Source organism: Nicotiana sylvestris, chromosome 1 (genome assembly GCF_000393655.2).
Source record: "Nicotiana sylvestris chromosome 1, ASM39365v2, whole genome shotgun sequence".
NCBI lineage: Eukaryota > Viridiplantae > Streptophyta > Magnoliopsida > Solanales > Solanaceae > Nicotiana > Nicotiana sylvestris.
This window is the reverse complement of record NC_091057.1, coordinates 185,049,143-185,121,231: the sequence shown is the minus strand read 5'-3', so window position 1 is coordinate 185,121,231 and position 72,089 is coordinate 185,049,143. Positions and strand designations below refer to the sequence as shown.

The window sequence follows — 72,089 nt, the reverse complement described above, 5'->3', positions numbered from 1 at the left end:
TTCGAGCCGAGCTTAGATCTAAACCAAACAACCCCTAGTTAACACCATAGTACCCCCTAGCATGCCTCGTTATGGATCTGGTTTTGGTTTGGTTCGAATCCCTTCAGAACTCTTCGAATCTTCTTTTGAAGGTTCGGACCAAACAAGAACTTACCCAGATTTGTTCTAAACTAACACCAAATCACCCTTAGGTTTCCCTCACCCTTGTGTCATTGTTGGTTCCCCTCGAATCTGACCAGAAATGGTTAAGTCCCAAATCGAATCTTCAGGAACCCTAGAAATACCAGACTTTTGGATTCTGCCCGAATTAAATAAAGATTGAGGTTTAATCGACCTTAGTCGAAGTATTTTCAGTGGAAAATACTTCGACTAAGGTCTGTTTGATTTCAAACAAAGTCCAAATCCAAGTTGAGTTCGAGTCCGGTTGAAGTTAAAGATTTAGAGGTACTTTCCTTATTTCTTTTTTGTTTCTTACATGAATAATTGTTTGTTTAATAACCTGTTAATTTTTCATGTTTTTATTTGATTAATTCTGTCATCTTTGTCTCATGCCCGTATGATTAGTCAAATAAATGAATTGTTTCTGTTGGTTGTGATTAATTACAATGTGTGTGATCGACTCGATTAAGTTCGTCGATCAGTTGTGTTATAAATCTTGTTTCTGAAAATGCTGATTGAAACAGTCTGTTTCTTTTGTTTTAGACTGATTATGGGCAAATGTTGTAAATAATCAACTGATTAATACTCGTCAATTAAATCATGTTTGTTTGCAAATCAGTAAATTCAAATGAATGTTGTGTATATATTGTTTTCTGAACAAGGCATTGTCAGTATATTGACAATGCTCATGTGTGTGTTTGATCTTGGTTCAATGTTGAAGTCCAGTCTGAATTGTTATAATAATTTCAGTGATATGTTGTTATGATGTTAGTTTTGAATTCAGTGTGATTTTACAAATGTTGATTAGATGTAATTGTGATAGAAGGTTACATTCTTAGTTAGGATTCAGTCCAAAACTTTAGGATTGGTTGTAGCTGTCTTAAATCAGATTAATAATCAGGTTTGAACAGATTTTAAAAATCTGTATTGTTAGATTTTAAGTTTGACAGCAGTAATAATAGTAATCACAGTAGGATTTCTGAGGGTATTTCTGGGACAGAATAGTGAGGGCAATATGATAGCACAATGGGCTGAAAGTGGAAAGTTATTGGCTATTATTTAAAGTGATAATGGGAAACAAGAGATAATGGGGCTGCTTAAAATCAGGATAGGATCACTTAAAGTATTAAAAAGCAGTTTTAATGGAACTTTCTGATTTTTAAAGAAGAAAGGGGGTCCAGGCAGCACTTAAAAAGATAGGACCAGACCTGTATAAGTACAAGAGACCATCAGATTTGAAGGAGAAAGAAAAAAGAAGAAGAAAAAAGGAGGACTTTCAGACGGAAAGAAAAGAGAGATCAGAAGAGGGAAAAGTAAGATTTTGAGCAGATTTTTAAGAAGGAATTTGAGAGAGAGAAATAAGTTTTCAGATAGAGATTTTAGAGTTCATTTTTTTTAGAGAATTTTAAGAGAGGCTGATTTCTAAAGCATAGAAAATGCACACAGAAACACATATACATTTGAGAGAAACAGAAATCTGAGAAGAAGAAAGAAAAAATAGCAAAAGAAACAGAAAATAGAACACTCACACACGTACACAATCTGTCACAGATACAAATGCAGAAACAGAAAATCAGGAAGCTGAATTTGAAATAGGAAAGAAACTGAAATCTGAAAAATGTTGTTCTAGAATCTGTCCGTTGTTTGTTTGTGGATATTGTTCAGTTTGAATCTGAAATTTTTCCTCAAGTTTCTGTCACTGTTCATCTGGGTTAACGGGTCTTGGTCAGACTTGCTGTATACTGCTATTCTGCTGATTTGATTACTGTTGCTACTGCTGAAATTTAACTCCTTCTTCCTTCATTGCCAGGTACATATCTTTTAAACTTATGTTGTGATGGGTTTCAACATGACAATAAATAAAGTTTGAGTTGTAATATTATCTTCTATTCATTTGAGCTCTTTAGTTAAAAGTTCAGTTTTGTTTTTTGATCAAATAAGCAGTATATGTTGACAGGATGACTGTAAGTTAAATGTCCTTTATTGAAGTCTGAATAAGTGTTGTAACAAGGTTAATTTCTAAATTTTCATTAAAGTATAGTTATGATTGAATTGTTAAGATAGGACACATGGCATGAAGTTGGCTATTAGTTAAGTCCTATGACATTGTTAGTCAGGTATAGAGCATTCTGAAATATCAAGAAAGTGCATGGTTAGTGTATTTCGATTGTTTGGTTGTGGAGTAAGGTTAGATGATGTTAGTTGCATTTTGTCCATATATGGCGTAGTAGTGATTATGATTATAATCAATAGTCGAAAGTTGCATTAGTACCTTCTGCTATGTTTGCAAATGCCAAAATATGACGAATAATGTTGTATGCAATATCATCTTATTAAGTCAATTATGTAGATTTGCTCTCTCTCTCTTAATAACAAATGGCCTAGGAATTTTACAATGTGAATGTTTAGTATTTAGCAACGGTTCACATAAATTGAGAATCAAATCGGTTAGATTATATATATCTTACGTTCAACCATAAGCAGAATTAACAAAATAATTAGGCCTATTAGATTAAAAGCAAGCATAAGAGAATAAGATGAGATGTACAAGTACAAATTGCAACACTTTATATCAATGGCAATTAGAAATAGAATTTGCACTAAAATAAATAATGAAAAATTGTTCAAAAAAAAATACTTCTTTCCTTCATAAATCATTTTGTTAGTTTCATATACAATTCCTTCTTTGGCATATATATATATATATATATGTTATATTTGCTAAAAATCATATTTTATTCTTTTTCTTCGAATTTGAATAGTGTGGATGAATATAATTTGTACTCGGAAATTATAGTCGAAGGGCAATATTTAATATATTGTGAATTCTTTTAAAAGAATTTAAAGACATCCCCTAAAATGTGAATTTTTCAGGAATTTCATATAAAAATGTGTAGATATAATAAACAATTTTGTGAAAAATCCATAATATTATTACAAAAATTTTGTGCAATTAGGGATGCGTTCGCGTACCCTGACTATATTTTTAAAAGCAAATTCAGATTATGCGTACGCGCAATTTCGAGCGAATATTTAAGAAAAGGATTTTTCCAAGGATGTTAAAATAATTTCATATAACCGGAGATGTGCAGTTCATTGTCTAAATACAAGGGTGATGATGTTCCTGATTTTATTTTAAATTTCGAACATATTTTTTTTTAATAAAAACTATAACATGGACAATTTTATTGTATACACGTATGCGTGGCACGATCCTCTGTAATTCTAAAAGATATATAATACGAATATACGTACGCGTAATTCGTCATAAACAATAAGTAAAAGCGGTAGTAAAATCATGCAATAAAAACGTATTTAGTAAAATCAAGATAATTAAGCCAATAATAAAAACAGTTGAGCGACCGTGCTAAAACCACGGAATTCGGAAATGCCTAACACCTTCTTCCGGATTAACAGAATTCCTTACTCAGGATTTCTGGTTCGCAGAATAAATAACAGAGTCATATTCTCCTCGATTCAGGGATTAAAACCGGTGACTTGGGACGCCTTAAAATTCCCAGGTGGCGACTCTGAAGTAATTAAATAAATCCTGTTTCGACTGTCCTTCAATTGGAGAAAACTCCCCACGCGCCCCGCGGGCGCGGTAAAAAGGAGGTGCGACACTACCCAAAAACACCCAATTCCCTCATGAAAAACCCTAGATTCTAGGATGAAATCTTGTAAAAAGAAAAAATAGATTGAAATAAATGAGCTAAGAATCATTTACCTATGATTTGGGAAAGAAATGGTCTTTGGAAAATCGCCTCTTGAAGTTTAGGGTTTGAAATTTTGAGAAATGAATCAAAAATCCCGTCTAAGTTATGTTTTGAACAGCTACAGATGTCGCATTTGCGACCTCAGCTTCGCAATTGCGAAGCTCGCAAATGCGAGACTGGCATCGCAAGTGCGAACCTGTCGCATTTCTGCTACTGTCGCAAATGCGAGCATTTGGTCGCAATTACGATGCCCCCCCCCTTCCCTGACTACTTCGCATTTGCGAAGGTCCGTTCGCATTTGCGAAGGTCCGTTCGCATTTGCGAACTCTGTTGGCCTAGCCTTCTAATCGCATTTGCGATGAAAGGCTCGTAAAAACGGACCCTTCCGAGCTCGCAATTGCGATGCCTGATCTCGCAATTTGCGAGATCAGGGGCCTGCAATAGCTGAAGCATACCCAGCAACATTTTCCTAGGTCCAAAATCATTCAGTAGCTTATCCAAAACTCACCCGAGCCCCCGGGGCTCCAAATCAAACATGCACACAAGTATTAAAACATCATATAAACTTGCTCGCGCGATAAAATAGCCAAAATAACATCTAGAACTATGAATTCAACACCAAAACACATGAAATTTTCAAGATAGTTTCAAATTTTCTATTTTCCCAACCAAAGGTCCGAAATACATCAAATCACTTCCGTTTTTCACCAAATCTCACAGATAAGGCCTAAATATCATAACGGACCTGTACGGGCTTAAGAACCAAAATACAGGTCCAATACCAACAAGATCAATTCTGTTAAATTATTACATTTTTAGTCTTATCAATTTCTTTCAAAATTCATTTCTCGGGCTAGGGACCAGAGAATTCAATTCCGGGCATACGCACAGGTACCATATTTTTTTACGAAACCTTCGAGATTGTTGGAACACGATTTCAGGCCCGTTTACCCAAAACGTTGATCGAAGTAAATAAAAATTATCTTTTTAAGCCAAAAATCACCATTTCTTAAATTTTTCACTAAAGGGCTTTCCGGATACACGTCCGGAATGCACACGAAAATTGAGATCTTGGAGAACACCCTCGCTCCCTGAAGCTGGTCGAATAAGTCATCAATGTGAGGCAAAGGATACTTGTTCTTAATTGCTACCTTGTCCAACTGCCTATAATCAATGCACATCCTCATTGTGCCATCCTTCTTCTCACAAATAGAACCGGCGCACCCCAAGGTGCTCCTTTAACTCCTTCAAATCCGCGGGTGCCATACGATACTACGGAATTGAAATGGGATGAGTGCCCGGCACCAGGTCAATACCAAAATCAAATATCCCTGTCCGGTGGCATGTCCGACAGGTCTGCAGGAAACACATAGGGAAAATCCCTCACAACTATAACAGAATCAATACTGGGAGTTTCAGCTCCGACATCCCTCACAGACACTAGATATGAAAGACAACCCTTCCCAACCATATATTGGGCCTTCAAAAAAGAGATCACTCTACTAGGAACATAATTAGTCAAACCTCGCCACTCAATCAGTGGCACAGTTGGTATAGCCAATGTGACTGTCTTAGCATGACAGTCCAGAATAGCACGACACGGAGATAGCCAATCCATGCCCAAAATAACATCAAAATCCACCATACACAATAATAAAAGATCCATTCGGGTCTCCAGACCCCCAATAGTCACCACACACGACCGGTACACACGGTCTACAACAACAGTATCACCCACCGGGGTAGATACATGAACAGGTAAAGCAAGAAACTCTTGGGGTGTACCCAAATAACGAGCAAAGTATGATGACACATAAGAAAAGGTGGAACTGGGATCAAATAATATAGAGGCATCTCTGTGACAGACTGAAACAATATGTGTAATGACAGCAATAGCATCGGGTCTGCCTGGGAGTGCATAGAAATGGGCCTGATCGGCCCTGATCGACCTCCCCTTTCTGGGGCGACCCCTGGCTGACTGACCCCCACCCCTAGTTGGCTGAGTGGGTGGTGGTGAAGAAACTAGTGCTAAAGCCGATGACTGACCCCTCTGCTGAGATGAACTAGAAAAATGACGAGGACATTGTCTTCACATATGACCCACCTCGCCACACTCATAATAACTCACAGGTGCTGGAGAAGGGGACTGAAGGGAACCCATTGCACCGGAGTGACTAGCAGCTACACTCGGCATAGAAAAGCCCTAAACCGACGGAGCACGGGATGAACTCTGAGCTGGAAGGGCACTAAGTGATGACTGGTCCTGCTGAGAACTGTGATGACCATGACCCGAAGATGCCCCACAATAACCTGGATGAACGACCTCTGTCGTACTAAAACTGACCCCTCGAAGGAGCACCACTAAAACTTCCAGATCCTCGAGGCCTCTTGGCCTCCCTCTCCTCTTGCTCCTGACGGCAAACTGACTTAATCTCACGGGCGATATCCACAACCTCCTCAAAGGTAGCACCAGTTACCCTCTTCCTGGTCATGAGAATACGGAGCTGATAAGTAAGACCATCAACAAACAGCTCCTCTCTGCGACACTGCGGCACATACTTCTCCAAGAAGAGAACGGAAAACTACGGTCAGGTAAGGAGTGCTGCACCAACAGGCCTATGCCTCTCAAAATCCTCCTACCAAGTGAAAGCAGCTCCTGAAAACTGATAGGTGGTAAAAGCGAGCTGGTCTCCAAAACACCTGTTGTACGAAGCATCTTCTAACACTTATCCAAGAAACCCTAGGCATCCTTGCCCTCTCCACCACTGAATGACGAAGGCTACAATCTACCAAACCTCTCCAACCTACGCTACTCATCCTTCGGCATGACAGGAACTACATAGTCCTGAGCAGCTGCAACCGGCTGGGCTGGATGTGCCCCCGGTGTCTGAAGTCCATGCACGACCTGCTCAGGTGTGCGAGCGGCGGGAGTCTGATTGCCTCTCCTGGCCTGAGAAGTAGCTGCAGATGTAGTGGCTGAAACCACCTGAGCCAATCTAGTGCAAACTGATAAGATTTGAGCCAAGGCCTCCTGAAGACCCGAAATCACAATGGGCATAGCTGGTGCTGCTAGAGCATCCATAGCTGGAACCTGATCCTGAGCTGGGGTAGCTGGTGGATCTGCGGGTGCTGCCCTAGCTGCTCTGCCTCTAACACGACCATGACCGTGTCCTCGGCCTCTGGTGGCCACAACTGGTGGCACTGGTGGTCGTCCACCCTGTTCGGTAGCGCACGTCCTCACCATCTGTGAGAGAATAGAATAACAGAAGTTTAGTACTCGGATCAACAAATTCGCACGACAAGAATTTCAAGAATGTGAAGTTTTTCCTAAAGGTTCTGCAGCCTCTCGAGGATATATACAGAGGTCTCTGTACCGATCCGCGAGACTCTACTAAACCTGCTCATGACTCGTGAGACCTATGTAACCTAGGCTCTAATACCAACTTATCATGACCCTAAACCCAGACCCGGTCGTGATGGCGCCTCTCATGAAGACAAGGTCAGCCGACACTTCCCATTTTTTAGCTTTTAACAGTTAAGCATTAGGAATAGTCTAAACATAATAAAATAAATCCAAAATAACAGATGATAATATAAATACGCGGAAGAACACCCATACACAGCCCTAACCGGGGTGTCACTAGTCATGAGCATCTATACGTCATAATACAAATCCACTAAGTCTATAAACTAGTACAACTGTCTGAAATGAGATAGAACTGATAAAGGAGTAGAGACACGGGGCTGCGGACTCCAACAGCTACCTCGTGAACTCCGAATGTCTGCCCGAAGCTGAAGGAATCAACACTCGGGAGCGGAACCAGCTACGCCTAAATCTGCACGCAGGGTGCAAGGAGTAAAGTGAGTACTCCAACTCAGTGAGTAATAAATGTAAATAACGACTGAAAGTAAGAAAACACGTAAGGCACAAAGTATTCTATAATGAAGCAGTAAAACCATTTAAAAACAGTAATTCAGTGAAAGATAGGTAGGATTCTTTAACTCAAATGTAGTTTCATGAAAAAACCTTCTTTTTTTCAATAATTAAGCAATTAATTGATAGTCAATTATGAAAAGTAAACACATAAAGGCTCGCCCCTCGGGTATAGTATCAACAAATTCGCCCTTCATGCAACATCTCAGAATAGTACCAGCCCTTCGGGCAATCACATCGAACAATACCAGCCCCTCGGGCTCAATCTCATATCACAATGGGTACCCGCACTCACTGGGGTGTGCAGACTCCTGGAGGGGCCCCTTACGGCCCAAGCGCAATAACAAGTCATCTCGTGGCATTAAATCTAGGCACTTGGCCTCATATAAATCAAGCCAATCGTGGCGTACATATCTCAGGCCCTCGGCCTCCAATCAGTATCGGTGTTTCCTCACAACGTAGGCCCTCGACCTTACTCGGTCAAAAATCATCACAAGCCTCTCGGGCAATAGTAAAACAGTGTTTCTCAGCCCAGACTTCATTTAAATATCATTTAAGTCTTAAAACAGAGTAAACATGGCTGAGTATGAAAACAGTGGAAAATAGCATGACTGAATTTAAGTAACAAGTCAAAACAGTGAGAAAATAATAATAAAAATTCCCGAAAGGTTCAAATAGTTGGCACGAAGCCCAAATATGGTATTCAACCCAAATCATAATGATAGCAAATAAGTTTCAGTCAGATACGTGGTAAAATCATCAACCGGGACGGACCAAGTCACAATCCCCAATAGTGCACGACCCCACGCTCATCATCAAGCGTGTGCCCCACCTCAATATAGCACTACGATGTGCAATCCGGGGTTTCAAAAAACATCATTTACAATCATTACTTACCTCGAACCGGCTAAATCTCTAGCTCGCGACGCCTTTGCCCCTCGAATAGGCCTCCACGCACGTCGAATCTATCCAAAATCAAAACGAGGACGTCAAAATACGCTACGAGAACGAAGCCCAAGCGAAAACAATCAATAAATGGCACAAATCCCGAAATTACCAAAACCGACCCCCGGGAACACGTCTCGAAATTCAGAAATTTTTTACACCTATAGATTCCTTATCTTCCCAAGAGTTCATACATATCAAAAGTTCTCAAATCCGACCCCAAATAGTCCTCCAAATCCTCAATTAAAAGTCCAAATTTCCAAGTTCCAGTTTCCCCAATTCAACCTTTGATTTCCATAATTTCTAACTCTAATCCATGAAATAATAACATAGGAACGAGTTTTAGGTCCGACTTCCTTACCTCAATGAAATTCTCTTGAAATCCCTCTCTTAAATCGCCTGAAAAGATCCAAGGCCTAAGTAAAATGGTGAAATAACTCAAATTCGCGAAATAAAATAACTTATATGTTCTGCCCAGGCCTTTCCGCATCTGCGGTCCTTCAACCGTATTTGTGGTACCGCATTTGCGGTTAAATCCTCCGCTTCTGCGGAATTCACTTAAGAGCCCAAAATCGCATATGCGATAAGCCATCCGCACCTGCGACTCCGCAGGTGCGGTCCTACACCGCATCTGCGGTGTCTAGAAAGTCCTCAACAATCCGCTTCTGCGACTCCTCTTCCCGCACCTGCGGCCCCCAAACCGCAGGTGCGAAAATGCCATAAGCAGCAATTCAGCAGCTGTAACAAATTCCAAACTTCTCAGTTAACCATCCGAAATCACCCCGAGGCCCCTAGGACCTCAACCAAAAGCACAAACATATCCTAATACTTTATTCAAACTTGTTCCAATCATCAAAATATCTCAAACAACATCAAATCACCCAAAACACATCGGATTCAAGCCAAACTTTCTAAAATCTGCCAATTTTCGCTTTTGATCAAAACCCAACCAAACTACGTCCGAATGACATGAAATTTTGCACACACATCTCAAATCACACCACAGAACTACTGCAACTCTTGTAATTCCATTCCGACCCCCTATATCAAAATCTCGCCTACCAACCGGAAATCGTCAAAATATCAACTTCGCCAATTCAAGCCTAAATCTACTCCGAACCTCCAAAACTCATTCCGATCGCACTCATAAGTCATAAATCACCTCCCGAAGTTAACTGAACCATCGAAACTCACATTCGAGCCCTCTAACACATAAGTCAACATTCGGTTGACTAAATGCCTCAAACCTTACCAAAATCATTCTGGATTCGATCCGACCAACCCGACACCACAAAACATAGATAACGAAGCATAAAGAAGCAGAAATGGGAGAAACAGAGCGGTAACTCATGAGACGACTGGTCGGGTCGTCACAACAATTTTTTTCGACAAACCCCAAAAAAATAAAAATTCAACTCTTTGCACATTTTTTTATTCTTCTATTCATATAATATATATATATATATATATATATATATATATATATATATATATATATATATATGGTATATTTTGAATTATTATATTAATACTCCAAATATACATTGTGTATATTTATTTTTTTTTAAAGAATTATGTACTATCTTTATCAAAATAATATAATATTATACCAATAAAAATATTTTAATATACACTTCATAATATATTTAATAAATAATTAATTTATAATGTTACAAACATCAGTTATTTACCTAAATATGCATCGTCAGACAAGCATTCACATATACCAAAAAATAATTATTTATTCCACCAAATAATTATTTAGAGAGAGATAAAGTGCCAATAAAATCATACTAGTTAATACAAAATCATTCATAAAAGAGAAAGGAAAGATAAAAATCATATATTGAGCATTAAATTAGCAACTAAAGCGGTTTCCAAAAAGGAAACGTGATTTTCGCTTGAAGGGGGAGAGGCGTTGGGGCAATGGGAATACCAGATGGATTATGTTACGATTGCAAATAATTAGTTGCCACAAATGTTAATCAAGTAATGCTGCTACAACTTTGTAGAATATTTTAAAATATTAGACAGTTATGTTTTTTCCTCTTACAAGAACAGCCTTGAAAGTCGGTGATCTTGATTTTTTGACTCTATTTGTTCCGTAGGCAAAATATCAAGTTTAACCGTGTTAATTTAATATAATATTTCAAAATTTTAAAAATCACCTGAAAATGTTAATTTTAATGAAATTTTTTTCAATTCTAGGCAAAAGTTAATGAGGTTTTATTTTCTCATCTGAAAATTTTAAGGCTTTCGAAAGAAATTTAATTTACTCATTTATACATACAAAATTATTGGATGCTTTAGGTAACCTTTTTTTGGTGTGAGAAGAAACGCATAATAGTCCATAATAATTGAAGGTTAGTTTTTATACTTTTAAATAAAACTGTTACACTTTGAATATGTAAAAATAACATTAAAATAGAAACTGCTTTACACAAAATTGAAAAATTGAAGTAGATTTTAAATATTTGCAATAATACGAGCAGTAAAATGGATCAAGACAGTTTGAAGATCTTACAATAGTATATTTCATGAAGCAAAATGATGATTTGAAAACAAGAGAGGTAGTATTATAAAGGAGAGAAAAAGTGAGGCGTGAAATTTTAATCCCTATACAATATCATTGCTTAAAGTCTTTAATTATTGAAAAAGTATAAGCAATAATGAATGTCATCAATTGAGGGTTATTTTTGACATTTTAAAAATACATGCAGTGACTCGGCTAATTTTCATCTATTTTTAGCCACTGTTATTTATTTTTTAGTAAGTAAAAAGACTTCATTTATCAAGTACTTTGTTTGTTTTAATTTATGTGAACCTATTTCTTTTGCAGTCTGTGCTAAAAAGAATGACTCATTTTCTTATTTGGAATCAATTTATCTTTATGCAGTGATTTATAACTGCACAAAATATATATGCATTATTTTACATCATAAGTTTAAAAATCTTTTTTTTTCTTAAACTTCGTATCAAGTCAAATAATTTTACATAAATTGAAACGAAGGGATAATGAGTTATGTACAAGAACCAGCTCACAGAAATAGCTATGTTTGGACATTACCCCAATCAGTCTTATCAATTTTGTATTACCTCACCATCATCATTTATGTCAATGATGGCCACTTTTGCTTTACAATAATCTTCTTTTGGCCCTATACATGTGAACGGAATTATGAAGATTTTAGTTTATATACACTAAACTTTAACGTATTAATATGTCTTTTTAGTTGTAGCCATTGATTTGTTTTACTTTTCACCTTATTAAATTTACTTTTTATGATCGATATATTACATTATAGTAGTGTCGAGATGAAGTATTAAACTACATAAACAAGAAATTCTTAAAAGGCTATTGTTCAGTAAAGATATTAGAGAAAACATTTATAGCATTTTTTTTCCCTTTTGGAGAAAGTTGCTGAGTTGACGAACTTAAGAAAACGTTAGAATTATCTTACGTTTACTAGAGTTGGGAAAGAAAATATAGGAAATGTTTTTCGTTAATCCAGATTAATGAATACATAGCTCGTTCGAAACAGAGTGGAATTTCAGTACAAAAGGCAGTCCGGTGCACTAAGCTCCCTTATGCGCAGGGTTTGGGGAAGGGCCGGACCACAAGGTCTATCGTACAGTCTTACCTGCATTTCTGCAGGACTTACCTGCATTTCTGCAGGAGGCTGTTTCCACGGCTCGAACCAGTGACCTCATGGTCACATGAGGTCAACTTTACCAGTTACAAGTTACGTCAAGACTTCTCTTCAATTTACACGCAATTTAACCAACACACAAAATCTCAAATCAAACAATTTTTACAAGGTATAACAAGTGGTAATTAAACACACACGACCTGATTCGCGCACAAAACAAGAAACAACTGATAGTTTTCATAGTATTGAAACATTATGTAACAGAAAAAAGAAGACTTTCACTTCAGAGCTTGCCTTCAATCCTTGCATTTGTAAGCCCAACACACGCATCCACAAAATCTTCATCAATAAAATCAGTAGAATATATCTGTAACCGATTACCATAACCTCTAGAAATACTTTCAGTTATAAACAATCTTGCATAAGGATGAATCCGGTTCGTCACCGGTTTAACACACACAACCGGATTATCCGCCTGAGGCGTCACCGTATTCTCCACCCTATAAAAATATTTCCGGGATGTTACTGGCGGCTGTTCACTCAAATGCTTCATATTACTCTCAAATTTTGTTTCAGGCAAATCAGTATCAATCCAATTATCTTTTAAATACCCAGCGCTCCATAATGGACTGCCATGTTTTGGCTGAGGAGATTTTCTTGGTTTCCAAACACAAATTACTCTTTTTGGCAATAATTCTGCTACTGTTTTGTTAAAAACAGAGTCATCTTGGTGGATTAAATACTCCCCAAGCTGATCTTCTAAGTATTTATCGAATTCTGGTGGATCTTCGTGTCCGAACTCTGTTCGGATCTCGAGGATTATGATCTCTGATTCTGTCTCCGACAGAAATTTTTTGACATCGTTAATCACAACATCAACGTTGTAAGAAAGAAGGATGCCATGACATACACGGCGATCTTCTTGAACTCGAATGTCAAGAACTCGAGTGCCCATTACCTGTTGAACGTATAATTAAGTAAATAAAAATATAATTTTTTTTAACAATTTAAGTTTTTAGATGAGATGATCCCACAACTTAACATGGTATCAGAATAGAGACAGAGACAGGAATATTACCAGCTGTTTGTAAATGGATAGAGATTGGGTTCGGGCGAAAGGTCGAGAAATAAATGGAATTCCAATTTTGTTTGTTGCAGAATCATGGGTACCAGGCCAAATTATCTTGTTCACATGGAGTTTTTCCGGGGCAAGTGCTGACATCCAATTTTTTCTATCTTCCGCGCGATAATCTGCACCAGGGAAATCTGTGCTATTTTTTTCCTTGAGATCATATAAAAGTTTCTTCTGAGTACGAATTGCTTTTCTTCGTTCCACCTGTTTAGAGAAAAAAGTACCCATTTTCACAATACCTCAAAAAGAAGAAGAAGAAGAAGCAGCAATAAAGTCACTTCTCCTTTTCTTCTCTCTTGGTTTTGTAGTTGAACAGGATTAAGTTTTTGCGTTTAATATATATATGCATTATAACGCCTTTTTTGTCAATACAGAGTAGAAAGTTTCTTCAATTATGACAAATAAAGAAACTTCCGTAATATTTTAATACCCATGTATTGTCTTGACATATTTTCCATGTGGATTGGTCCAGTTGTCTTAGCTTGAGGGGCCGGCTTCGTTGGAATTATTGGTAGAGACCAAGGAAAGTCACAATCTTTTTTATATATATTCAGCATCCCATTAGAGCCCGACTATATCCGAATTCGCGCTATGTATTTAAGGAAAAATGCTGACTACTATACTTATGGCTCGAATTAGTGACCTTTGGTTAAAAAAAAAAAAGCAGCCTCATCCGGTACACCAACATCCTTTGGTGGTTATCTTAAATTATACTAGTTAGCGTGCAACAGTTGTTTCTCTATTTTTATATAAATGGCTCTGATATTAGTTTATTTCATTTTTAATTGGTAAAATACATAAGTAGTCACCCGAACTATACACCAAATCCATGTTACACACTTTTGAAAGATGATGTACTAGATACAATTTTGAAAAGTTGCATATGTAAGGTGATATTGGTCCTGAGAAAGTGTGTAACGGAAATTTAGTGTATAGTTCGGGTGGCTACTTATGTATTTTGTCTTTTTAATTCTTCTTTCTTGTACATGTTCATAGGTTCGGCTGGCCATGAGGCACGGAGCTAGAAACTGGTAAGAGGGTTTAATTAAGTCTTTTATATTGGAAAATCATGTCGCGCTAATAACAGCATAAACTTTTTTTATATATATAAATTATTGAATTTCCTGACATAAAAAAATGTTTTAATTTAATGATAAAGGAATTTAAAAATTACCTTAGATCAAAAGTTCAAAGCAAAGGTGTGAAATGGATGAAATCGTTGAACCTGATAATTATCCAAGAGGTTGCAACTAATTCAACAACCACGATAACAACACTTATGATGTATTATTCTAAGCCTCGAGTGCAATTCCTGTATAATTAAATTAATGTATTAAAACGGGCAGCAGGTGGAAAAGGTCTGTTACTTAAAAAGATAGAAGTGTATATATATAAAAAAAAAATGAACGTTGACCCATAGCAGCTTCTTAATTATCTGTTGAGGTATACCAGTTCAGCGAGATTCATGAAATCAATGGGATATGTGAGTCACATCATTTTATGTAACTAAGGGCTCGTTTGAAACTAGAAATAAGGAATAATTAATTACGCGTTTTGTACTATTTTCCTTAACACTTTTCATTTGAAATGTAAGTCTAAGCCATCAATATTAGAGTGACTATTAGTCTTGTACTTGGCACATCAGCTTTACAATAATAAATTTTTATTATAAAATATTTAAATTTTTTTAAAAAAATTAACATATAACCTATTCCTTTTAAAATTGGACCCTCAAAATTAGGAGCCTAAGGTATATGTCTTACTTGCCTGGCCTATGTCTAAATAACTTGATCATGGGACCATCTTGAACTTGCACCTTCCCTAACGTATGCATGTTTCGGTATGTGATTACACAATATTACTTAACTTTATCCCTTGTATCACTAATATCATAAAATTATTTTTTTGTATCATTAAGATCACTTAAATTTGCCCTTTGAATAAGTAAAGTCACTAAATTATTTTTTGTATTATTAAAATCACTAAATGAAAATATTTGGATTCGAAAAAACATTGAGGAATTTCTAGATAGAAACCCTAGAACACATACACACGGATATTAAAGAGGGAAAGAAGAGAGTAAATATCCGATAGATTTTATTAATACTGAACTTAATCTATTAGTTATCTGCACAAAATAAAAAGACGGGGTATTATCACTTTTAGCCCGCGTCAGAAACTATTTATATCTGGTAGCCGAAAAAGTATATAAAATTTATATAAATTTTGTATATATATATATAAAGCTATTATTTTTACAGCGATTATACAGTGTCATTTTTTCCTAAAATGATCCACTATCTCTAAGGTCAAGGCAGATGATATCTAACACGCTGGGTTTTATTGGGTTGGGCTGCTTCTGATGACCACACTGTAACTCCAACACGTGTTAATTCAGAAGAATTAATCCAAATAGTCGCCCACCAAATCACATAAACTAAAAATAGTCGGTGGATATATAATATATGTATAATTCATATATTAAATATGTATAATCATATATATGGTTAAAAAGAATAAATAATAAATGTGGCCGGCTATTTATATAAATATCGATCCCGTTAATTTATGAGAAAATACAACCGGAAGATGACTTTCGTACGTGCTCATAAACGAGACACTCCAAAATAAAAACAACAAGATATTGATAACAAAGTAGAAAGCCGTGAACCCGAAGCTTTCATCGTCCATAACCTCTTCTTAAATGACACACAACACAGAAATGTATTGAAAGCTAGACTACAGACTGTTTTTGAGGATCTCTATTCCATCGTACTTTCAAGATGATTTGACGTACTTTCTTCGTCTTAAGCAATCCACTTTTTAGTATTAATTAATAATTAAATTAACCATATTAACCTTAATTTGTTCATTGAAAATACAACAACTACTCCTAGGCTCTTCACTTCAAGGACAACTTTAGAAGAAAAAAAAGAAGTTAATTCTTTATTGATATCCAATAAATCAAATATTGTGGACCAAAAAAAGCCAAACAATTTATTAAAGTGGACCGAAGAGAGTAACATATTATATTGTTAGTTGTATAACTATGCACATTGAAGTATTAACTGGTTATTAGATAATTATCACGTTCATTAATGTTGTTGAACTATCTCTATAAGGTAGGATAATGTTTGTGTATATACTATCCTCCTTTAATTTTATTTATGAGATTACACTGAGTTGTTGTTGTTGTTGTTGGTAATGTTGTTGAAATAAGGTAGAGTACTAAAGGTTATTAAATGCTTAATATCGAGTAATTAGCTTATATACACAGGTAGTATAAATTATTTTTTATATTATTAGTGTTATAAAAATTATGTTTTCCTGAGCCGAGGGTCTATTGGAAACAAACTCTCTATCCTCACATGTCACGATCCGAATTTTCCACTTTCGGGGCCGTGATGGCGCCTAACATTAAACTCGCTAGGCAAGCTAACGTCATAGATTATTACACCTTTTTCCTTTATCTTTCAAATATTTAAGACTTAACAAAATGAACCAATTGAAATAATTGCACAAGAAACAGTTTAAAAGCTTAACTTTGAACAATACCGAAATCAGAAATAAGATATACCAAGAACTGGAGTCACAACTCACGAACTGTCTATAATTACTATAAGTAATGGTCTAAAAGAAAACTATACATCTAATTTGGAAGGAAAATAAAAACAGAATACAGTAAAGATAGAAGGGGACGCCAGGGCCTGCGGACGCCTGCAGGACTAGCTTGGGTCTCCTGAACTGAAGGCAGCACCCTCGAACTCTGATCAGACACTAGCTCCAAAATCTGCACAGGAAGTGCAGAGTGCAGTATCAGTACAACCGACTCCTACGTGTCCTCTCTTATTTCTCCTCAACACATATCACCCTTATCTCTCCTGTTGCGGCGCGCAATCCGATCCTACCTGTCTACCCTTATTGCTCATTGTTGCGGCGTGCAACCCGATCCCAATATATATATCAACACCAATTACAAATGATTAAAAACAAGAGTTTCACAGGTAAATTCAGTTTCCCCAATATACTTATATCGAAATCCACACAATGGAAGGTTACTATGATTAAGAAATTTCACCGGTGTAAACTACTCAGCGAGACCAAACAAGGTATGCCATAAGACACCAACAAGCCAACATAAGCCAACACATAATAAAACGAAACCATGAAACAATTAAATACTCCAATAAAGAGAACAATGGTTAATATGAAGCGATTAGACATGGAACATATACGAGCAAGTAGCAATTAGGACATGGAAGCAAAAATAGCAATTTAAGGCAAGAATAGTATAATAGGAAACGGGGAAGGGAAATAAGCTAAAATGGAAATTTGGTGAAGCATAGGTACTCGTCACCACACCTATAGGCCACACACATGGAATTTCATATAGCAAACAAGCCAGGGATTCCTATTCCCTCAAGTCAAAGTTAGGCCAAATACTTACCTCAAGCCAACGGGCAATTCAACACTCAATCACCGTTTTACCTCTCGGTTCCACTTCTAATCCGCTTGTATCTAGTCATAATTTACTTAATAACATCAATAATTGCTAAATGAACCAGTTCCAATGCATGAATATAGATTTTCCAATGTTTTCCCCAAAAAGTCAAAAATCGACCCTGAGCTCGCTTGGTCCAAGCCCAAAATTCGGACCAAAACCCGATTACCCATTCACCCCTGAGCACGAATATATAATTGATTTTTGAATCCGACGTCAATTTGAGGTCTAAATCCCCAAATTTCAATGTTCCTAAGTCCTACCCAAAATTTCCAATTCAACCATGAAAACCCTAGATTCTAGGATGAAATCTTGTAAAAAGAAGTTAAGGAGTGAAAGAAATGAGTTTAAAATTACTTACATATGATTTAGGGAAGAAAGAATACTTGAAAAATCGCCTCTTATGCTTTAGGGTTTTAAAAAAATAAAAATAGATGAAAAGTCTCGCTTATATAACCCCACATATCCTCAGAACGCTGATTGCAGAAAAAGGACCGCGGCCGTGAAGCTCACCGCTGACCGCAAAATATCGGGCGCGGCTGCAGAAACTCTGGCCTTGCCTACCGCTGACCGCACAATTCCACCGCGACAGCGGAATCCCCAGCGCAGTCGCGAAGATTAACTGAGGACCGCGAGACCGCGGTTCAGAGACCTGCAATTTTCTGGAACTATGCAGCACAGATCTTTTCCTAAGTCTATACACCCCGAAGCCTATCTGCAACTCACTCGAGCCCTCGGCGCTCCAAACCAAACATGCACGCAAGTCCAAAAACATCATACGGACTTGATCGTGCAATCCAATCATCCAAATAACATCAACAACTATGAATTTAACATCAAAATCAATGAAATTCTCAAGAACACCTAAAGTTATTATTTTCACAACCGAGGGTTCGATTTATATCAAATCAACTCCAATTCTTACCAAAGTTCACATATTCGACTTAAACATTATTTTAAACCTATACCGGGCTCCGGAACTAACATACATGCCTGATACCATCATATTCAAAAATTATTCAATTTCCAAACTTCTTATATTTTTTTGTGAAACAATTTTCTTTAAAAATTTATTTCTCGGGCTAGGGACCTCGGACCTCAATTCCGAGCATACGCCCAAGTCTCATATTTTTTTACGGACCCTCCGGGACTGTCAAATCACAGGTCCAAGTCCGTTTACCCAAAATGTTGATCAAAGTCAATTTAAATTCAAATTTAAAGGCAAAATTAACATTTTTTCCTCAAGTTTTCACATAAGGGCTTTCCGGAAGCCCGCCCAGACTGCGCACGCAAATGGAGGAGAAAGAAATGAGGTCTTGAAAGCCTCGAAACTCCAAATTGGGTTCTAAAACACAAGATGACAGTTTGGGTCATCAGATTCTCCACTTCTAAAATAACTATTCGTCCTTGAACGAACATAGAAAAGTACCTGAGTCAGAAAAAAGATGGGGATATCGGTTCTGCATATCGGACTCGGATTCCTAGGTCACTGCCTCAACAGGCTGACCTCTCCACTGCACACGAACTGAAGGGAAATTCTTCGATCTCAACTGACGGACCTGCCGGTCTAGTATAGCTACCGACTCCTCCTCATAGGTCAAGTCGACAGTGCTGAAGTCTAACACATGGGAGGGATCACCGTGATACTTCAAAAGCATGGACACATGAAACACTAGATGCACAGCTGATAAACTCGGCGGTAATGCAAGTTTGTAAGCCACCCATCCCACTCGATCAAGAATCTCAAAAAAAACCAATGAACCTAGGGCTTAGCTTGCCCTTCTTCCCAAATCTCATCACGTCCTTCATTGGCAACTCCCGAAGCAATACTTGCTCTCCGACCATGAAAGCCACATCGCGAACCTTACGGTCGGCATAACTCTTTTGCATGGACTGAGCTGTACGAAGCCTATCCTGAATGATTTTAACCTTGTCCAAGGCATCCTGTACCAAATCCGTACCCAACAATCGAGCCTCTCCCGGCTCAAACCACCCAACTGGCGATCGACACCATTTTCCATATAATGCCTCATAGGGGGGCATCTGGATGCTCGACTGATAGTGTTTGTTGTATGTAAACTCCGCTAACAGCAAGAACTGATCCCACAAACCTCCAAAGTCAAAAACACATGTTCGGAGCATATAGTCTAAAATCTAAATAGTACGCTCGGACTGTCTGTCCGTATGAGGATGAAAAGTTGTGCTAAACTCGACCTGCGTACCCAACTCACGTTGTACTACCCTCCAGAAATGTGAGGTAAACTGCGTACCTCGGTCAGAAATGATAGTCACGGGCACACCATGAAGACGAACAATCTCACGGATTTAAATCTCTGCCAACCGCTCAGAAGAATAAGAAACTGCCATAGGAATGAAATGCGCTGACTTGGTTAGCCTATCCACAATAAACCATACTGCATCAAAGTTTCTCTGAGTCTGTGGGAGTCCAAAAACAAAATCCATAGTGATACGCTCCCATTTCCACTCAGGACTCTCAATCTTTTGAAACAAACCACCAGGTCTCTGATGCTCGTACATTACCTGCTGACAATTCAAACACCGAGCTACATATGCCACAATATCCTTCTTCATCCTCCTCCGCTAATAATGCTGTTACAAGTCCTGATACATCTTAGCGGCACCCGGATGAATAGAATACCGGGAACTATGGGCCTCATCTAGAATCAACTCAAAAGAAGTCCATCCACATTAGGCACACAAATACGACCATGCATCCTCAAAACTCCATCATCTCCCATTGTAACCTGCTTGGCACCTTCGTGTCGCACCGTCTCTCTAAGGTCAAGCAAATAAGGATCATCATACTGTTGATCTCTGATACGCTCAAATAATGAAGAATGAGCGACTGTGCAAGCTAGCACACGGATGGGCTCAGAAACATCTAACCTCACAAACTGATTGGCTAAAACCTGAACATCTAAAGCAAGCGATCTCTCACCGACTGGAATATACGCAAGGCTGCCCATACTGGCTGACTTCCTACTCAAAGCATCAGCCACTACATTGGCCTTCTCTGGGTGATATAAGATGGTGATGTTATAGTCTTTCAATAGCTCCAACCATCTCCTCTGCCTCAAATTTAGCTCCTTCTGCTTGAACAAGTATTGCAAACTCTTGTGATCCGCGAACACCTCACACGACACGCCATATAAATAATTCCTCCAAATCTTCAGAGCGTGAATAATGACTGCTAGCTCCAAATCATGAACTGGATAATTCTTCTCATGGATCTTCAACTGTCACGAAGCATATGCAATAACCTTGCCATTCTGCATCAACACCGCAACAAGCCCAATACAAGATGCATCACAATGCACTGAATATGGCCCTGAACTTGTGGGCAATACCAACACTAGCGCTGTAGTCAAAACTGTCTTGAGCTTCTGAAAGTTTTCCTCACACTCGTACGACCTCCTAAACTGGGCACCCTTCTAGGTCAATCTGGTTATCAGGGCTGCTATAGATGAAAACCCCCTACAAACCAATGGTAATAACCCGCCAAATCTAAGAAATTTCGGATCTCTATAGCTGATGTGGGTCTAGGCCAATCCTTGACTATCGCAATCTTCTTAGGATCCACCTGAATACCCTATGTTGATACGACATAACCCAAGAATGCAACTGAACTCAACCAAAACTCACCTTTCGAAAACTTTACGTATAACTGGTTGTCCTTTAGAGTTTGGAGAAACGACTCGAAGATGTTGCTCATGCTCCTCTCGACTGCGGGATTAGATCAAGATATCATCAATGAAAATAATCACGAAGGAATCCAGATAGGTCTTGAACACTTGGTTCATCAAATCCATAAAAGCTGTTGGGTCATTTGTCAACCCAAATAACATCACCGGGAACTTATAATGCTCATATCGAGTGCGAAAAGCTGTCTTAGGGACATCAGATGCCCTAATCCTCAACTGATGGTAGCAGATCTCAAATCAATCTTCGAAACACTTTGTCACCCTGAAGCTGATCAAATAAATCATAAATTTTCAGCAATGGATACTTGTTCTTGATGGTGACATTATTTAACTGCTGATAATCTATACACATCCTCATCAATCCATCCTTATTTTTAGCAAACAACACCGGTGCACCCCAATGCGAGACACTAGGCCTAATAAAGCCCTTATCAAGCAGATCTTGCAACTGCTCCTTCAATTCTTTCAACTCTAGCGGGGCCATGCGATACGGCAGGATAGAAATGGGCTGAGTGCCCGGGGCCAAATCAATACAAAAGTCAATATCCCTGTCAGGTGGCATCCCCGACAAGTCTGTAGGAAACACCTTTGGGAACTCTCGAACAACTGGCATAGAATCCATAGAAGGAAGCTCAGCACTAGAATCACGAGCATAAGCCAAATAAGTCTAACACCCTGTTGGACCAAGTACATGTGAAGTTTTGAAGACTAACAAAAGAACTCAGACATGGACCAGGTCCATCTTGTGAAGCACATTCATGATCAACCCAAACATGTGAGATGCACGTGAATGAGATAAATATAACTTATCAGAAGTAATATCTCCTGATCTGATCGAAAAGGTTGCATATTAGATAAGGAGAGAAAGACTCCTTACACGAAGAGAACACAGTTTAGGAAGAAGATAATGTTAGAGTATGAGATCAACTAGAACTCTTCTACGATAGAAGAGTAGCATCTGAATCCCAGTCAATGTCTAATTACTAACCCATTAAATATCAGTGTTGCTCTCTTTTACAGGTAATGCACATAAGCAGAAGTTAAACTTAAATTGAGAGCAAAAGAGCAAGGCAATTTTGCAAGCAATTTATGTTTGATTCAAGCGTGCAATCCTGAAGCTTCAAGTCATCCCTAAGGGGGGTAGTTTCAAGTACCTGGGGTCGTTTATTCAGGGGTCCGGGGAGATCGACGAGGATGTCACACACCGTATAGGGGTAGGGTGGATGAAATGGAGGTTAGCGACGGGAGTCCTGTGTGACAAGAAAGTGCCACTGTTACTGAAAGGTAAATTTTATAGGGCAGTGGTTAGGCCTGCTATGTTGTATGAGACCGAGTGTTGGCCGGTGAAGATCTCACACATCTAGAGGATGAAAGTTGCAGAGATGAGGATGTTGAGGTGGATGTGCAGGCATACAAGGAAGGATAAGATTAGAAATGAAGATATTCGAGAGAAGGTGGGGGTGGCCCCCATGGAGGACAAGATGCGGGAAGCAAGACTCAGATGGTTCGGGCACATTCAGAGGAGGAACACTTATGCACCGGTGAGAAGGTGTGAACGACTGGCGGTGGTGGGTACGAGGAGAGGTAGAGGGAGACCTAAGAAGTATTGGGGAGAGGTGATCAGGCAGGATATGACGCGACTTAGGGTTACTGAGGACATGGCCCTAAACAGGGAATTGTGGAGATCGAGCATTAAGGTTGTAGGTTAGGGGAAATTGTGATGTCTTTTTTTACAGCGCACTAGAGTGAGACTAGCCAGTTAGGAATTAGTCTTAGAATGCTATTGATTAACTACTGATGATGGGCTTTATCTTTTGTGTATTAATACCTTACATCTTTCTCGTATTTCCTATATCTCTTATATTGCTGTTACTTTGTTATTTTATGGTATTTATGTTATGTTATGGATTTTATGGTATTTTATGTTGTTTTATTATGAGTCTATTGATAGTACTAATATAGTGTCTCTTGTTGCCTCTTTGAGCCGAGGGTCTCCTGGAAACAGCCTCTCTGCCCCTCGGGGTAGAGGTAAGGTCTGCGTACATATTACCCTCCCCAGACCCCACTTGTGGGATTACACTGGGTTGTTGTTGTTGTTGTTGTTGTTGTGCAATTCTGAAGCTACTTGAACAAGATAGAAGAACCAGTTCCAAGTGTTTATCTTTTATTTTAGTTCAATTGTAGTAGGTGATTTTACATTGTACCGTTTAGCTTTTATAAAAGCAATTGTATTAGGTACCTAGAGTATTCAAGTTAGAGTTAACTTGAAGTTGTCGCAACAGTTGAGACTGTGTGCCACAACGGGATTAGAGTTAATCCTAGGTTTACAAAAGAGTTTTTGAAATGCAGTTTTTGGCTCAATAATTTTAGTGAAAGTTTGGGAAAATCCTACTGAGTAGTAGGTCATAGTTTTTTCACCTTTTGAGACAGGTGTTTTCCACGTAAAAATCTCTGTGTTCTTTATTTTCTTCACTTATTATTCCACAAACAGTAGTAGTTGGAATATATAGAAGAACCAAGTCCTTCTATAATCAAGTTAAGCAAAATTGGGTACCACACAAATCACCCCCCTCTTGTGTGGTATTGACGCATAAAACATCAATTGGTATCGGAGCGGGTTATCCTTGAAAAGGTTAACACCTTAGGAAAAGATCAAGATGAGTGTACCACCTGGAAACTGGGAAGGGCAATCCACTGCTAGACCCTCACTCTTTAATGGTGAGTACTATTCTTGGTACAAGAACATGATGAGAGATCATATCATATGAGAAGACTATGAACTCTAGGACATAGTCATTGATGGTCCCCTGGCCACAACAAAGAAGAATGCTGAAGGATTGGACGTGCCAAAGATAAAAGCTGACTGCAGTGCTGAATACTTAAAGAAATGGGAAAAGAATGCCAAGGCCAAAAAATGGCTTGTGTGTGGATTGGGTCCAGACGAGTACAACAGGATTCAAAGTTGTACCACTGCTAAGGAGATATGGGACACTTTACAAGTGTCTCATGAAGGAACTCCTCAAGTAAAGAGATCAAGAGGAACATATTCTCAATATGAGAATTTTACTATTAATGAAGGAGAAACTATCCAGGAGATGTACACAAGGTTCACAACACTAATAAATGAACTTAAATCTCTTGGGAGAATTATCCTTGAAGAAGACAAGGTTGAGAAAATCTTGATAAGGGACTTACCAGTAACTTGGGAAAGCAAAATCGTTATTATTCAGGAATCAAAGAACATTACTACTCTCAAGTTAGATGAACTGATTGGATATCTCACTGCCTATGAACTGAGAAAGCAAATCATAAAAATAGATGCACCCAAGAACGAAAGGAGTCTGGCTCTCAGAATAGCTGAAGGTGCAGATCTGGGGGATGATGAAATGGCCATGATCACAAGGGATTTCAAAAAGTACCTAATGAGAGCAAAGGGTTCTTCAAGAGGTACAACCTTCAACAAACCAAGGGCTCCTGAGAAACAAACCAACGAGGGTTGCTACAAATGTGACAAGATTGATCACATGATCAAGAACTACCCTTAGTGGGAAATTGAATGGAAGAAGGAAATGGTTAAACGAAGGAACATGAAGAAGGAACAGGTTCAACCCAAAAGCAACAAAGGGTCAACAAAGGCTATGGTTGCTGCTTGGGGAGAAACATTAGATGAGGATTCAGAAGATGAAGCTGGAGATGAACAAGCATTTATGGCCATCGGAGAATCAGATGATGAACAAGAGGTAAGTGTGATTCATCTTAAAGACAAGGTTAAATTTATGTCTAAAGAAAGGTTATCTGAACTATTGCTAGACTTCATCGATGAATCTGAGGTAATTAACAATGAGAAGGAACAATTGTCTAGGGAGTGTGTGATCTTAAAATCTAAGTGCAAAAATCTAGAATCTAGGGCTAATGAGAGTGACAGTAAAAATGTTGAGTTGAAGAACCAGGTTCTTGAACTTGATACTAGTGTCTTAGAACTTAGGTCTGAAAATTTAAAATGAAATTAGGAACATATAAGAAGAAAGATGATCACACACATCTCACCTTAGAAGAAAATCTAGGAAAGATGAAGGATGAGTTGTATCAGAAAGATGAGCAAATAAGAGTCTTAAAGAAGACCTAGGGAAGGTAAATCATGAACTAGATAGAACTTGCAAATGAAATAAGGCTTCTGATGCACTATCCTGGCTACAAGAAGACCACAGTAGCAACAAGAGAGGACTTGGCTATGGGACCCAAACACCTAAGTGGGACCCCAAAAGCAAGTACATCACTCTTCCTGAAAACAAAATCTGCACACACTGTGGCAAGACTGGTCATTACAAAAATGAATGTAATGCAAAAGAAAAGGCCAATCAAAAGAACAAAACCTTTGTTCAAGAGAAAAATAGGCTGCATGGGTGGGCCAAAAGGAATTTAATTTACCCCTTTGCCTATAGAAAGAGACCCAAACTAGTTTGGGTTCCTAAAAATAACCCCTGATTTCTTTTTGCAGGTCCAAGTGAAGGGAAGTAGCCAAATATGGTACATGGATAGTGGCTGCTCAAAACATATGACAGGAAGCAAGAACCAGTTCCTTTCACTTGAGGACTTAAAAGGAGGTAATGTCTCCTTTGAAAATGGGAAGAAAAGTGAGATTATTGGGGTTGGAAAGGTAGGTAAGACAGACTCACATTCCGTTGAGAATGTCTACTTGATAGATGGCTTGAAATATAGCATAATCAGTGTATCACAACTGTGTGACAGAAGAACCTTGTAGCATTTACCTCTACCAAATGCTTTGTGATTAATCTTACCACTGACAAGATTGTTTTGCAGGGAAAAAGAGTTAACAATATTTACATTGTAGATTTGTCCACTCTTTCAGAAAATGAACTCACTTGCTTGAGTGTGTTGGACAATGATCCCCTCATGTGGCACAAAAGACTTGGTCATGCAAGTCTGAATCAACTCAACAAATTAGTCTCTAAGGACCTGGTGATAGGGTTACCTAACATCAAGTTCAAGGAAGACAAAGTTTGTGAGGCCTGTGCAAGGGGGAAACAGGTAAGATCATCCTTTAAAAGCAAGAAAATGGTAAGCACAACCAGGATGATGGAACTGGTTCATATGGATCTCTACGGTCCAATGAGAACATTGAGCAGAGGTGGTAAGAAATATGTGATGGTACTTGTTGATGATTATTTTAGGTTTACCTGGGTACTGTTTTTAATATCTAAGGATGAAGCATTTGACATATTTACTGCCTTTGTTAGAAAAACTCAGAAACAACTAGGTAATCAACTTGCATCAATCAGGTCTGATCATGGAACTGAATTTGAAAATGCTAAGTTTGCTGAATTTTGTGATGAGCATGGTATAGATCATAACTTTTCTTCCCCTAGGACTCCTCAACAAAATGGAGTAGTTGAAATAAAGACTATGACTCTTGAAGATATGGCTAGGACTATGCTTCTTTCTAGTAAACTGCCCCATAGCTTCTGGGCAGAGGCTGTAAATACTGCATGTTATATCATTAATAGATGCATGACTAGACCTCTTGTAGAGAAGACTCCCTATGAGTTACTTAACATGAAAAATCAAATATATCCCATCTTAGGGCATTTGGATTCAATTATTTTGTGCACAATAATGGAAAGGACTCCCTAGGTAAGTTTGATCCCAGAAGTGATGAGGGAGTATTCTTGGGATATTCTTCATATATCAAAGCTTATAAAGTGTTTACTTTGTGTGTAGAAGAAAGTGTACATATAGTTTTTGATGAAACTAACATTCTTTCTAAGAGACATGAACATGAGGATGAAGTTATTGGGCTGGTAAAAGATTTGAGTGAAGTCTCAGCTCAAGCTAAAGTTGCACCAAAAGAAGGAACAGGTGATGGAACAGGTTCTTCCATCCAGGGCAACCTGACAGGGGAACTAAAACCAATCCCCTAAAGGAACCTATTCATAACCATGTTCCTCAACAATAGAACATGAGAGAAATATCAAGCAGAAATCAATTGGTTGTGAAACCTCACAAGTATCAAAGTTCTCATCCCATTGAGAACATAATCATTGATCCAACCTCTGGAGTTAAAACTAGATTACAGTTAAAGAATCTGTGTGCTTTTGATGCTTTCCTATCTCTTATTGAACCAAAAAATGTTGTTGAGGCTTTACAGGATGCAAATTGGGTAAATGCAATGCAAGATGAACTCAATCAGTTTAAGAGAAGTCAAGCTAGTTCCAAGACCCAAGGACAGATCAGTAATTGGCACTAAATGGGTCTTCAGAAATAAGTTTGATAAAGATGGAACAGTTACAAGAAACAATGCAAGACTGGTGGTCCAAAGTTATAGCCAAGAGGAGGGCATAGATTATGATGAGACCTTTGCTCCAGTTGGAAGATGGAGGCAATAAGACTCATCATAGCCTTTGCAACACACATGGAATTTACTCTTTATCAGATGGATGTCAAAAATGTCTTCCTGAATGGCTACCTAAAAGAAGAAGTATTTGTTAAACAACCTCCAGGGTGAGAGCAAGGAGTATTCGGAACATGTGTACAAATTAGACAAGGCACTTTATGGACTCAAGTAGGCTCCTAGAGCATGGTATGAACGACTGCTCAAATTCCTACTTGAACATGGCTACAAAAGAGGTAAAATTGACAGTACTCTATTCTTGAGGGAAAAAGGTAAGGATCTTCTTGTGGTACAAATATATGTTGATAACATAATTTTTGGGGCAACCACCGACAAACTAAGTAAGGATTTTGCCAAATTAATGGGGAGTGAGTTTGAAATGAGTATGATGGGTAAGCTTAACTTTTTCTTAGGCTTACAAATTAAACAAAACCCAAATGGAACCATGATCCATCAGCATAAATATGCAAAAGAGTTGATTAAAAAGTTTAAAATGGATGAATCAAAGGAAATAGACACACTCATTGCAACAGCTACTAAATTAGACATAAATTAACCCGGTTTATCTGTTGATAAGAAGTTGTATAGGGGTATGATTGTTCACTTTTGTATCTTACTACTAGCAGACCTGACATAGTTTTCAGTGTAGGGCTTTGTGCTCGTTTTCAGGCAAATCCTAAGGAATCTCACTTGACTGTTGTCAAGAGGATACTGAGATATTTGAAAGGCACCACTGATCTATGTCTTTGGTACCCTAAAGGTAGTAATTTCAATCTAGTAGGGTATGCTGATGCTGACTATATAGGTTTCCTTGTGGATAGGAAGAGCACCTCAGGTATGACTCATTTTCTTGGCTCATGTCTTATATCATGGGCTACTAAAAAGCAGAATTCAGTGGCTTTATCTACTGCTGAGGCTGAATATGTTGATGCTGCCTTTTATTGTGCTCAATTGCTATGGATCAAACACCAGCTGATAGATTTTGGCATTAAAGTTGGTTGTATTCCTATTTTTTGTGATAATACTAGTGCTATAAGTATTAAAAAGAACCCTGTTCATTATAAAAGGACTAAGAACATAGATGTTAGACATCACTTCTTAAGAGATAACTGTGAGAAAGGATTGATCACCATAGAATTCTGTGCTACTGATAAACAAATTGCTGACATCTTTACTAAAGCACTGAGTAGAGAAAACTTTGAAAGGAACAAGTTGGAATTAAGGATGATTAAGATCACCTAATAGAACCAGCTCAGAATGCACAATGAAAAAAAATTGGCTAGGAAATTTGATCTTGTGTAAATATCTAAATTAATTTTTACTCAGCTTCATACTGTAAATAGTATACTTTTGTGACATGTGTTAATATGACTCACTGATCTCTTACAAAATTTTCTCTATTGTGGTAAATTGAGGCATGGTCAAGAGAATTCTAAATGAATAACCTGGTTTATCAGTATTGGTCCATCTGAATGCCAAGGTATATTTTCTATACTCTGCACAATTAGAAATATAAATATTTAAATCATGAGCAGAGTCCTACAATTTTGCAACTCCCTAGAAAATCCTATCAGTTTGTTTTTGAACCAGTTCCGTCCTTATTAGAATTCTAACCACAAAAATTGCCTAAAATCTAGGGAAGCCTAATCGTTCGTTCAACCTGCAATTTTAGGTTGGTTAGACCTCTAATTGACCGCTAAAGCTACTGTTGTCCATTAAATGAGTCTTTCCCTTTAAATACTCATCATTACTTCCTGTCACCCTCATAGTTCAAAACCGTAAAAAAACCTCTTCACTCTCAATTGCTTTCTTCTCCAAAGCTTTAACTCACCAATTCTCTCAAGAAATCAGCTACAATGACAAACTCACAAGATAATCCTGGAACTCCTCCCAGCCCACTCCCTCTGATTTATCTACCCCTCCTCCACCTAGAACATCTCCCAAACCTAGGCTAAGAAGAGTAAAAATGTTTGCTCGCAAAACGGTGGCATCTGGTGCTCTCTCAAAGAAACTAAATGAGCAATTAAAGGCAAGTCAGGCTCAAGACTCTGATTCTAACTCTGATTCTGAGTCGTACAAATCTGCTAGTGAGGGGGAAGGACCTGGGTCTTCTGAATCTGAGAAGGCTCAAGAATCCCCTTCTAAGGTAAGTTTTTCTTTGATTGAGAATTTAGAAAATAGGTCTATTTTAGTAGGGCCTATCAGGGATGTGGAATTACTTGAATTAAGAAGGAGTGAAGGTAAAAAGAAATCTGAAAAAGAAAAAGAGAGAGGGTGGATATGGTGACGAGAGGGGAAAAGGGAAAGGAGTGGTTGATCATTCACCCACTGCTGATTTGTCTGTACTTGCTATTTGTGGGGTTGTACAAGAAAATGTTGAAGAAAGTGGCAATAAGTCAGGGGAAGTGGTTCTAGTGAAGTTGCTGAAGGGTTAATTAATTTAAGTGCACAGGGAGATGAACCTGGTTCATCAACTGAAGAGACCCTAGCAGACCTTTTGAAAAAGGTAGGGGCAAGTTACGATCCGAAGAAAAGGAGAACTCCTACACCAAAAGCCCCCAGTGCCCCTAAACCCTCCAAGAAAAGAAAGGCTTCCTCCCCAACAACTACTGAAACTTCCTTGCCCAAGGGAAGAGCCACAAAAAGTAGGGTAAAACAGAGTGAGAGTGATCTACAAAAGGCTCTGGCTGAAAGTAAGAAGAAAATGATGGCTAAAGGAAAGGGTAAGGTTGCAGAATCCTTAAAAGTTGTTGGTATTGAGGAGATGGAATAGGTCCATCAGGAGAAAGTTACAACAGTGGAGGTTCAGACCCCCAAGCCCAAAAAGCCCAAGACTTATTCCAAGAAGTCTTCCTCTATGTTTGAGGCTGCTAAACCTTCATTGGCCAAGAGGACAAGGTCTGTAGTGAAAGATAAACAAGTTAGAGTTTCTGAAGATGAGGAGTGGTGTGGTGAAGAAGAAAATGAGACTGATGGTAAACAAGACAAGCTTGCCATGTTTGGCAAAAGAAAAATTTTGAATGGTAGATTGCTGAAAGATTTGGTGGAACCAGGGATGGTTCGTTTGGTTGACACACTGGCTGCTCAGGGCTGAAAGGACATGGTCCTTTAGATGGATGGGATATTGGCCAGAAATGAAATAATTGAATTCATGGCAAATGCTGAAGTCAAAGATGGCAGAGTTACAAGCAAAGTCAAATGAGTTCAAGTGACATTTGATGCAGAGAAACTGGGAGAGATTCTAGACATCCCTGCTGAGGGATATGATGATTACACCAGACAGAGATGGCCAAGTCTGGATTCCTTTCCATCTGCCCTTACAATCACTAGGAGATTTTGTGATGACGAAGTGAATGAGGCCAAGTTTGTGCACAAAAGTGAAATGAAGCCACAACACAAAGTCATTTTTGAGTTTGTCAACAAGTGCCTACTGCCCAAGCAGGAGAGAAGGCATATTGCAAATTATATGGACTTAGTTCTGATGGAGTGCCTTGAAAGTGGAAGGCAAATCAATTGGCCTGCATTCATCATCAAGCTACTGGACAGGGTTATCAATGGCTCCAAGGCTCATGCTAACCCCTATGGCTTTATTCTGACTATGGTTCTGGATAGGTGCAATGTACCTCTAAAGAAATGGGAAATGGCTACAAGCAAGGATTACTTTGGTATTAATACTCTGCTTGCTTGTGACTACTTAGTCGATGTCATCCCAAATGAACCTGGTTCATCCAAGAAGACTCCTATCAACAGTAAAGTCGGGGCTCTTGTTTAGGAAAGTGAAGCCAAGGATACTGAGATAGCTAGGCTAAAGGCTCGTGTGACAGAGGTGGAATCTGAGAGGGATGCTCTCAGAACTGAGCTCACCAAGGAAAAGGAGAAGAAAGATGGACTTCTTCAAAATATGTTGAATCTTCTCCAAGCCCAAAACCAACCATCTAGCTCTCCCAAGCCTTAGAAATTCTAGCCTTTATCTCCTGAACCTGTCTAGTACCTTCAGTGACCCGGATTAGGGATTTTTCTTTTTTTTTTGCTCATGTTTTGAATATTTTTGCTTTCTTGTTATGGATTGTAGTAGCAACATATCTTCTATCAATGGTATCTACTATTTTTGCTCTTGTTAAATGTTAATATTTTCTTGATAGTTTAAATACGTTTGCTTGATTAGTGATGATTAATCCATGATTGCACTTGTAGTTTCTCCAGTGGCCATGAGTACTTATTAAAATCTGGGACTCATACTTTGTATGCAACTTTTCGATGATGCCAAAAGGGGGAAGAGATATTGTGCTTTACATATTCTGAATAAGTGATATTTATAACCTAATTAACTTGGTCCTTGATGATAAGTGAATTTTCTAAATGGTTAAGCTGAGTTCTTACAGGATCCAAGTAAGTAAAAAGCACAGAGTTTGTCATCATCAAAAAGGAAAAATTTGTTGGCCCAAGTACAGGTGAGGTTTTGAAGACTAACAAAAGAACTTAGACATGGACCAGGTCCATCTTGTGAAGCACAGTCATGATCAACCCAAACATGTGAGATGCACGTGAAAGAGATAAATCTAACTTATCAGAAGTAATATCTCCTGATCTGATCGAAAAGGTTGCATATTGGAAAAGGAGAGAAAGACTCCTTACACGAAGAGAACATAGTTTAGGAAGAAGATAGTGTTAGAATATGAGATCAACTAGAACTCTTCTACGGTAGAAGAGTAGCATCTAAATCACAGTCAATCTCCAATTACTAATCCATTAAATATCAGTGTTGCTCTCTTTTAAAGGTAATGCACATAAGTAGAAGTTAAACTTAAATTGAGAGCAAAAGAGCAAGGCAATTTTACAAGCAATTTATGTGTGATTCAAGCGTGCAATCCTGAAGCTACTTGAATAAGATAGAAGAACCAGTTCCGAGTGTCTATCTTTTATTCTAGTTCAATTGTAGTAGGTGATTTTACATTGTATCGTTCAGCTTTTATAGAAGCAATTATATTAGGTACCTAGAGTGTTCAAGTTAGAGTTAACTTGAAGTTGTTGCAACAATAGAGGTTGTGTGCCACAACGGGATTAGAGTTAATCCTAGGTTTACAAAAGAGTTTTTGTAAATATAGTTTTTGGCTCAGTGAACTTAGTGAAAGTTTGGGAAAACCCTACTGAGTAGTAGGTCATGGTTTTTTCACCTTTTGAGCCAGGTATTTTCCACGTAAAAATCTCGATGTTCTTTATTTTCTTTACTTATTATTCCGCAAACAGTAGTAGTTGGAACACATAGAAGAACCAGGTCCTTCTATAATTAAGTTAAGCGAAAATTGGGTACCACACAAATTACCCCCCTCTTGTGTGGTATTGACGTATAAAACATCACACCCCTTCTCGACCATACGCCGAGCCTTCATATAAGAAATAAACCTGCTGGTAGAATGACCAGGAGTCTCTCTCCACTCCAATCGAGGCAACTCTATCAAGCTAAGGTCACGGGTCTTGGTGTGACAATCCAATATAGCATGATAAGACGACAACCAATCCATCCCTAAAATGACATCAAAATCGACCATATCAAGAAGTAGGAGATCTACACGGGTCTCAAGACCCCTAATAATAACCACACACGAGAAATAGACATGATCTACCACAATAGAATCACCCACCGATGTAAACACATATATAGGAACACACAAAGAATCACGAGGCACAACTAAATAAGGGGCAAAATAAGATGATACATAGGAATATGTGGACCCTAGATCAAATAGAACTGAAGCATCTCTACTGTAAACTAAAACTGTACTTGTGATAACTGCATTAAAGGCCTCAGCATCAGGTCTGGCTGGAATAGAATAACATCAGGGCAGGGCCCCACCACTCTTAACTACATCCCGAAGATGGCCTCCTGCCGGCTGGCCTCCACCTATAGCTGTCTGACCTCCACCCCTAACGACCTGACCTCCACCTCTAGCAGATTGACCCCTACCTCTGGCTCTCTAACCCCTACCTCTAGCTGACTCAGTAGGCGGTGCCAGAATCATGGCATGAGAACTCTGCTGCTGCGACTGAACACCCACTAACCTCGGACAAGCCCTCCGGATATGACCATACTCACCACACACAAAACATCCATCTGAATACCGTGGCTAAAAAAATTGAGACTGACCCTGGCGGGCTGGCTGACCGCGATAATAACTCTGAAGAGGAGGTGCCCTATTAGGAGTTGGTGGTGCACTATAAGCTGGCTGCCTTGAAGGAGGTGCATAAGAACCACGACCCCCTGAAGCTCAATGAGATGTCTGGAGTGCTGAATGAAACGATCTGGGAGGATGGGCCCTACCAAAAGTACCTCGACCTCCATATGAGGTCCCACTGAATCCTCCAGAATGACGTGGCCTCTTGTCAGACCCCTGACCACTCCCCTGTGATAGAACCATCTCCACTCGCCTGGCCACATTGGCTGCACCCTGGAAAAAAATTTCACTCCTTGTCTCCTTAGCCATCTGCAATCTGATAGGCTGAGCTAGTCTCTCAATAAACCTCCTTACCCGCCTCTCTCTCTCGGTGGGAAGTATAAGAAAAGCATGACGGGCCAGTCGATAAATCTGGTCTCGTACTAGTAACAGTCATAGAACCCTGTTGGAGGCGCTCAAACTGCCTCTGATAATCCTCTCTTTGAGTGATAGGGAGAAACTTCTCCAGAAATAGCTAAGAGAACTGATCCCAAGTCAAAGCAGGCGACCTAGCTGGCCTGGCCAAACAATAATCCCTCCACCAATTCTTGGCGGAACCCGACAGGCGAAAAGTAGCAAAGTTGACCCCATTGGTCTCTATTATCCCCATGTTCCGTAGAACCTTATGGCAACTGTACAAATAGTCCTGAGGATCTTCTGAAGATGTACCGCCATAGGTAGTAGTGAAAAGCTTGGTGAACCTGTCCAATCTCCACGAAGCACCAGAAGACATAGTCGTTCTATCACCGGTCTGTGCTGCTACTCAGCTGACGAAGCGATATGTGACCTCAGCATCCGCAAATGAATAAGAGTAGAAGGTTCAATTTAGCATTGAGAGAACAAAATCGCACGACGGAGAAGAATAGAAGTGAAATTGTTCCTAACTCTGTAGCCTCTAGGGATAAGCACAGATGTCTACGTACTGATCCCTCAGACTCTACTAAGCTTGTTCGTGAATTGTGAGACCTAAGCAACCTAGAGCTTTAATACCAACTTGTCACGACCCGAATTTTCCAACTTCGGGGCCATGATGACGCCTAACATTGAACTCGCTAGGCAAGCCAATGTCACAGATTATTACACCTTTTTTCCTTTATCTTTCAAATATTTAAGACTTAACAAAATGAACTAATGGAAATAATTGTGGAAGAAATAGTTTAAAAGCTTAACTTTGAACAATAACGAAATCCGAAATAAGATACACCCAGAACTGGAGTCACAACTCATGAACTGTCTATAATTACTACAAGTAATGGTCTGAAAGAAAACTATACATCTGTTTTAGAAAGAGAGTAAAAATAGAATACAATAAAGATAGAAGGGGACGCCAGGGGCTGTGGACGCCTGCAGGACTACCTTGGGTCTCCTGAACTGAAGGCAGCACCCTCGAACTCTAATAAGTCACTAGCTCCGAAATTTGCACAGGAAGTGCAGAGTGCAATATCAGTACAACCGACCCCATGTACTAGTAAGTGCCGAGCCTAACCTCGACGAAGTAGTGACGAGGCTACGGCGGGGCATATAACATATACAACATGCAACAGTTTATACTAAACAGAAAGGAAGTACCGAATGTAAATAAACAGTAACTGACATTAAATAAATCTGAAATCCAACTGTTCTACTAGAATTCCGCTATAACCAATTCTTAGGGTGTTTCAACAGTATAATAATGGACTTCAATAGATATGAATACTTAGCAACAACTGATGCGGTGCGCATCCCGATCCCATCATACGAATAACAACTAAATCAATATTCACCCTTATTCCTCCTTGTTGCGGCGTGCAACCCGATCTCCCCTATCCTCTCTTATTTCTCCTCAACACATATCACCCTTATCTCTCCTGTTGTAATGCGCAACTCAATCCCACTTGTCCACCCTTATTGCTCCTTGTTGCGGCGTGCAAACCGATCCCAATATATATATATATCAACCGTAATCACAAATGATTAAAAACAAGAGTTTCACAGGTAAATTCAGTTTCCCCAATATACTTATACCGCAATCCACACAATAGAAGGTTACTATGATTAAGAAACTTCACCAGTGTAAACTACTCAACGAGACCAAACAAGGTATGCCATAAGACACTAACAAGCCAACACATAATAAAACACAACCATAAAATAATTAAATACTCCAATAAAAGGACAACAATTAATATGGAGTTATTAGACATGGAACATATATAGGCAAGTAACAATTAGGACATGGAAGCAATTATGAGCAAATAGCAATTTAAGGCAAGAATAGTATAATAGGAAACGGGGAAGGGAAACAAGCTAAAAATGGAAATTTGGTGAAGCATAGGTACTCGTCACCACACCTATATGCCACACACATGGAATTTCACATAGCAAACAAGTCGGGGATTCCTATTCCCTTAAGTCAAAGTTAGGCCAAACAATTACCTCAAGCCAACGGGTAATTCAACACTCAATCACCGCTTTACCTCTCGGTTCCACTTCCAATCCGCTTGTATCTAGTCATAATTTACTTAATAACATCAATAATTGCTAAATAAATCAGTTCCAATGCATGAATATAGATTCCCAATGTTTTTCCCAAAAAGTTAAAAAATGACCCCGTGCCCACTTGGTCCAAACCCGAAATTCGGACCAAAATCCGATTACCCATTCACCCCCGAGCCCGGATATATAATTGGTTTTGGAATCCGACCTCAATTTGAGGTCTAAATCCCCAAATTTCAATATTCCTAAGTCCTACCCAAAATTCTCAATTCCACCATGAAAACCCTAGATTCTAGGATGAAATCTTGTAAAAAGAAGTTAAAGAGTGAAAGAAATGAGTTTAAAATCACTTATATGATTTAGGGAAGAAAGAATATTAGAAAAATCGCCTCTTATGCTTTAGGGTTTTAAAAATAAAAATGGATGAAATGTCCCGCTTATATAGCGCTCACAGATCCTCAGAACGTTGCCCGCGAAAAAAGGACCGCGGCCGCGAAGCTTACCGCTGACCGTGAAATATCGGGCGTGATCGCGGAAACTCTGGCATTGCCCACCGCTGACCGCGAAATCCCACCACGATAACGAAATCCCCAGCGCGGACGCAAAGATTCACCGCGGACCGCGAGACCCCGGTTCAGAGACATGCAATTTTCTGAAACTATGTAGCACAGTCCGCAACTCACCTGAGCCCTAGGGGCTTCAAACCAAATATGCACACAAGTCCAAAAATACGGACTTGCTCATGTGATCAAATCATCAAAATAATATCAACAACTATGAATTTAACATCAAAATCAATAAAATTCTCAAGAACACTTAAAGTTACTATTTTTACCACCGATGGTCCGATTTATATCAAATCAACTCTGATTCTTACCAAAGTTCACAGATTCAACTTAAACATTATTTTAAACCTGTACGGGGCTCCAGAACTAACATACGGGCCCGATACTATCATATTCAAACATTATTCAATTTCCAAACTTCTTATATTTTTTTATGAAATAATTTTCTTTAAAAATTCATTTCTCAGGCTAAGGACCTCGAACCTCAATTCCGGGCATACGCCCAAGTCTCATATTTTTCTACCGACCCTTCGGGACCGTCAAATCACGGGTTTGAATCCGTTTACCCAAAATATTGACCAAAGTCAACTTAAATTCAAATTTAAAGGCAAAATTTACATTTCCCCCCTCAAATTTTCATCTAAGGGCTTTCCGGAAGCGTGTCCGGACTGCGCACGCAAATCGAGAAGAAAGAAAATAAGGTCTTGAAGGCCTCAGAACCCCGGATTGGGTTCTAAAACACGAGATGACCTTTTGGGTCATCACATCACAAGGTAGGGGTAAGGTCTGCATACATACTATCCTCCCCAGATCCCATAGTGTGGGATAATACTGGGTATTATGTTGTTGTTGTGTTATAATTCAACATATTAAAGCATGTTACTATAGTTGGGGGTGCAGCACAAGTGCATCATAAATATAAGTACAAATAGCAAGGGCTAGCTAGTTTTCGGACCAATAATTAAAAAATAGGCACATTTGTAAAGTCATAAAAATATAGCCACTACTTTATGCGGAGATATAATCTGGATAAAAATACCCTACATGAAATATGAAAAAATTTCAGCATAATATGCCAGATTATGAAACTCATGCATATAAATTTTCAGCATATTATGTTGAAACTCTAGCACATTATAAAATTCCAACATATTATACTCGATTATCATATATAAAAAAATTGAATCCAACATAATTTTTAAGGATATTTTTATTCGAATTTTATTTTTATTTGAAAACGTAACTATATTTCGGTTACTTTTGAAATAATGACTGATTTTCAATTAGCATATATAAATCAGGCTATTTCTAAATTCTGATCTTCCCCAAAATATACTTGACTATGACAAATCAGCAGGAGATTGGGGTCCAACTCATTAAGGTGTTTAGCTACCAACCATTTTATCCAACTCTACATTTTACTGGGAATCTTGCAGACATCAACGCATATTCCAAAGAGGTATTATCACTTTTTAGCCCGCAAGAAATTATTTATATTGGTCGAAAAATATATAAAATATTATAATTTTGTATATAGTATACAAATATATATGTATAACAAATTAAAAATATATATTTTTCGGCTATTAATTTAAGAGCGAGTTATTTTCCTATTTTCAAAAGCAATCAAGCACGGGTTTATCCAAGTCGAAATGAAAAGAACCAGCATGATAGTACTAATAAGTTGCGCATAAATTTTCGTATTAATTAGATAGTTTGAGAGTAAGGAAGAAGTACAACGGTTTACTCTTTTGTTGTGTGGGAAAAGAAAAGTTAATTCAGTGCAAGAGAAGTATTATAGATAGAGGAAGCTGCATCCTACGGGATATTTTCTTGATTGTAAAGCATTATTCACACGATGAGCTTAAATTTGAAGGCTGTTATAAAATAAAGACTGTAAAGTAAAGACAAGTATAAAGAGAAATTGATATATTATTCGAATTCAAACTGATGTACATAATGAACTGAAATCTCTTATATTTATAGAAGAAAGGAAGTTGTTGTGTAAGCTGCTACTACAAGCTGTTGTGTAAGCTGCTATTACAAGCTGCTATGTAAGCTGCTACGCAAGCTGCTGTGTAAGCTGCTACTGCAAGCTGCTGTGTAAGCTGCTACTGCAAGCTGCTGTGTAAGCTGCTACTATACCAGATATGGATAATCTTCTACTGAGAGCAATGTTTATCCATAACGGAGTACTGAATGGATAAGCTTATTATACCCGGTATGGATAATCTTCTACCTAGGGTAATGTTTATCCATAACCGGGTACCGAAGTGATAAGCTTATTCAGGAAGCTTATTTCCAATAGAGTACTAAATAGATAAACATATTTACGGCGGAGTCCCATATGGATAAACTTTTTCAGGAAGATTATTTACAACACAGTACTAAATGAACATCCATAATATAATATATTTATAACACTCCCCCTTGGATGTTCATTAAAAGATAATGCGTCTCATTAAAACCTCACTAGGAAAAACCACGTGGGAAAAAAATCCTAGTGAATGAAAAAGAGTACACATATTTAGTAATACGCATTGTTAGGTGCCTCATTAAAAACCTTATAAGGAAAACCCCATGGGAAAAAACCTTAGTAAGGGAAAAAGAGTGCATCGCGTATTTTACTCCCCCTGATGAAAACCTTGTTTCAAATATTTGAGTCTCCGCATTCCAATCTTGTATACCATCTTCTCAAAAGTTGAAGTTGGCAAAGATTTAGTGAATAAATCTGCTGGATTATCACTTGAACGGATTTGTTGCACATCAATGTCACCACTTTTCTGAAGATCGTGTGTGTAGAATAATTTTGGTGAAATGTGCTTCGTTCTATCTCCTTTTATAAATCCTCCCTTCAATTGGGCTATGCATGCAGCATTGTCTTCGTATAAAATTGTGGGTCTTTTCTCACATTCCAAACCACATTTTTCTCGAATAAAATGAATTATTGATCTCAACCATACGCATTCCCTACTTGCTTCATGAATAGCTATTATCTCAGCGTGATTTGAAGAAGTAGCAACAATAGATTGCTTTGTGGAGCGCCATGATATGATAGTACCTCCATATGTAAATACGTAGCCGGTTTGAGATCGAGCTTTATGGGGATCAGATAAATAACCTGCATCTGCATAACCAACAAGGTCTGCACTATCTTTGTTAGCATAAAACAAACCCATATCAAGAGTTCCCTTTAAATATCGCAATATATGCTTAATCCCGTTCCAATGTCTCCGTGTAGGAGAAGAACTATATCTTGCTAGTAAATTAACAGAAAATGCTATGTCAGGCCTTGTAGCATTAGCAAGATACATTAGTGCACCAATTGCACTGAGATAGGGTACTTCGGGACCAAGGAGTTCCTCGTCCTCTTCTGGAGGTCGGAACAAATCCTTATTCACTTCAAGTGATCGAACAACCATTGGTGTACTCAATGGGTGCGCTTTGTCCATGTAAAAGCGTTTTAAGACCCTTTCTGTATAGGCAGATTGATGGATAAAGATCCCGTCTGCTAAATGTTCAATTTGCAGACCAAGACAAAGTTTTGTCTTTCCAAGATCTTTCATCTCAAATTCTTTCTTAAGATATTCAATTGCCTTTTGGAGCTCTTCTGGAGTTCCAACAAGATTTATGTCATCAACATAAACAGCAAGTATAACAAATTCTGATGCCATTTTCTTTATAAAAATACATGGACAAATAACATCATTTATGTAACCTTCTTTCAGCAAATATTCACTAAGGCGATTATACCACATGCGCCCAGATTGCTTTAAACCGTACAAAGATCTTTGTAATCTGATTGAATACATTTCCTGAGATTTTGCTTCAGGCATTTTAAATCCTTCAGGAATTTTCATATAAATTTCATTATCAAGTGAACCGTACAGATAAGCTGTAACTACATCCATTAGATGTATTTCAAGCTTTTCATGTAGTGCTAAACTGATGAGATATCGAAATGTTATGGCATCCATAACAGGTGAATATGTTTCATCAAAATCAATTCCAGGTCGTTGTGAGAATCCTGGTGCAACAAGGCGAGCTTTGTATCTTTCAACTTCATTTTTATCATTCCTTTTTCGCACAAAAACTCATTTATGACCAACTAGTTTTATACCAGCAGGTGTTTGGACTACTGGTCCAAAGACCTCTCTTTTAGCAAGTGACTTCAATTCTGATTGAATTGCCTCTTGCCATTTTGGCCAATCAGATCTTTGTCGACATTCTTCGACAGATCGAGGTTCAAGATCCTCACTATCTTGCATAATATTAAGTGCAACATTATATGCAAAAATATTATCTACCACTATTTCAAATCGATTTAAATTAATCCCATTACCGATCGAACTTATTAAAAGTTCCTCACTCACATGAGCTTCGGGTTCATTGATTTCTTCAGGAATCTCAGAACTAATCAGATTTTGGGTCTCTTCAGGAGATCCCTTCATAGTATCGTTTTGATCATTTGTCGATTTTCTTTTTCGAGGATTTCGATCCTTAGAACCCAAAGGCCTACCACGCTTCAGGCGTGCTTTAGGTTCACTATCTCTCATGCTAGTAGATGGTCCTACTGGGACATCAATTCGGATAGGCACATTCTCTGCTGGAATATGTGACTTAGTTATCCTTTTCAAATCAGTAAATGCACCTGGCATTTGATTTGCTATATTCTGTAAATGGATGATCTTCTGGACCTCCTGATTACATATACGGGGATCAAAGTGAGATAATGATGAAACTTTCCACACAATTTCTCTTTTGATTTCCTTTTTCTCTCCCCCTAATTGTGGGAAATTTGTTTCATCAAACCGACAATCTGCAAATCGAGCAGTAAATAAATCTCCTGTCAATGGTTCAAGATAGCGAATAATAGAGGGTGATTCAAACCCAACATATATTCCTATCCTTCTCTGTGGTCCCATCTTACTACGTTGTGGTGGTGCTACTGGCACATATACAGCACATCCGAAAATTCGTAGATGGGCAATATTTGGTTCATGACCAAAAACTAATTGTGACGGAGAATATTTATTATAATGTGTCGGTCTGAGACGGATAAGTGATGCTGCATGCAAGATAGCATGGCCCCAAGCAGTAGTGGGCAATTTTGTTTTCATAAGTAGTGGTCTTGCTATCAATTGCAGGCGTTTAATAAATGACTCTGCAAGGCCATTTTGAGTATGAACATAAGCTACAGGATGTTCAACTTTTATCCCAACGGATAGACAATAATCATCAAAAGCTTGAGATGAGAATTCTCCAGCATTATCAAGGCGAATAGCCTTTATAGGATAATCTGGGAATTGTGCCCTTAATCGAATTATTTGGGCTAATAGCTTTGCAAACGCCAGGTTGCGAGATGATAGTAGGCACACATGAGACCATCTTGAAGATGCATCTATTAGGACCATAAAATATCTAAACAACCCACTTGGTGGGTGAATAGGTCCACATATATCCCCATGTATACGCTCTAAAAAGGCAGGGGATTCAATACCAACCTTCATTGGTGATGGTCTAGTGATCATTTTTCCTTGATAACAAGCATCACAAGAAAATTCGTCATTTGTAAGAATCTTCAAGTTCTTTAATGGATGCCCACTCGAATTTTCAGTAATTCGTCTCATCATTATTGATCCGGGATGGCCCAAACGGCCATGCCAAAGCACAAAAGTATTTGAATCCGTAAACTTCTGGTTTACGATAGAGTGTGCTTCAATTGTACTAATTTTTGAATAGTATAAGCCAGAAGATAAAGTTGGTAACTTTTCTACAATGCATTTCTGGCCAGAAATATTCTTTGTAATACAAAGATATTCCCTGTTCATTTCATCTATTGTCTCAACATGATACCCATTTCGGCGGATATCTATAAAACTCAACAAGTTTCTTCGGGACTTGGAGGAGAACAATGCATTGTCTATAATAAGTTTTGTTCCCTTAGACAGAAATATTATGGCTCTTCCGGAGCCTTCAATCAAACTTATATTACCAGAAATTGTTGAAACATTTGTTTTTTTCCTTATGCAAATAAGAAAAGTATTTCTGATCGTTGAATATGGCATGAGTTGTTCCACTATCAATAACACAAATATCTTCATGATTTGTCTTTGATCCAAACATAATTTGAGGGTTATCCATATTCTCTAATACTTTCAAAGTATTTGCTCGAGATGTCAGAGTCTCGTGCTGATAACGTGTTATAAAATAAAGGCTGTAAAGTAAAGACAAGTATAGAGAGAAACTGATATATTATTCGAATTCAAACTGATGTACATAATGAACTGAAATCTCTTCTATTTATAGAAGAAAGTAAGCTGCTGTGTAAGCTGCTACTGCAAGCTGCTGTGTAAGCTGCTACTATACCAGATATGGATAATCTTCTACTGAGAGCAATGTTTATTCATAACGGAGTACTGAATGTATAAGCTTATTATACCCGGTATGGATAATCTTCTATCTAGGTAATGTTTATCCATAACCGGGTACCGAAGTGATAAGCTTCTTCAGGAAGCTTATTTCCAATAGAGTACTAAATAGATAAACATATTTACGGTGAAGTCCCATATGAATAAGCTTCTTCAGGAAGATTATTTACAACAGAGTACTAAATGAACATCCATAATATAATATATTTATAACAAATGCGATATTGTTTGTTGGAAAACTACTTAAATTACGACTAAGGCTCGAATGTTGCGGTTGAGTCTAACTGTCTAAGCTATATTCAATTTAAAATTTAAAATTGAGCCTAAGCTATTTTTTCAAATTCGAGTACTTGTTAGCTGTTAAAAATAATTGAATGGAACCAAATGGTTAGGTATTCGACTTTTTAAGGTGTTCCATTTGATGTTCGATATCCGCATTGGTACTGTGATTAATTTGTATTGCGCAAAATAAGGCATATTAAAGAGGAAAATATTCCTTATCATGATTTTTTTCATAATTATAAAAGATGAAGGGATTATCTTTATCTCGTCACAATCCTTGATAGTTAGTTATTTCGTTTGGACTCATTTTGATTACAACACTCTAAAAGACAGAAGTGACGTATCCTCTTTCTCTTTGTCTATTTCTTCTTCTTGGTTTTTTCAAGGGGGAGGGGGGGGGGGTTGCACCTTTCCCCCTTAAGGACGTTAAGTCATTTCACATTGCTTTTACTTTCTTCTTTTATTGTAAATATTCCATCTAAAACTATGAAAATGTAGTAAGTGGAAAATATCAAATTATATTGACTTTGGTTGTATAAAAAGTTTTCTTCCCTAAGAATAGTTTCAGGAATGATTCTAGTGGAAGTTAAGAGAGATGGAAAAAAACCTTGATTACATGATCATTTTAGAGAACATTAAGTAATAATAATGTATAAATAAATAAATATTTCATTACTTCTTCAATGAGAAGAGAAAATGAATTTGGTTCTTTAAATATGAAAAAAAAGAAGGTAAAAGTTTTCCAGTAATCTGAGAAAGACTTTTCTTCTGTCTAAGGGGTCACTTCTCCCTTCTCCCCCGAAAAGAATATAAACCGATAAAACTTATTGAATTCATCATAATATAAATAGAAAAATATCTAATGAATATTCCAATGTAAAAAAATAATATATAAATCTTCAACCATCAAGGAATGTGCTCATACTTAATTAGTCATTTCAAATTCGAATACTAGAAATAAAAAAATTCTGGCATAATTGAAAGCCCACACCAGTTTAGGGCAAAGTTAAAAATTTAGAAAATAAGTTGCGAGTTAGTAATACTCAAATCTTATAATTAAATTTTTTACCAAATAAGTTAAATTATAGATTTCAATCTAAGTAAGTAAATGTAATGTGGTAAGTCAACTAAAATCTACAAAATTTAGATCCTTAAAATTGAACTCAAACTTGTAAAATTTAAATCCTAAAGTCATCTCCTTCAAAATTGCTTAAAAATTAATCAAAATATGAGGTAGTATGATAGGGAACACGTGATATAATTTGGCACGATAAAACCGAGGCTGCATCTCATCATCACCGTTGGATCTCAAACCCTCAAATCCGTCGATAAACCCCTCTTATCCTCTCTCTCTCAATTTCACCTACTCTTTCCTACTGCTCTCTCTCTCTCTGCTTTTCCCTTTTTTCGCCTCTCCAGAAACTGAGGCACAATTAGAAAGATCTTCTCTTTTTCTACTATATATCTCTTAACCATACCCTTTTTCTTCTCACTATCTTCGTCATCACCGACATAGCCTGGTAATTTTCTCTCTTCTTTTGGTCATTTTTACTGTTTTTGTTACCATTGTTATACGTTTTTACTGTGCTTTTTAGTTCTTGGCAAAAAGGTTCTTAATTTATGCCGTACTATGATCTGATTTTAGTATAGTTATTTGAGTTTCTGTGTTTTATGAGTCCGAATAGATTATGTAGTCTTTTGGGTGCTAGGGTTTTCATTTTTCCTCGGCTTTTGTTTGCTGCTGATTTTTAATTGCGGGAAAAAGGAGTTCTCTTATGTGTATTCTAAGCTATATTAAGATCTCATTTCACTGTGGTTAATTAGGTTTCTGCGTTTTAGTTCCTTTCTATTGCTTTATGGGTCCGAATTGATAATGGAGTCCTTTGGGTACCTGGTTTTTTTTTTTGCCTTGATTTTGTTTCCTGCTGATTTTAATGGATATTCTCAGCTCTATAGTGATTTTACTTTAGTTAATTGGGTTTCTGGCCTAGTGCCGAGGGTCTATTGGAAATAGCCTCTACATTCACTATAGGGTTAAGGTCTGCATACTATCTACACTCCCCAAACCCCACTCGTGGGGCTATACTGGGTTTTTTGTTGTTGTTGTTGTTGTTGGGTTTCCAGGGTTTAATCTATTTTTATTTCCTTATAAATACAAATAAATAATGTAGTCTTTTGGGTTGTAGGATTTTTTTGCCTTTGATTTTTGTTTACTGCTAATATTTTCATGATTGGCTTGCGTAGTTCTTTGTTGGTTTTGATTTGTATTGCTTATAGGCCGGAATTGAAAATGTGCGCCTTTTGAGTGCTAGCATTATTATTTGTCTGATACTAATTTCTTCTTGATTTGTTTCTGTGTTTGTTGTTGATTTTGTTATGTGAATCTAGGTTTCGTTGAGGTTTATTTGTGATGGAAAATGGGGAGGAAGTATTTGGCAAGGCTGGGATAGGGGAGAGGAATGGTGTCGTAGATGAGACTGTGGAATTGCAGGCGGAGGATAAGGCAGCTGTGAGGCCAGATGTGTCAAAGGAATTGGAAGAGGATGATGTGTTTGAGGAAGCAATAGAGCCAGAGAATCCTGGTGTTGATGTTGAGGATGGAGTTGTCAGTGAGGGCAATGATGGCAAGTCTGGGAATGTTAACTGTTCTTTGGAGGACGGCGAGAATTCTGATTCAAGGGATGATGCTGACAACTTTGAGGAAGCAGTTGAAGCTTCGCATGAGATACAGCATGCCGATGATGAGTCTAACCAGAAGTCAGAAGCTAAATGGAACGAGGAGCCTTCAGTTGAGAAGCAAAGTGCTGATGAAATAGCTGCAAAGGGGAACTCTGATTCAAGGGATGATTTTGAGAACTTTGAAGAAGCAGTTGAAGCTTCACATGAGATACAACATGCTGATGATGAATTGAATCAGAAGTCAGAAGCTAACTGTAACGAGAATCCTTCAGTTGAGAAGCAAAGTGATGATGAGATATCTGCAAATAATGAAAAAGAAGTGGTTGAGCAGAGTAACATAGTAGACAAGGGTAAAGATGAGGTGGCTGAGGTTTCAGATCTGGGTGCTGCTGTAGAAACTGAAATTTCAGTAAATTGGGATGAAAAGAAAGATAAGTCAGCTGAACCAGTTAAGAAATCTGAGAATGGAGTTTCCCATCATGTGAACCTGGGAGAGGCTCAAACTCATGATGATGCAGATGAAACAAACCCTGATATTCTTGGAAAATTGGATACCCAGGATGCAAACGAGGCAAAAGTGGATCTTCAGAACCAGGTTCATTCGTACAAAGATGCTTTGCTGCGTGATGAAAAGAATGTTGATGTGATCGAAACATCTGCTGTTCAGCCTGCTGGGCATCAGGACACTGCTGACGTCCACAACAATGTTTCAGTTAGTTCTGGCTCCGTACTGAATGATGAAAAAAATATTGAACAGGAAGGAGTGCATTCTCTTCTTGTAAAACCTGTGAATTCTGATGTTAAGGATGAAGAGCTGAAAGATATTTCCCATAATGATACTTCCACAAATGGTCATCTTGGAGAAAGCTTGAACCCAAGTGATGAACTCAAAGAAGAAGTAGTGCCTACTCCAGAACAAATTAATGGTAGTTATGTGGATAAAGAGCATATGGATATAGAAAGAAAAGTGCGTAGTCCGGAACAAGTTAATGGTAGTAATAAGGATGAAGAGCTGCAGATAGATGGAGAAAAAGCAGTACGTAGTATAGAACCAGTTAACAGTAAGGATGAAGAGCAAATAGATGGAGAAAAAGCCGTGGCTAGTCCAGAACCAGTTAATGGTAGTAGTAAGGATGAACAGCAGATCGACGGTCCAGGCCATGTTACTGCTTCTACTCTGCAAGGAGGAAGCTCCCCCTTAAAGGCAGAATTGAGAGACAAAGAATCAACTAGCCCAGAACCAACAGCTCATGAGGACATGGTGGAACAAAAGGATATTCAGAACGGTGATGCTACTGATCATCAAAGATTGGAATTAAACGAGTCGCCTGCTACTGGGCCAGGGAATTTGAATGACACGATAAACAAGCAGAAAAATGTTTCTGTTTCTGGCACTCCAGCCTTTGAAAAGCATACCGGAGATTCAGTAATGGATAGAACCACTGCACTGGATGAAATGTCTGAATCATCAGAAGTGTTGATGTCCAACAATCATGAGAAGGTCTCCGAGGTTCCTCAACCTCCAGTAGTTGATGCAGGCGTTGGAGTCGATAAAGTTGTTGTGAAGGAACCAGAAGCCAGATCTGCAACGGAACTCCCATCATCTTCTGGTGCACCTGCAACTCGGATACACGCACCTGCTCGACCTGCTGGCCTTGGTCGTGCTGCCCCGCTATTGGAACCTGCTACTCGAGCAGTCCAGCAGCCTCGTGTAAATGGAACAGCATCTCCTGCACAAAACCAGCTTGTTGAAGAATCCACAAATGGAGAGGCTGATGAATATGATGAGACACGTGAGAAGCTCCAGATGATAAGAGTCAAGTTTTTGCGTCTAGCTCATAGGCTTGGGCAGACTCCACATAATGTGGTTGTTGCCCAAGTCTTGTACAGATTGGGGTTGGCTGAACAGCTGCGGGGGAGAAGTGGAGGTCGTGTTGCTGCTTTTAGTTTTGATCGTGCAAGTGCTATGGCTGAGCAACTTGAGGCAGCTGGACAAGAACCCTTGGACTTCTCTTGCACAATAATGGTTCTTGGGAAAACAGGTGTCGGTAAAAGTGCAACCATAAATTCGATATTCGATGAAGTTAAGTTTGGCACTGATGCTTTTCAGTTAGGGACAAAAAAGGTTCAGGATGTTGTTGGGACTGTGCAGGGAATCAAGGTTCGAGTAATTGATACTCCTGGGCTTCTGCCTTCCTGGTCAGACCAGCGCCAGAATGAGAAGATCCTTCATTCCGTGAAACGATTTATTAATAAGACACCCCCGGATATTGTTCTGTATCTTGACAGGTTGGATATGCAGAGCAGAGATTATGGTGATATGCCGTTGTTGAGGACAATTACCGAAATTTTTGGACCGTCAATATGGTTTAATGCCATAGTTGTTCTGACGCATGCTGCATCTGCTCCACCTGAAGGCCCCAATGGTACTGTAACGAGCTATGACATGTTTGTAACTCAGCGGTCTCATGTTGTCCAGCAAGCAATACGTCAGGCTGCTGGAGATATGCGCCTTATGAATCCTGTTTCGCTAGTGGAAAATCACTCAGCATGCAGGACAAACAGGGCTGGACAAAGAGTGTTGCCTAATGGACAGGTTTGGAAGCCTCACTTGTTACTTCTGTCGTTTGCGTCAAAAATATTGGCTGAAGCAAACACATTGCTTAAATTACAAGATAGCCCACCAGGCCGGCCTTATGCCACTAGAACAAGATCTCCTCCTTTACCTTTCCTGCTGTCATCCCTTCTACAGTCAAGGCCACAGGTTAAACTACCAACGGATCAATTTGGTGATGACGATGAGACCTTGGATGATGATCTGGATGATTCTTCAGACTCAGAAGATGAATCAGAATATGATCAACTGCCACCTTTCAAACGCTTGACCAAAGCTCAGCTGGCAAAGTTGTCCAAAGACCAGAAGAAAGCATACAATGATGAGTTGGAATACAGGGAAAAGCTTTTTATGAAAAAGCAATTGAAGGAAGAGAGGAAGAGGCGGAAGATGATGAAGAAAATGCAAGCTGCAGCTGAAAGTTTACCACCAACTGATCCCAGCGAAAATGTAGATGAGGAGACTAGCGGTGCAGCATCAGTGCCAGTACCCATGCCAGACTTGGCGTTACCGGCGTCATTTGATTCTGATAATCCAACTCATAGATATCGATATCTCGATTCTTCTAATCAGTGGCTTGTGAGGCCTGTCCTAGAACCTAATGGTTGGGACCATGATGTTGGTTATGAGGGCATCAATGTAGAAAGATTGTTTGTTGTCAAAGACAAGATCCCTATATCTTTGTCCAGTCAGGTTTCGAAGGACAAAAAGGACACCAATCTTCAAATGGAAATTGCAAGTTCAGTGAAGCATGGAGATGGAAAAGCAACTTCTGTAGGTTTTGACATGCAGTCAGTTGGTAAAGACCTTGCTTATACTCTTCGCAGTGAGACCAGATTCTGCAATTATAGGAAGAATAAGGCGACAGCTGGTCTTTCAGTAACTCTCTTAGGTGATGTCATGACAGGTGGGGTGAAAGTTGAGGACAAATTTGCTTTTAATAGACGGGGACTATTGGTTGTGTCTGGGGGTGCCATGTTTGGCCGTGGTGATGTTGCTTATGGTGGTAGTTTGGAAGCAACGTTGCGAGACAAAGATCATCCTCTTGGTCGTTTCCTCTCAACTTTGGGGCTCTCGGTTATGGACTGGCATGGAGATCTTGCTATTGGATGCAATTCACAAACCCAGATACCTATTGGACGACACACAAACTTGATTGGCCGTGTCAACATTAACAATAAGGGGTCTGGACAAGTTAGTATTCGTTTGAACAGTTCAGAACAGCTTCAGATTGCCTTGGTAAGCTTAATTCCACTAGTCCAAAAGCTGCTTAGCTTCTCTCAACCAGTGCAATTTTGATGATGATGAAAATAAGGCCACTGCACCATACTGCCATTCAGTGATTCACAAATCACTTCTATAGTGGCCATCAGCTGATCGGCATCACTGAACGTGAGTATGTCCTTTTTTTTCCTGGTTTCTTTCTCAGCCATAATATTCATGGACTTTATTGGTTGCTGTTATTTCGGGTGAGCATTTTCTGGAGATGTTTTGAACCTTTTTTATGGGGAAAAGATGCTCTTTTTGTGGTTTTACAATTATTTCTTCCATGATGTGAACTGCATTCATATTTCAGTAGCTTTTGGGTTATTTATTCCATCTGATTGCACTGGTTCTCAACTTGGATCTGCTGTAGCTCTTGCTTTTTCAGTTTTACCATTAATAAACTACATCTCTAGTCTTTATACTCGCATTGCATATGTATCTTTGACCTTATAGTTGCACTTCACGGTTAGTCTGAATCGTTCTATGTTTATAAACTTAGGTAAAAGAACTTGTGTGCATCAAGATGATGATGCTGGGAACAGTTTATAAGACAGAAAGTTATAAGGTGGATAAAGAGGAAAAACCTTTATCCTATTCTGTTCCCATAAGATGCATGATGTGATCTGTTACACTGCTTCAAAATTCCAGCTGTCAAATCAATAACCTCTGGTGTGCATTGATATTGATAGAAAGAATGCACACTAAAGGTTCAAAGTGTGTTTTATGGTCTATCTGAATACACTTTTCCTCCCCGACGAGGAACCTCTGGTTGATGTTTGACTAATTCTACTCCTATCCAAATTTATACTCAATGTCTTACTCTATGTTGAAGAAAGGTGAAGTCGATATTTAAGTTTGTCACTTACCTAAAGCTTTGCCTATTGTGGTTAAAACTAGTACCTTGCAGATTTGATTGTAGAACTTTCTGTCTTATACCTTGCAATGTAGGCTCTTTATTTTGCTTAAGATATACCCGTGTCAAATGGCTGTGGAATGGGTATAAGTTCTTGTGGGTCCTGCAAAGTATGAAAAGAACTTGCTTTAAATTGAACAAGCCCAAGTCCATATAGTAATGCTGAAGAATTAGACAACTGAACGTGATCTACTTGAAGTGGGCTGGATGGATTTATATGAAGTTTGTTATTGACTGGAAAATGTTCCTATACTTCTGATTAGTATCTGCAATTGTGTTTAAGGAATAGTGATCTTGTATCTGAATGTTGCTTCCCATATGAGGAAATGCTATCTGTTGAGATTCAATGCCTGCCTCATTTCAGCTTTAGCTGTTTATTTTGATTCCATGTTTGGTGAAGTGGCTTGTCAGTTCTATCTTGATGACTTCCTATGCTGATATAAACTAACTAATGTGCAGATGCACATTGTTTTCTTGAGACGAGAGCGAGAGAGGAGATGGGCTTCATGAGGAAAAATGTATGTCCAAGATCATCTGAAAGCATTCGGTTGTAGCCTAAGAAGAGAGTTTAGCCAACCCCCCTCTTCAAATTTCAATTTTGGTTAGTATCATGAAACTGAGATTGAATGTTCTTGTAAACTTGATTGGGAAACGTTAGCTAGTTAAGTTTCTAAATAGATAATGAAAAATGGGTTAATGGTATAGCAAGTTGAGTTTAGCTATTGTAATATGGGGCTGCTGTTATGCCGCTGATGAGCTGTTCCGGTATGCTCTTTTCCCGGGCTACATCGAACTGCATTTTTGTATTTGGTCTGCACTTCCTGGTTAAGTAGTTTCTAGTCTGGAGATTAATTGCGAGATTTTAACGATTGGAGTTTGCTTAGCCCAGTCGGATGGATGCTTGTGCTTTTATTCTACTAATAATAGTAACATACAAAGCCAAGTGGAAGATCCAAAGCAGATCATCTGCTGTCTATTTACCAGACATTGTAGCCATCAAATGGCCTCTCTGCCGTTCTCTTATCTTTTCTAGCATTGCAAGTAGTATTGAAATATGATTTATTACTTTTGATAGATTCATCGTTTCCTATTGTTTTCAGTTGCGAGCCATGTGCTCCTTGATTGATAAACCTTTTGTCGATTAGTGTACAGACTTACTTGTGTCAATATGCTTTTCGATTGCTCCATCAAGCCAATCTCTTTGTCCATTACTTGAATGGAATCTCCTCTGGTAGAATGTCTTATTTTAATTGCTAAACGAACAGTAATTATGTAATGTATATCTATCTATATCTATCTATACTATAGTAAAAGTGGGAAGCCCTTAATACAAAAGTTAAATTACCAAAGTATCCTTTAATTAACCTATAAATAGTTTCTTTTAATATAAATAAAAAAACTAAAGCTACAAGGGAACTTAACTTTCCATCAGGCGCCTATTCAGAAGAAACCTGTTTCTAAGTTTTAACACTGAATTCTTCACATCAATAGTCACAACTCTTAAAAGAAAGCCTTTTTTTGTTGTTGCTAAAAACTTTTAATACAAAACCCAACACCTACAAGCAACTCCTAAATAACTAATTAAAAATGTGCACTATGGATATATGTAGTTACTCGAATTTACAAAGGGATGAGTCTCTCCATTCAAGTCAACCATCATTCATATGGAGTACTAGACAATGCTTAGAGTAACTTAATGTGCAAGATTTTGTTTACAATGAACTCACATCAGATTTAAACCTTGCTTGAATGTTGGTCTAATGTAACATCCCGTACATTCGGAGTAGGTCTGGATATGTTAAATGGGTATTAATCTGATTTTTAGGTAAAAATTGCACGAGGCGCCCTATTTGGTCGCCCCCATTTAACTTATACCCATTTTTTTAAAAACTTTTAACTTGTACCCACTTTTTAAACAACTTCAGTCCCCTTTCTCCTCCTTCTCCTCCTCAAAGTTATATCCGCCCTTAACCTCTTGAGATTAAACTTCTACTTCATTTTCCTCCAGGCAAACAATCATCGGCAGGAGAACAATATCATAGATCTCTACGTTCTGCTTCTCAGATATGCAGGGTAAACATATATTTCCATGTTGATAACTTCTTGAGGGCATATTAATACTTATATATGAGTAATTTTTTTATATTTTTGTTCGTGCTACCAGTATTTTATTAGAAACTATACCTCTCCACCGAAACTATATTACTTCATGTGATACAGAAAAGAGACCTTACAAAAAGGTAATTAAGCAGTGTCTCTAATATCTAATTTGTGAAAGTTGCATGTTCATATTTTCAGCCTTATGGATGTTGAATTAGTCATTAGTGGGATGTGATTTCAGAAATTACGGGATGTCGTTCGTGAGCTGGAGTCCTTAAGGCCAAAAGTTGAAAAGGAAATTACCAAAGTGAACAAAGAACTTCTAGAGCTGAAGTTCTCCAGTTACAAAACAAAAACTTCAGTTTTAGAGCTGAAGTTCACCAATTACAAAAACAAAACTTCAGCTCTAGAGCTGAAATTCGCCAGTTACAAAACAAAAACTTCAGTACACTTGGGTCCCGTCTACTAGAATACTGAAGTTTTGCGTGATTGCCTTTGCTACTTTAGCCCCGTATGCTGAAGTTACGCGAAAAAGTGGGTACGCTTGCAATTTTTTTTGCAAAGCAAGCACAAGTTAAAACGTGACCCAAAAAGCGGGTATAGATGCAAATGGCCATATTTTAGACATATGAAGTCCTAGGGGTATGAGTATGAGTGAAAATAATTGTTTTAGAATCAAGATGAAGAATGAGGTGCATAAGATTCGATAAAATATACAAAGTTTACAAAAGGTCAGTTTTGCATGTGATTGTTCATAAAAATTATATTTTATTAGTTATGTATATTTATTTATTCAAAGCTTTGTTTTTATAATATTGCTTTTATTACAAAAATTATATAATATATGACTTGATATACACGTGCAATGCACGTGCCGAAAGACTAGTTAATGCTTAAAAACCCAACAGTATTAACAAGCAAATAGACCAGGTGCCTCGAATTAACATATAATGCTATAGCGCACAGCTAAACTGATGGAGTACGAAATATGGCGAGTTTGCAAAATAAACTGAGCAACACAGACATACACAGCAATTCGTTGTTAGTTATTGTATGTTTTAAACGACGTGGGCGTAAGGCGAGACGTTTTATATATGCTTCAGCGAGGCATAAGCTCCATGGGTATTAATTTTTAATATTTTATAAAATAATATAATTATAGTAAATATTTATAAATGGGTAAAATTGTATAAAAATTGAAGAAAACTATAAATCTTATATACTATATTAAAAGCACGAAGGTCCTTAACGAAATGTCGTTCGCCTTTTTTACCCTTTAAAAACAAAGTTTATATTGGATAAAATTGTAAAATCAAAAAACTTTCCTTATATTTAGGAGTTCTAAATAAATAAAAAAAATCTAATATAATTTAGTGTTTGATATCTTCTCCTAATAAGGATACAATATATTAAAACATAAAAGAATACAAAAAAGGTAGGAGGAAAGATTTTTGTTGGTTTGCAACAAGGAAACTTCACGTTTTATGTGGTATTTTTTTTCTTTGTCCTTGTTTAATCAAAAAGACCAATTTTTCTTTTCATATGATTTATTTGTTGTTTTTAAAATTTAAATCATAAGTATTTTATTAGAAGCTTGGTTGTTAAATTCGTTAAAATTTACTATGGCATTAAGTTTTGAAATAGTAATTATTGTTGAAAAAAATAGTAATCATTAATTTGTGATAAGAAACTAATTATCATAATTTAATTTACAAAAGTACCTAAATTACCTTAATGCATATGTTAAAATAAAATAGATGGAAAAGGACTTTTATTTTTTGGTCAAACAAAAACTAATATTATTACTGAGAAATTTTGCTACATAATTTAACTTTACAAAACAAGAATTAGTTAGTAAATTCATCTCGTAGCTAATAGGAATTTTTTTTATAATATATAGCTGATTCTGTCACTAAGTAGGATTATCGATAAATTTTATTATTTAACTACATAATTTATCTATCGTTAATTTTTCTTCTCTTTGTAGTTAACTTGTCTTAGAATACATGGTACCTAGATGACTATTTTGATACGAAATTAATATAAAAAAACAAGATACATAATAATACTAAACTTTCAATTATCTTGGTTGTTGTCGTGCTTAGATAGAACATCCACTATTTTTAGTTACTAAGTAGGCTCAATATTTGTCATATTCAAGAGATTATATTTTTAAAAATCTTATTGCTAAGGGCTTATATTTTTCATAATTTTATACGGATCGATAGAAGGTACACGCGCATTGCGCATATCCTAGCACGAAGACCCTTAGCGAAATGTCGTTCGCCTATTTTACCCTTTAATATAGATTTTATATTGGTTATAATTATAATTTTAATTATTCTACTAATATTTAGGACTTAAAAATCAACTAAATTTTGGTCATTAAATCTTCCCTTATTCTGACTACATATATAGAAACTCAATTTTAGGAATTTAACACCAAATAAAAATTTACTTATAAATCCTTTCCTTAAATAAATTATGTAAAGTAGTTATGACATTTTCACACGTGCATTAGACAAAATGTGTATAAACGTGTTAGAAATCTACAAATAAAATTTTAGATCTAATTTAAGTCTTCAAAAATTAAAGATTACAAATAATATGTAAACCAAACTTAAACATACTAGATCGTGTATGAAAAAATATATAAATAAGTTTAATACAACATGCTTATGTTTTGAAAATAATAGTAGTATTTTTAATTTGAAGTAATAAGTACTATAATGTACTTTAAATTAATTATTTGAATTAGTTGAATACATATTGTAAATTTATACACATATTAAATTACAAAACCAATTACAATACTCGAAAAGTAAAACATATATAAGATAAATTTATATATTGAAATTAATTAAAATAAATTATATACATTTATTCATAAGTAATTTAAGGTAGTAGTTAAAATAGCTAAAAGAAAACATAGTGAGTGAAAGGTATAAATTGATATTCCTCATTGAATTAGTTATACAAAATCAATATTCTTTGTTGAAATAAATTTACACATTTATTTTAATTTAAAAATAATATTTATATAATTTTTTAAAAGTTTTATACTCATTTAGATAGGTTACATGCGCAACGCGCGTACCGTAAGACTAGTTTATATTAAAAGCACGAATGCCCTTAGCGAAATGTCGTTCGTCTTTTTTATCCTTTAAAAATAGATTTCACATTAGTCAAAATCGTCATTTAATTATTTTTGCGCTATTTAGCTTTTTAAAATTAACTAAAATCTTGCTTATTGAATGTTTCCTTATTTGAATTATATAGAAAGTCCTAATATTTAGAATATTAAAATTAATTAATATTTTATCTTATTTAAATTCTTAACTTATATGAACTAGGTAAAATAACTATTATAATATCTTCCCTACTACTTTTTCTAATGTTTAGAAACTTAGGCACGAAGAGAAATCGGCAATATATCTACCGTTTTAAGTTATGGCATATTAGTGAAAATTCATCGTATGATGAGTTGTATTTTGCTTTCTATGATGAGTAATGAAAGTCATCTTAAATTCACTTCCTGATTATTAGTCCTGAAAGCTGGTGAGAGCTCCTTCTTTTATTTTATTTTTTATGTGCATGGGAATTGGGATGAATTTATATTATGATATGATTTTTTTGGCATGCAAGAAATAAATTATGAAACCTTGAATCATAGATAAAAACAGAAAAAACTGTGGTCTGTGGAGCTATTTTAGACCTGATTAAAATTAATGTTGTAGCAACACCATAAAATACTACACAAACTCTGATTTCTTTAACAAGTCTTTAGTCAATAAGGAATTATAGTTCTACTCTTTTTCATTCGTGAATATAATATCATTGCTTTATTATATAAATGTGATTGATAAAATAATTGAAAGAATTAACAAAATCAACTTATTCTGCAAAGTTATATGTTTTAATTTGATTATTTTGTAGGGTTTGATTCCTTGACATCTCCTCGTTTGAAATTTTGATTTAAATAAGTTATGTAAAATTTGATATTCAGGTCTCTTATTATAAACTTTACATTAGACAAATCGTAGTGCACCAGACTGTCTTTTTTAGACAAATCATAATTTAGTTATTTTTCTCATATTTAGAACATTAAAATCAACTAAAATAATGCTTATTAAAACTTTCTTTATTTGAATTATGTAAGAAGTCTGAATATTAACGACTTTAAAGTAGAAGTTATTTAGGAGAGGTAGGAGTAATATTAGTTTTCTTCCTTGTAAATCCTGGTGACAATTTTATTGGAAATATGTTTCACATCCATTCTTCGTAGGGAACTTATAATTCTAACAAGATGTACTATTAAAAGTAAGAGGTTTGGTACCTAATTAAATATATATTCTAGTTAATAAATATTATTTTTAAATATTATACAAATTGATAAAGAGAATAATATAATATTATTCAAGTAGGAAAAAATTCGAAAATAATCCACATCTTCTATATCTATCTCTATACTATATTAAAAGCACGCAGGTCCTTAGCGAAATGTCGTTCACCTTTTTTAGGTAAATACTTACCCACACCGGGTGTTTACACCAAACTATATTAACTCACTATGGTTAATTAATTTAATTAGATGAGAATACATGTAATTTACCATGGTTAAATGATTGAAGTCCATATGCAAGACATATGTTATATATCTATTGGTTTGGTGTAAACATCCGATGCGGGTAAGTTTTTACCCCTTTTTTAACCTTTAAAAACAGATTTCACAATGGATAAAATTATAATTTAAATTACTCTCCTAAAATTTAGGACTTTAAAATCAATTAAAGTTTTGCATATCAAATCTTTCCTTATTAAACTAGATTAGAAAAAAATACTTTAATATTGATTTTACCTTATATAAATTGTACTAATTGAAAATATATCCCTGGTGTAATACTTATAAAATTAACACTTTATACGGTGCCTTCATATGATCTCTAATTAAATTGTAATTTGAGGATATAAAATCACATATTAAATTAAAGTTGTTTAATATGTACAATAACATCTAAATTGCATATTAATGTGGAACAATAACGTGTAAATTACAATTCAAAGTGGAACAACTAAATATGCATTTTAAATTTTTTATTTAATTAATTATACAAAATTACTAGTCCGTATTCAATTAAACTAAAATAATTATTTGATAGCATATTTAATTATACTAAATTGTACAAGCTTAAATCGATAATATAAGGGCATGAAACCTTTATGAAAAATATTAGTTGATTTTTTATCCTTAAATAGTTTTTATATTGAATATATAATTTAAATATGTTACTAATATTCAGGACTTTACAATTAATTAATATTTTCCTTATATATTAAATCTTTTTTCATAATAATTTGTTCAACCTATTAAATTTTCATGTTTGAGTAATAATTTTTTTTATTCACACACGTTTTGATAAAGTTATATAAATCATAAATTTTTTTCTTTATATCTCATCAACTAAAACTTCACTAGCTTGTTAACAATGAAACCTTTGAAGAGAGACAAATTAAAAATACATAAACTTTAATTATATAAGTCATCTGAAAAAAACTTTAAAGAACCGTAAAAGAAGTAGAGCTAATTAAATTTATCTGTGTCTTCTCGAATGAACTTGAGAATAGCTTTTGGAAAAAAAATAAATTTTTTAAAAATATCCAGGCTATGTGTTTTTTACTGAAACTAAAAATGAAGCACAATAACTTGTGAAATTTAACTGATAAAATTATAAACAGAAAAAAAATTTAAGGTGAATATATTAAATAATAATTGAGGATTTCTATGAACAAAATTTTTCTTTATTAAGTTAGCTATATAACCTCAATATTCATCGCTTTCAGAAACTTACACTTTATTTTATAATTCAAGACAATTTAAAAATATAAATATGTCATATTCTTACCAAAAATTACTTTTTAAAATAGGAAACACGCGCAACGCGTGTAGACTAAGACTAGTATGTGAAAAATATATGTAGATGTGCTTCATCCCCATAAAAAAAACTAGTCAAAACAATCCATTATACGGTACTTACAAGCACAACTAACTTGAGTCGAAAAGAATAAAGTTTTCTACATAGAAGACAAAAAGGATGACTAACCTGCAATTTGAACTTTGAACTTGCTGCTGTGAATGAGAACAGAGTTCTCTTTGTATTTGTAAAAAAAAAATTACAAATTGTTGCTTTTGGGAGATAGTAGCAGACTAGCGGACAAGATAAATAATTGGGAAAGACCATAAACTAGGACTTCAATCAATAAAAAAAGATCTTGACTTTTAAATTTAGTTCATTTCAGTTCCATTTAAAACTTTTGAGTAATTACAAGCTCATTTTTGAGAATTTGGGCATTATATGAAAAACTTATTCAACAAATTTTATTTTAATTTGAAAAAGTTTCTGTGGATTATGCCTCACTATAAAAACGTGCCTCACACGCTCGGGCGTACGCCCCAAATTGTTGGGCGTACACCTCTTTAAGATTTTTGCCCCACACCATCGCCTCAGGGCATTTTTGGTGCCCCTCCTTGGTTCGCTCCGAAATTGCCTTTTAAAACACTTTTTGTAGCCTACAGTGCTCCGTATCCAAAAAATCCCCTTGATACTGATGCTTCTCCGTTTTGGCAGTGCAAATCTCAAGTTGCTTTCTTTATGTCAATAGCCGACTATATTCATTGTTTACTTTTCTAATTAAATACATCATTTATACATAATTATACACATATAATATATAAATTATGTATATATTATTTTTTGTAGGTTGAAATATTTTTAATATTATAATACATTGTGGCTTTTATTAGTGGATTAATTGAATTTTAAATTGTAGCCTCGTGAGTCGGGGAGTTCAAGGTGCATAGTGATGGAAGGAGAATCGAGCCTAGGAACATATATAATTCTATCAAAATAGATGATTAACATAAACGGTTTAAGCTAATTTTCTAGAGATGAGCGTCAAATGAATATGAATGAAGCAAGAAAGAGTATATTGGCGCATGACAAATTTTGATGTGTTGAGTAGTCTAAATTTTCGATAATTCTGCGGTAAAAAAAGAATGATAGAAAGACATATATTACAGTTGCAGCTGATATCATTATTGCTTTCCTATTTTCGGAGGCACATAATCTCCTTTTGTGCTATCTAATCCACTGCAGCATCATGATAATCACCCAAATTGCTGTATTAAATTATTAAAGAACCTTTTTATATGCATTTAGATCTCTATATCATTGATGACAATAGTTAGATGCAATTCCTAATCATAATTTCTTCTTAATAAGACGCACTTCCAGAGCAATTTAGGGCGATCGACAATTAGAGGCGCACTTTAAGTATTTAATGCAATAATTGTATAATATTTTAAAAATATTATAAACGTTCTTATTTTTTGACAGAAAGGTAAAATAAGTAGATCCCGTAATGGTTACGAAATAACTAAGAACAATTGTAATTAATACTACTCCCTCTTGTCCAAAATAAGTGATTTTTTAGATGTTTTAATACAGATTAAGAAATTTACCTTTTAACATTAATTAACAATGAAATTGATCATATTAATTTTTACTATTTCTTCACATAAACACTCCAACACTATTTACTTCAAGGACAATGTAGAAAAAAAAATAATTAATTCATTATGGAAAAATCACTTATTTTGAACCATAAAAAAAGGCCAAAAAAATCACTTATTTTGGACGGGAGGGTAATTTCGATCGTTACGTTAATTATCTGTCCTTATTCAGTGAGTTGACTTTTACATCAGAATAATAAAACAATAAAGAAACATAGATATCGAACATCACTCCGTTCCATTTTTCGGATCTAAGCTTATTATTCCCCAAAAGTTAAAAAATGAAGTAACAGCAAGAATTAGTAATGACGTACAATGACATTATACTCAACAATAACAGTTGTATTGCTTGAGAAATAAGTCTTAGCTGTAGCAACTCCTTGAGCAAGCCTAAAAATTCCAGATCCACCAATAATTTGCAACTCTCTGTATTCCTGCGATTCAGCAACTCGACCAACCACACTCAGACTACTACCATTATATGGTCCGGTAGTGAACACAAAATTGAAGTCGAAAAACAGAGCTATTTCAGTCAATGATGTAGCCCCATGAATTCCCTGGGCTAGGCCCACTTGTTTCGAATTGGGCTCTGGCCCAATAGTTAATGGGTTGTCAAACATTCTAACCATGCCAAAGAATGTAGGTGATTGGGCCGTGATGTTGGCTTGTGCAATAACAGGAGCTGTTTCGTTATCTCCTGCGAAAATTTCGTGAAAGTAGAAATGGAATTTTGTGGTTTTTTGCTTTGCGTAAGGAAGATTTTTGAACCATTTTTCTACTGCTTTTGGGGTTTTATCTATGGCTGCCGCTGTCACCATTACTAATATGGACAAGCTTATAATAAGGCGAATGGCCATTTGCTTTTCCATTTCTTTCTTGTTTCTGCAGGAAATAGGTATTGATTGAAAGAAAGAGATTCATCTTTTTCGTTTCGTATATGGTTGTATTTTATACAAACGAGTAGTCGGCGTCGTGGCTTCAATAAACTAATAATCTCACCAACAGCCGTAGACTTTTGATTTTTTCAAAGAGGATGTTAATTATCTAAATTAATTATATTCTATTCTTTATGTATAAATATATGTAAGAAAAAGATAGTGGTATCATACACAATTCCAGCTGACTTTCTCCATGCTCTCAATTGAGACCAGAGGTATGACTTTCTTGCAGGAATTATGATTTAGCAATTTGTTTAAACAATTAACATCTTTTATATGTTTATCATCATCAACCGGGGTAGGTCATAGGTGCTAGATGCAAAAAAAAAAAAAAAAAAAAAAAAAAAAAAACCAGGTCAACATATAATAACATCTGATAAAATACTAAAATAATGGTCGGCGTTCAGACTTTAGATTAGTGACAAATTGGTTAGTACTAACATCTAACCCACTTTTACTAATTTAATTACTGTCGTGCCACGCTACGTAATTATATTATGCCATAAAATGCAAAATGACCCCATGTCCAGTTACTTGAATCAAATTGTAGAAGATCCAGGCAACTATAAATGTGTCGCGGGCTCGATTTGTAGGTTATCATGTAATTGATAGTTCAATGGTAAATTCTACTGAATTTATCATTTGCAAGCATAGGCGGATTTATGTGGAGGGGGTGGGGTACATCCACCCATGCTCCCCTCCTAGGTTATGTATATACAGTACAAAATTTGTTAGTTACATACATAGGTGACCATCCATGCTCAATTGACTACTTTGATGTATTGGTGTTTGAGTGCCCCTTTTGTCTCCTAGATCCAAAGTTTGAATCCCCATCCCCACATACTTCTTTTTAATTAAATTTTTGTATTTTTTTTCTTTTCTAAAGTTTCTTTTGACTTTTAATCAAATATCAAGAGCGCAATTTTTTCTCATTGGTCTCTGCTTTTAGTTTCTCAGGTATGCAACTACCCTGTCTTTCTTCTTTCTCTTTATTTTAATTTACTCAGCTGAACTTTCTTCTCCTCTTGCAATTTTCCGAATTCTCTTTTCCCTTTCTATTCAATGTTTGAATCTCTTGCCAAGATTTTATCTTATTGTTGGTGATTATTATTGTTTATTTCTAAGATTGGGCTGTTGAATGCTATTTCTTGGCAGAGCTATGACTTTAAAGTCTTGAATATTGGCAGTATTGATTTGCCCACATATTGTGTTTGAGAAAATACTTGATCGAGCTTAGTTAAGTAGGGGCTATGTGAACTTAATTTTTGACTAATTATTAGTATTTTGGGCCAAGATAACATAAGATTGAACTCTGCTAAGAACTAGAGTTTGAACTTCTACTAAGAATTCTCCAAAAATGAAGTAATTACTAATAATCAAAAAAAGAATCATAGTATGAAGCCAATGAATAAGAAAATTGATCTAATGTAGTAACCAATTGATTTGTGTCCCTTAAATCTAATTACTCTATGAATTGAATCATACTATTCTATTTGAATTAAGATAGATTGATCAAACGGTTCCACAACCTCTTCCTTAATTTCATGTTGTTGTGGGACATTTTCGCTCATGTTCGGGTCCATTTTAGCTCCAACTACCTGAGTCTTGTGTGAATGCAGTAGAATTCACAAGCAATGAAGGTTTTGGAGTATGTTAGAGGTGGGGGTGTTTAGGGTTGGGGGAGCAAATGCAGAATGAGACTTCTATTTTTTTAATTTACGACCTGCTCGATTTCCGCATCTGCGGTATTTCATTGCATCTGCGAGCTGCATATGTGGCCAGTAGCACGCTTCTGCAGAAACTGCCGCTTCTGCGGTAATAGAACCGCTTTTGCGTGACCGCATTTGCGGTTAAAAATCCGCAGATGCGGTTACACCAGAAGATTGATGCACAGATTTTTCAGCTACTAGTTTTGGCTCTCCGGATCACTCAGGCCTGTCAAATCCAAAAAATCTAAAACTTGGTAGATTAGTCACAAATAATATTCTAAGCTATTATAAAAAAGAAAATTTCGAAAATGACTAAAAAAAATTGAAAAATGATGGGTTGCCTCCCACCAAGCGCCGCATTTAACGTCGTGGCACGACGCAACTCAACTTTACTACTTTTCTCGCCAATTGGACGATATGAATTGGGCACCTAGATTGGAATCAAGCCTGTGACCACGAGCGACGGGGGGTGGTAAGTCAATGATCAAGCCAAACTTTAAATTCTTCATTTTGCACTTCTTGGCTCTCATGTGAGGAATGCCATTTTGCTTTCTTGTTCTCTCAAGTTGTAAGATGTATGGTTGTTGCCTTTCCTCCTAGCAATCCCTTATTGACTCGTGTAGTTCAATTTCCATATCACCACATAATTCTAATGTTGAAAAATGCTTGGAATATGACTTCAAACCTCCAACTTGCAATTTTTCTCTGATTTTGACATCCTCTTTTTCCCCCAGATTAGAATCAATCTCAACCACATTTTCATTTACACCGGTTGACTCTAATTCCATATTTTTCTTGGCATCATTAACAATCATGGAGTCGGGTGGCGGATGTTCAATTCTTGATTCCTCAAAGTAGAGCTCACTTTCTTCCTCGAAATCGGACTCTTCTTGACTTTCTTCCACACTTTCAAGTTGGTGGACATAGTGAGCCTCAACAAATGTTTTCATTTGATCTCCCAAAGTGCGGATATGTTCATCATTCCAAGCCAAGCATTGTTTCAAGTCCTCTAGTGCAAAGTTGTGCTCCTCCTCATTTTCAAGAATGGTATCCAACATGAGCATCATCTTTTCATTTTGAGCATTTGAGAGTCCTTCTTGGTTTTGATCAAGTGCCAAGGAAGGATTTTCGGCTTCCACATTCAAGGAAAATTCTTAGCTATCATTAACTTCCGAGACTTTTTGGACCTCTAGAGTTTCAAGCATTTCTCCCATTTGTGAGTGCAATCTTTCAAGTGCCAAGTCATTTTGGAGACTATTTTCCAAAAGCTCCTCCAAGGCACTTTGTTCTTTGTTTCCTCCTTCAAGTAGACATTCTAACATGAGCTTGAACTCTTCATTTCGGCCATGCTCAACTTCTTCCACTTCCATAGCCCTATAATTTTCATCACAAAAAGTAGAATCATCATAGCGGGAGCTTGGGGAAGGGAAGGACAAATAAGCACAATCATCCAATGACTATTTTGAAAATCACACTTACCACAAATACTCCACTCATGGGTTTGAGATTGTGCGCACAATCTACCCCCGGGAGAATTTAAACAATTTTACCATGAGTGTGGTCCTCCACAATAAGGACAAGGGTCATCAAAGTATGAACAACTACCATCTGACCAATTATCATTAAATGATGCCATTTTTCAAAAATAAGAAAATATACAAGAAACAAACAAGAAAAATAGACCAAGGTAAGAAAAATAATTACACAAATATTTACAAGTTTGGACCAAAGCACTTACGCTTATTTCTCAAACAACCTAAATTACGCCAAATTATTCCCCGACAACAGTGCCAATGTTTGATGACGTCCAAATCCACTACTAAAAAGTAAATGGACACGGTCACATGCAATATAATTTACCCAACTATAAGTCGGGGTCGAATCCCACAAAGAACAATGTGTAAGCGATTAGGAATGTAAGAGAATTATCACTTATCGCGCAATGCCAAACACTTAGAATTGGTTTTTGAAAATATTTTATATATAAATGTGGAAATGTAAACTAACCTAGAAAGCAAGTAAAATGATCAATGGCTACAAGGATGGATGCATCGGGAATTACACTCAAGTAACAATCCAATGTATTTCACGATTTTACAAATATGAGCGAGTTTATGTTAATTAGCTACGGATAATAATTCTTAATTAGCTTCTTACGAAGACTAACAAGACTTCCTAATAGAATTATCCCTAAAATAATTAAGATATTAAGCACACTCGGAATGGCTACAAGTAGTTCAATCTTATCCCTAGGTAGAATCTATCAAATGAGGGTTAAAACCTCAAGTTCTTGTTAATTAATCTTTCCCAACCCCAAATTATATTTTTCAAAATTAATTCGGAGTTAATGGGCGAGTCCTAGGGTTAGCTAATCCCTTTGAAAACATTAAAGAACAAGAATAATTAAAGTAACAATAACTCACTTCATAAAAGAATAAAAATCATTCAATACATAAGCACAACAAGGTATTTAATCCACACTTTAAACATGAATATTTTCATAAACAAGATTCAAGTGTTGAATAAAATACTACACACTTAGATATACAATACAAAGCAAGGAAATGAAGAAAGCAACATAAATGAGTAAGAAATTCTCAACCAAAAGCTTCAAATCTTCAAGACCAAAGTGTGTGTGCAAAGTCCAAGCTTCCAACCTTGTTCTCTCAAGCCCTAAGAATTGAAAATATGCCAAAGATCCCTAAAATATCTGCTAGGACGAGTATAAAAATGGTTTGGGGTTGAAAATATGTGAAATACCTAATTTGCCCAGGTCTGATGCCCGTTGACCGCACCTGCGGAAGAATCCTCGCAGGTGCGGCTCATGCAGAGATTCCATCGCAGAAGCGAAATGCCAACTAAATCTCTGTAACCGCATATGCGGTTCACCAGGTGCAGATGCGCCATCGCAGAAGCGGTAATCTAACCCCAGATGCGGTTTCTCGCAAGCTCAGGCAATTCCGCAGAAGCGGGGTCGCTTCTGTGACCATCCTTCCGCAGAAGCGGAATCACAGGGAGTTTTTGCATGGTTTCACCCTTTTTTGCGCAATTCACTCCAATTGAATTCAAATCACTTCATGGTATCATTTACTTGAAAATCTAACAAACACAATATACACGACCTCATATTATATTTAAAAGACATGAAAGCTAAAGAAAAAAGACTAGAATGAGTGGTAAAATCACCACTCATCAGTAAGTCTTACGGAACTAAGCTTCACACATAAGCCCAGGGGCGAGCCTCATGTGAGTCCTAATTCTGCCTTTCAAAACAGAGGTTTGCAAGGATACTTTTACTCAAGTACTCCTATGATTCTGTCTTTAAAGTTAAATAAGTTGTGTTTAACATAGTCATATGAGGCTTTCGACAGATATTCGTGCTTCTCAGTTCACACACGCAGTCCAATAGTTTCATCCAAATAGTTGATTTAGTCGAAATTTGCATTCTAATAGCTAACATTAATATTTGAAATGCTAAGTTGTATCTTCTTTTATTTTCTTATTTGATCTTACTAAGTTACTAACTTATGTTTCTTAATTAAAAACAAGCTTTAATCTCGTTTTCAGAGTTTGTTTATATATATATATATATATATGTTAATCGGTCTTCTTGATAAGGTTGGCTCCAATGCCCTTGCGTTGACACTGGCGTTGTCAAAGAGAATCTGTAAGCATCTGTTATGAACCAAATCACTAACCAGTTTATAATACATAAGAGTGGAAGAAAAAGAGAGGAACAATACTTATTGATCTATGTTCTGGTGCTTTTCAATATTTAAAATGTAGTAACAAAGAAGTTTTTCAAATAGCATAAGATCTACTAACAGATCGTGTACTTACCCTCAACAATCATTAGCAGCTGACATTACAGTCTTGTATAAAAATTATCACATCTGAGAATTAGACATGCTAGTCAATAACTACTAAAATCCATCTTTTACTTGAGCAAGGAATTACAACATGATGCATATCGTCCGTTATAATCAGCAGTTCTTGTACATACATAAGTTGTTCGTCCAATGAATTACAAATTAAATATGGTTCTTCTAAGAGTATCTGGTTCAGATGTCATTTGAACGTAAACTCCAAAGTTTTGATAAAAACATCAGCGTTAGTACAGGGAGATATCCCAATGTATACTGTGACAGGGAAACAAGAGTGTGAAGCAAACAGCTAAAGGCATGTTGCCACAAAAATGATGGTTACGAATACACATTAAATCTTGATAATTCTGTAGAATCTAGTAATTCTAATATTCTTTTATTCCCGGTTGAGTTGAAATAGTACCTACTGAGTTATTATAACGAAGAATATCCACCATGTTAGTCATGTTGGGTGCACTGTGTGTCTATGTAAGAATAAGGTAACTAAAATAAAGAGAAATAAAACTTTTCTGAATTTATGAGTGTACCATGCCAATGAACTTTGGTAACAATTGTAGTCCGAAGGAATAGTTGACTGAAGTTTGGCGCGGTGACTTGTTATTTGATGACTTAGAGGAAAAAACCTAAGATAGAGGCTTTCCCAACTCTCTAACTCTCCCTATCCCAAACTTCTATCTCACTCAAAAGAACCATGGATTCAGATTCTTCCAACCTAGAAAACACAAAAATTCCCCCGAAACCACTGGATAATTTAATTCCTAGTAATCCATCTAGGGATCAAACCAACATGGGAAACCCAATCGATTCCATTCCAACCACTTTTAAAGAAAAATTAATTGGAAATGGGGAACAAATTTATCTCTCCATAGACCCTCTATCTTCCCTTACCCTACCAATGGAAATTCAAGAAGATGAGTCTGCTCCATTTTCAAAAGAAGATTATGAAAACCTAGCCCTCTCCATTACCATCACACTGGAGAACAACAAAGAATATATCATTCTTGGAAATACTCTCTAATAATCAAACTACACGGAAAAAGAATCCTTCATCAAATTTTGAAATAAAAAATTCAAGAACTATGGTTAATTAAAGAAAAATTTTCCCTCATCGACTTGGGCAATGATTATTATTGTCAAACTTCAAAATGAAGGCAGTATGAACTATATCCTCCAAGATGGGCCATGGTTTATCTATGGCTTCTTTTATCTATCCAACGCTGGCAACCAAACTTCGTAACCAAGAATGCAAAGCAAAGCCACACGGCTGTTTGGGTCAGGCTATTCCAATTACCCACATAATTCTATGATAGCCAAATTTTACAAAAAGTAGGGAAAGCCATTGGAAAACTCCTAAAGGTAGATGCTTGTACATCTTCATCCCTACGAGGAAGGTACGCTAGACTATGCATAGAAGTGCCTATGGACAAACCAGTAAAAAAAGTTATCTTTATCGGAAGTCATAAGCAGCAAATCCAATATGAAGCGGACAATTATCTTTGCAAATCATGTGGTCACTTGGGCCATAAAACCACATATTGTCAGGAGAAGGGAATTACAAAGAAGGAAATAAATCCTTCACCAATGAATAAAGCAAAAAATTCCACACCAGATCCACTGGACGAAGGCTGGCAAACGGTCATCTTCTCACGACGCAGAAGAATCCAACAACAAAAATCAAACGAGCTAGATACGAAATTCCAAGAGTCAGATATTAATGCCTGGGTAACTAATTTCACTTCAGGTAAGTTTTCTGCTAATCAAAAAATTAAATATGTTCCAAAAGTAAGTAATTATGATTCTGTTAAAAATGAACAACATAAACCCCAGTTTTCTTCATCTCAAATCACCCACAAAAATAATATATTTGATGCTCCTAAAAGACCTCTAAAATTTGAGTCTCAACAAGTGGTTTTAGGAAATACCACTCTCAAAAACCAAAACCACTCCGATATAGATCTATTGAACCGGGTTCAGGTAGCAAATCCTGACAATGGTCTTTCAATTTCACTAGAAGACAAATTAGCTAATAAACAAGACTATATCCTAATTAACTCTAATAACCAATTGGAGGTATCTCCTTCAAACACTAATCATCATAACCTAGTTTTTACTCCTTCTAGAAACAAAATAAACCTACAACCTACTACCAGTCCTTTGCATGCAGAAGCCCACCCGTCCAACCGCACACAGTCTCCAGTCCAAATGGCAAAAACTCCGATACACGTGCCTAGCAAATCCCATGCAAAATCCTCTATATGTTCTAACATGCTAAACCTCCCCGGTGACATGCAAATAGAGGTAATAATTCCCTCTGTCACAACCCCTCAACCTTTATATTACCAAGACCCTTCTCCTAAGAATGCCAAGAATACCATTAAGCAATCGGAGAAGATTCCGACTAATCCAAATTCTGAGAAACCAAAGACTACTCCACATGGACAACCTACCTCCTTTCCCTCAACAAATGCCCCCACTTCCAATAGTGTATGCCCAACCTCCACTTCCTCAGAACCATCACCCGACCTCCTGGATAGAGCTAGGTCTAATGGGGAGGGAGATATCACTCCAAGTGAATATCAACGGGCAAGAGAGTATAATACTCATCAACAACCCACAATTCCTAGCACAGATTGTGTCCGAGGGCCTACAATTATCAATGAGAAACTATCTGAATCATATTTGGGTAAACAACATCATGCAACCTCTAGCACTCGGGATTAACAACAACCTAGTCCAAGCCATGCGTGCCCAATTGAACCTGCCCCACCACTTCTCTCAGAACCCTTATCTCTTTCAAAACATATGTCTAAAGCTTCCCTTCTTTCCTCCGCAAGCGTTGATTGCCTGAATCCAATCTTAATGCCCTGGGAGCTGCCTCAGAACCCCATGCAACAAGAAGTGCCAATGAACCCAGGCTTGATGGATCAACAGGTTCCCCAACCCCATATGCCACAAGATTTAGGAAATCCAGAGGGGGAGGGAATGGAGGGGGAGATAGACCTTATAGGGGAACAAATGGTAGAGTCTTCAACCTAGATGAAGTAAAGGTGTATCTATTCGAGGAGAGGAGACAGAAGAGGCTTATTCTATCATGTCTACCTTCACTATTCAAATGCACAATGGACATGAGGCCACCCCACGATCCCACTGTAGGGGAACTAGCCATGATTTGAGTTCCCTCTTTAAGGAGGAATCCAGTATTCCCATAAGTAAGCCAGTCCAATGGTCCCCCCATCACCCTCATCTCCCAATGAATCATGCTAAAAATATTATTATCTGGAATATCGGAGGAGGAAATAATGCTGAGTTTAGGAGAAATTTTCACGAATTAATAGTCACTCACCACCCTTACATGGTTACCTTACTGGAAACAAGGATGATAAGCCATGGTTGTCTAATGAATGAATTTGGGTTTTTGGATATGATAGAGGTCCCAACATAGGGACAATAAGGCGGCATGGCAGTGATGTGGGATACCAACTTGGTCCATGTCAACAATTTTGTCGAAAGAAATAATGAAATCCATACACTACTTGAGGTAATCCCTTCTAAATAACCTTGGCTATTTATATCCATTTATGCTAGTACAAAGATTTCAAACAGAAATAACATATGGGACAATATCACAAACATTTACGATAATTATAAATGTGCTTGGCTACTAGGATGAGATTTCAACGATGTTCTTGTAGCGAATGATAAGTTAGGAGGTAACCCTATAAATAGAAGAAGGGCGGCCAAATTATGGAATAAGTTTAAATATTGTAAGTTAATGGACCTGGGTTTTAAAGGTTGTAAATATACATGGTCAAATCACAATAAGATAAATAGTAACCGTATTATGGAAAGACTACATAAGGTTCTAGCAAATGAAAATTGGTTAAGGATATTCCCTAAGGCATCTGTAATTCACTTGCCTCAAACTCATTTGGATCATAATCCCATCCTTCCAGAACTAATTCCAAAACACATAACAACCCTTTCAAAACCATTCAGATTAGAAACTTATTGGTGTGGTCACTCCGAATTTGGTAACATTATTAATGAGTGCTGGCTTGACAACAATTTTGTTGTAGCCTCCAATAATTTTAGGAATCGTATTATTGAATGAAAAATACAACCTTTGGATACCTTTTTAAGAGAAAGAAAAAAATCTTGGCAAAATTAATAGGGATTCAGAAGTCTAGCTCCTATGGTCAAAGTACTTTTCTTAATAACCTAGAAAATTCCCTCAAGTCTGACTACAACAATATCTTAAAAATCGAAGGAGACTTCCGGAAGT

At 36.9% G+C, this 72,089-nt stretch overlaps 4 protein-coding genes across 5 annotated transcripts; 2 read left to right on the top strand and 2 right to left on the bottom strand.

Annotated features, from left to right (window-relative positions):
- Positions 1-12,530: 12,530 nt before the first annotated feature.
- On the bottom strand, positions 12,531-13,851 carry LOC104245107 (uncharacterized). The gene is made up of 2 exons (XM_009800676.2): positions 13,483-13,851; positions 12,531-13,362 (listed from the first exon to the last, which is right to left on the bottom strand). The coding sequence occupies exons 1-2, from the start codon at positions 13,762-13,764 to the stop codon at positions 12,688-12,690; spliced, it is 957 nt and encodes a 318-aa protein (XP_009798978.1). The 5' UTR covers positions 13,765-13,851; the 3' UTR covers positions 12,531-12,687.
- Positions 13,852-30,134: 16,283 nt separating this feature from the next.
- LOC104238096 (uncharacterized) lies at positions 30,135-31,262 on the top strand. The gene is made up of 4 exons (XM_070157682.1): positions 30,135-30,314; positions 30,409-30,576; positions 30,621-30,896; positions 30,942-31,262. The coding sequence occupies exons 1-4, from the start codon at positions 30,135-30,137 to the stop codon at positions 31,260-31,262; spliced, it is 945 nt and encodes a 314-aa protein (XP_070013783.1).
- A 14,172-nt stretch (positions 31,263-45,434) lies between these two features.
- Positions 45,435-52,458, top strand: LOC104219065 (translocase of chloroplast 120, chloroplastic-like). Of its 2 annotated transcripts, none has more exons than XM_009769700.2 (3): positions 45,435-45,654; positions 46,523-50,819; positions 52,066-52,458. In XM_009769700.2, the coding sequence occupies exon 2, from the start codon at positions 46,545-46,547 to the stop codon at positions 50,724-50,726; it is 4,182 nt and encodes a 1,393-aa protein (XP_009768002.1). In that variant the 5' UTR covers positions 45,435-45,654; positions 46,523-46,544; the 3' UTR covers positions 50,727-50,819; positions 52,066-52,458. The 2 variants fall into 2 exon arrangements, with proteins under 2 accessions (XP_009768002.1, XP_009768003.1); XM_009769701.2 differs by having other exon boundaries at positions 46,523-50,823.
- Positions 52,459-61,412: 8,954 nt separating this feature from the next.
- On the bottom strand, positions 61,413-62,207 carry LOC104219066 (dirigent protein 1-like). The gene has a single exon (XM_009769702.2). It carries the CDS (start codon positions 62,143-62,145, stop codon positions 61,576-61,578), a length of 570 nt encoding a protein of 189 aa, XP_009768004.1. The 5' UTR covers positions 62,146-62,207; the 3' UTR covers positions 61,413-61,575.
- Between the last annotated feature and the right edge of the window lie 9,882 nt (positions 62,208-72,089).

Coding starts and splice junctions, on each gene's coding strand:
- LOC104238096 (XM_070157682.1), top strand. CDS start 30,135: ATGTTTGCTCGCAAAACGGTGGCATCTGGTGCTCTCTCAAAGAAACTA. Junction 30,315..30,408: donor CTCAAGAATCCCCTTCTAAG/GTAAGTTTTTCT, acceptor GAAGGAGTGAAG/GTAAAAAGAAATCTGAAAAA. Junction 30,577..30,620: donor GCAATAAGTCAGGGGAAGTG/GTTCTAGTGAAG, acceptor TTAAGTGCACAG/GGAGATGAACCTGGTTCATC.
- LOC104219065 (XM_009769700.2), top strand. CDS start 46,545: ATGGAAAATGGGGAGGAAGTATTTGGCAAGGCTGGGATAGGGGAGAGG.
- LOC104219066 (XM_009769702.2), bottom strand. CDS start 62,145: ATGGAAAAGCAAATGGCCATTCGCCTTATTATAAGCTTGTCCATATTA.
- LOC104245107 (XM_009800676.2), bottom strand. CDS start 13,764: ATGGGTACTTTTTTCTCTAAACAGGTGGAACGAAGAAAAGCAATTCGT. Junction 13,363..13,482: donor TATCCATTTACAAACAGCTG/GTAATATTCCTG, acceptor TACGTTCAACAG/GTAATGGGCACTCGAGTTCT.